This window comes from Adiantum capillus-veneris, chromosome 23, assembly GCF_014529385.1.
Source record: "Adiantum capillus-veneris isolate H3 chromosome 23, ASM1452938v2, whole genome shotgun sequence".
NCBI lineage: Eukaryota > Viridiplantae > Streptophyta > Polypodiopsida > Polypodiales > Pteridaceae > Adiantum > Adiantum capillus-veneris.
In genome coordinates this window covers 36034994-36107082 of record NC_140953.1, presented here as the reverse complement: position 1 = coordinate 36107082, position 72089 = coordinate 36034994, and the positions used below count along the sequence as shown (strand labels likewise).

At 41.3% G+C, this 72089-nt stretch overlaps 1 pseudogene; it reads left to right on the top strand.

The window, feature by feature from the left end:
- Positions 1–55232: 55232 nt before the first annotated feature.
- LOC147427635 (uncharacterized) lies at positions 55233–65517 on the top strand (annotated as a pseudogene).
- The last annotated feature ends 6572 nt before the right edge of the window (positions 65518–72089 follow it).

The following is a 72089-nucleotide window of genomic DNA, read 5'->3' as shown; positions in this document are numbered from 1 at the left end:
TGAATGCCCTACGTTTAGAGTAAAATTTAATTGGAATTGCAATGCATGTGGAAGGTATGGTCATCAAGCCACGGATTGCATAGTATTTAAACGCGCAATGGACAATAGACCAACCTTAGCATGGATGAACACATGTCGAGTGCCTGCATTGATGCCGGTCCCACCTCTTGAACAACCGTCACAACACATGGTCCTTAGGGCTCAAAATGTTGTTCAAACGACACCATTACCACCTCCTATGTTAAAATCACAACCTCCACAGCCGAGAATCACTTTTGTGAATCAAGTGAGTTGTGATTTATCTATTGCTTGTTTGGAAGGTTGTGAGGAATATATAGACCCTAATATTGCCTATGGGATTGATGCACTTGAAGAAATTCCACAATACTACATGGAGGACTATTGGGGACAAGTAAACCTGTCTATCAAGTAGCTGCTCTTGCAACAAGAGGCCAAAATATCAATTTCATTGCCAAGAGACCACCTCTTTAATGATACGAGTGTGGGGGTCCACATCGTGTAGCCGAGTGTCCTATTAGATTACAGAAAAATGCCACACTAATGCAAACCAATCAAGTGAGCACATCTACAATGCAGATACTCATGTGTAATCGATGTGACATAGATCATTTGATTTCCCAATGTCCTAATAATCCAAATGCGCCAAAGATCACGCCATTGAATTTAATTGAAGTTATTGAGGAGCCATCGCAAAGTACACCTGTGGTACCAATAAATGTAATCACACGATTGAGGCTCCAAAAGCTAATTATATTCTTGAAGAAAGAGACACAACATCAATTGCCCAATCTCAAAAGAAGAAGAAAAGACAAAGTAAGAGATCACAAAAATCAACGAATTCAGACCCCAGTTCAAAGACCAACATAGCGACCGGTGATAACCTCATATATATGAACGATGCTGAAGAGGATTCTGATTCAGGTGAAACCATGGAGACTAAAACCACAATTAGGAAAGAAAAAAACAAGGAAGATCATCATGAGCCACAATGGCCAGGACCCAAGGAACCCAAGAAGAAGATAGGAACTTACCCAAACCCTACAGAGGAGATCGAACGAGTCAAACAATTAATGGGTTTGGTAGAAGAGACCCAAAGGGATCTAGATCCAACACCTAGGCAGATCCAAATTATCAACACAGTGTTCCCCAGGCAAAATCAACCTCACAAAGACCATAGACCACTCACCATACCTAGTGTCATCCAAGAAGAAAGTGACTTTAAGTCATGGGAAAGTGGGCGTACTCTTTTCCTATTGGAGAGAATGTTTACAGAGGGATTACCTGACCCTATCGAAGAAATGGAGATCCCATCTTCCCCAGGTCAAGGGATTGAAGCCCAAAAAGTGCTGTTCAATATTGCCAAATTGATAGATTTCATGGCTTCAGACGTTAGAATCACCATTATGTCCAAACTATATAGAGACCCCGAGCTATTCTTAGATCTTTCAATGGAGAATTGAAAGTTGGGCTACCACAAATTGCACAGATAGATGGAGCTAGGGACGTGCCAATAGAGGAGGAACACTTAGATCCACAACCCAACTTAGATGAGAACTCTGTTGTTGAAATACTTGTTAACAAGTTGGGAAAATAATATGAAGGTGATGAATACAATGCGACCATACCAATCACCACCAAGGGATTAACTGTGAAGAGAATCCTTGATGGTGGCGCTAGTGTTAGCATTATAACTAGAAATTGATGGGAAACTATGGGAAGACCTCACCTTGGGACTACAAAAATAGTGGTAAACATGACCAATGGGACTATTGTTAAACCTATTAGAATGCTAGAGGATCTCAAGATCAAGGTCTTTGGACACAAAATAAGGCATACCTTCATTGTTATGGATTGTTCCAAGCACACTATGTCATCTGAGATGATCTTAGGTCGTCCTTTCATGAGGGAAGCAAAAATGGTGCATGACTCGTCTAAAAACCATGTCTACTTGCAGTTCCACGATTCTGTCATTCGAGTTGATCTTGTAACTAGTCAGGCACGTCCTCTGGGAAACAGATTTATAATTGATCATCTATCTGACACCACAATTCACTCGGTCCCATTGCAGTATTTTTACACGTGTAAAAAGGACACTGATGTTGGGAAAGATTCCCCTTATATGGATGTTCTACCTGGGATGAATCAGTCCGACAATGTGGATTGGGTCCACCTAGCAGCAACCATAGACACTTGGGGAAATAGGGGGATGATCTAGGTAATACCTGAGGGGGATGAAATGCCACAACTCATACCTTTAAATATGATAAAAGCAATGCATATAGCGTCTGATGACCTACCAGAGGAAGGCTTGACTGACATTGGAACCAATAGCGTCTCAAAAGACTATAACCCACATGATTTGAAGTAAGAATCATCAATTGAGATTGACTCTGAGGACAAAGAATTGTTGGAATTAGGGTTGCAGAGAAACACACACAGCTTGGAGAAGACGAAGGAAGCTCAAGGCACACTATAGAGAGTGTATTACTAGTGTGCAATGGAAAGATAGATAGCCCTAGAGTGATGGGCGTATATACAATGCTCGGGGGAAAAAACCTCCTAAAGAGGGAAAAAATGCCCCGGCGGTCCTAGTGTGTTCACACACATCACTACCACATGTATATGGTAACAAGAATCTCAGTTAAATCTTGGTGCAAATGTGGTGACAAACCATTCAAGGCCTAGTGATATCCTAGATGACAATCTATCAATTGAGAGGAGAAGATATGAGTAGCAATTCATCTAATGACTCTTCACTGGAGGAAGGTCGTAATCAAAAATTAGACAAGAGGAGTAAGAGATATAAGAGGCGACAATATCGAGAAAATGTGCATGCTAGGATCAATGAAAAATAAATCTACCGCATAATGGCTTAATTATATAGGGGCATGTGATACTCATCGAAAGTTGGTAGATAATTGGGGTGAATACCTTCAAAGCATTATGTGGTGCAGTCCACAACCCATTGACATTGTTATGGAATTGATATTTTACTATTTTTGCAGCTGACAGGTGAAAAAGGCTTGACCGACCTAGGCCTATGCGAATGGATATGTATATCATGTACAATTTATTATTCAAGTGCTCTTTTATGAGCTTTGGCCATTTATGACCGGCCGGCCAGTTTGTACTCAATTTGACCATTCAAGAATCTATAAATGAAATATGTGCAAGAGGTAAATGGTCACTCTTGCACGGGGGGAGATTGCACCCAGTGCTCGTGTCTATTCTTCTCTCCTCTCCTCTTTTTCACTGTGCCAGGCATAGTACTCCGCTCTAGGAGGTGCGCTTGCACATGTTCTCTTCCTCTCTCTCGCTTGCTGTCCCTCTCCGTTCGCGTACATCATTGATTATGTGCTATGCGAGGCGTCAGGTATGTTGATTCATTCATTTATGATTAGCAGTATGTTGTTTTTGGTATTTTGCAGGGCAGCCACACATCCGTCTGTAGCAGTGGTATCAGAGCACAAGGATACGCTCTTGGTAACAATCAGTCTCACAAAGATCCAAAAACTAGAAATTGAGCAACGATCTATATGACCATGTACCAAAGCTAATTGCACTTACATAATTTTTTAATTTTTTTCTCTTCTTTCTTGATTTATCAAAATCTTCTCATTTTATTTCTCTTTGATTATACTTATTATTGTAAATCTTTTGGATACTTAGCGTTACTCCTACGTTAATTTGTAATTCTCAAAAGAATCTGACTAAGATATATAAATCATGATATTTCATATATTGAGTGACGATCTAAATATTGCTAATATCTCATTTTAGCACTCGGTAAATAACGACATAGCTTGTATTTTGTTCATGATGCACGAGAGGATAGATACAATCAAGGATACAAACGGAAAGAAAATTCTCGATAGACTTCAAAGATCTATCCGACGAGGAGAGTTGAACTTAAGACTTGTTATTCAAGAGGGAAATAGCATAACCAATCTACCACACTTGGGTGCTAAGAAGCGAGACAGAGATTCCCTTTTATTTCTTGGCATCACAAGTCTGCTGCCCGTGAGAAACCATCCCTAATGATAGAACTTGTAGAGCTTAACTTCGTTTGAATATATGTATAAATCTATATGTTCCCCCCCCCCCCCCCCCCCCCCCCCCCCCCCCCCTTTTCTATTTTGTTTCCATTGGAGCAGCAAAAAAAAATAATAAAAAATCACCAGGGCAACCTTCATCACCAACAGATTTGAACCAGCGGGCTATAGCAAAGACAGATGCATTGGGGAACAACATCATCCCCATCTGTCCTACACTTGCCTGGCCTCTGCTCCCACCTGAGCTTCTACCCACCTCCTAGACTTAGCTACCCTCCAGTTGCAGTGCCGTTGTTGCCAAGACGACACGCAGCCAGACATGAGTTTGTTTAGCCGCCAAAAACATTCACTCTCTCTCTCTCTCTCTCTCTCTCTCTCTCTCTCTCTCTCTCTCTCTCTCTCTCTCTCTCTCTCTCTCTCTCTCTCTCTCTCTCTCTCTCTCTCTCTCTCTCTCTCTCTCTCTCTCTCTCTTTGTCAATTGGCGATTGCACACACCCTGTACAGGCTCGTAATTTTTCTTGAAAGTCGAAATTCCCCCCTTTAAATCATGCAAAGTGAAGGCACTTTTCTTTGAAGCCATGCAGAGTGGGAGATGCTCTCTCTCGCGGCCCACACTCTTTCTGTGAGTTGCATGCAACCAACCAAACTCCCACATCCCATGCGGTGGCTGGTTTGTTTGTTCACAATGCTCAACTTTCTCTCTCACTTTGCAGCCACCAAACCAACCACCCATGCAGTGGCCTTTTGCTGTCTTCCTCTCAGTGGTCTCTCAGTGGCTTTTGATCGCCATTTACTCTCTCCCTAGCTCTTCAGCTAGCGGCCACACACACCGTCCCTATTTTCTATCTCTTTTTGACCAAATGCCCTCGAACTCTCTCATGCTCTCTCAGTTTTCTACCTACACACTCTCTCTTTCTCTCCCTCTCTTTCCCTCTAATCGTTTGACGGTGCAACACCCACATGACCTGTCGCTTGTGCATGACAGACTATTTTCGGCCATGAAATCATAACTTGTGGAGACAGTGGAGGTGGCTCAACCTGCAGCCAAAGTGGTGACTTTAGGGAGCATGTCTACAGAATTAAAAGGGAGGCTGCAAGACACTGGGGGGAAGCATAGAAGGAGGGCCGTGAGCACGGCTAGAAAGTAGGAGAGGAGCAACATGCATGGAAAACAAGGGCCATCAATGCATGGGTTCAAGACTTTGGCTAGAGACGGCCAGCCGGTGCGTGTAGCGTTTTCCTTAAGGATGATATTAGTGATAATGAAGATGATGATGATGATAACGAGGATCATGCTGATAATCAACTCTCAAAGCTCTTCATCGACTCCATCCCCGGTTTCTTTCTTTCTCCCTCTCTCCTCCAAGTGGACTGCTTACAGAGGCAGACATTGACGAAGCTCCTCTGTGGCTGCTACAATACTCTCTGCGACGCTGCTCACTGGTCGCTGTAACAGATCCTCGGGCATCAGGCTGTAGATGGCGATTAAGTCTTTTTTTTGGGTTTTAGCTTTAATGTTCTTACAATTTAATCTTTTACTGTCCTTCATTTGTTCTGTATCCAAACATTGGATTAGATCCATCATGACTATTTGAGTTTGATCCCATGGTCTTCTGAAGACGAGTAATATAACATTTCCTTTTTGCTATCTCTCTTCCCCCTCCACTACGACTCCTTATGGCGGCGGACATTGAGGACGCTCTTCGGCACCCACTGCAATACTTTCTTTGATGTCGGACACCCACGCGCATTGTCGATGACAATATTGCTTTTCATTATGACTTTAGGCTTTTAGTTGAAATCTCTCAGTCTTTCCTTTACTTCATTTTGTTTTTGCACACCCACAAATTGGAGTCGACCCACAAGGATTGTATCGCTTAGGTCTCATTATTCATAAGAATATGACATTTCATTTCGACTCTCTCTCTCTCTCTCTCTCTCTCTTTCTCTCTCTCTCTCTCCCCCCCGTTCCTCACTCAAAATTTGTTACTATGGCTAATAAAATATCTCCATAACGTGACCAATATATCTGATATATGTTGTTTTTAAATAAGGGTTTCCTTCAAATTCTCTTTACTGTTAAGTATGGAGCTTGATTTACCCTTGTAATTTTCTGTGGTAAAAGCGCACATTTGTAAAGCCCCCATTATGAGGAGAAGCCATCGTGCGTGAAGGAAAATCACTCACCGGAAACCAAAATTTTCATGGGCAAGAATCAGGGGCAACTTTAGACGGAATATTCCTTTTCGTCGGAATATTATGGCCGGACGGCGGCCGGAAAGTGGTCGAAAAACAACCGATCGGTTGGCCAGTGGCCGGTAGTCAATGGCCGATGGCCGGTGGTCGGAAGTCAATGGCCGGTGGCCGAATTCAATATCGGACTTGTCTTCTCAAGGGCGGCCACACATGGGCGGATTGGAGGGTCCGATTTGGACTTATTCGCACAAGGGCGGCTACACATGGCTGCCTCTCATAATTGAGGGCAGCCCTTTTGGCCTATAAAAGGAGGCCATTTCTACACACATTTCATAGTGTGAAGTTGATGCAACAAGGTGAGTGTGAGGTGGTGAGAGTGAAGCAAGGCGGGAGCTCTATCAAGGGTTTAATCCCTTTGTAAACTACTTCTTCTTTTGAAGTGCTAAAGCCATTGAGTGGCTGCTTTCCTGTGGACGTAGCTCACATTGGGTGAACCACGTATATATCGTGTGTACTCTCTCTCTCTCTCTACTCTATAATCTCTTGTGTGTGAAATCTATCTCTCTCCATTAAGTAATCTACTCAAAAATCTATTTAGCTACGTCTTATTTCCTAACATTTACTTGGCATAATGGTTGCCTTGATAAATCAATTCTTCTCTTAGAGCTCGAAACACGAAAACCAAATTAAAAGTCATCAATAATTGAAATTTACCTTTAAATTTGAAAACAAATAGCTCGTGTAGCCTAGAGATCTTGAACAAAATTTGGTTTGCAAACATAGCTATATAATCTAATAATAATAAATATATAAATATATATTCTTGTAATGCATGTTCTCTTCTAGCACATGTGATGGCGCAATTCTTCATAAATCTCTTTCCAAAAAAGAAGGATAAGCTACCTACTAATTGCCTTACTGAGAGAAAAGTAATATCTGTCCACAGGCCGTGAAGCTAGTGGTACTTAACAACTTGAATAATTCTAGAGTTTGTCATGAATATAGATGTTCCATACTTCAGTAGATTGTTATTTTTTTAACTCTACCTGGCTCAATGTGCACATGTCTAAGGGTCTTCATTTCTTTGTAAGTATTAGGTGAGACTATAAACAAGTGATAGATTTATTTATTTATTTTAAAAGAAAAAAATTTATTGTTTTTGTTGCATCATATGGTATAATGATAGTGTAATTTTTTTTACATATTGCTTGATATAGTTTCATTTATTTGCTTCTGTATGACATCCATGCTATTGTTTCTAGTACTCTTGTGTACCTAATTAAGATAAACCATGATGAATATAAGGTCATATAGTTGGAATGCATTTTTATTTTATTTTTTTTTCAATTTTATTTGACAATAGTTTAAACAAAAGTCTCATTATTAGTTTCTTAATTGGAATTACTATTTTCCCTTCCTATTGTTATCACACAACATTAATCTCTACTAACTACCATCCCTACGTTGTAAACAAACTCCCATTACCAACTTTTAAAATGGTAATGAATTTAGTGTGTGCTTCAATTTGTTTTAGAATTGTTCAGAAATCATGTTTAGCGGCTTTGTCTTTGCAAATTACTATTGCAGACAAAGCTAACCACCGTACTCTCATATCAACGAACCCCCAGGTAGCATTTTTTTGCAATGGTCTCTGTAGCATTTTAATTGTCCTTGCTTTAAGATCTCGTCATTATAAAACATCTCTCAACTGCTCATACTGCAATATACTTGATTATTATGCTACTGTGATAATATTCACCTTCTCAAATCTCTTGTAAGCTATTTTTTTGTGGTATAGATACGAGACAAGCTCAACGAGTTTGCAACAAGAATCTTTTGCTTATCTGCATTCTTTTATGACATGTGAAAATTAACCATCCCTAACATTGTGTCTTCTACTACACTGAATGCAATTTCTATCGAGATGAATTGTCATTAAATTGTACAACTCCCACGAGAGCTAAGGTGCTTTGGGATACTGGAAAAACCGTTTGTAAGTATATTTTCACCTGAGAATGGTACAATTTTGTGTCAAACAGGTAGTAAATATTTTTTTGTTAATTTTATGTCTTGTCTAGTCCATTGGTCACATGCACACAAATTTGCCGATTTAGGTAGTGTGTCAATGCTCATCTGGTGCAGATTCACTGATTTAGGCAGCACAAAGATTCATGTTTTAAAAAAAAAACAATACCAAATGAAGATTCGCCGATTAGGCAGCATTAGTGTAGATTTGCTGGTTTAGGCAACACGTCTTATTGGTGTAGATTCACCGATTTAGGCAACACCAATCATGAAATCATGCTGCAGTGGCTGGCCTCCACTGTAACTGGTATGATTTTGTTACCCGCGTATACAAAATGACGGATATTTGGATTTGGATTTGAAATGGGTACATGTTGGAAGATGTTTGGATTTGGATTTGGAATGGATATATGATGATTTCCTTTCGCGACAGTATTTGTGGAATTGGACTTGAGATTGATGAAAATTGACTAACTGAATGATGAGTGTGACCAATGATATCCTGATGCATCAGGGTATGACATATACTGCTTATTCTAGTGGTATGGGGACACTAGAATAGATAGTATGTGGATAACAAAAGGCATAAGCAATATTGTTTAGCTTAAAAATTTTTTCTTTTACTATACGATATTTTGACACAGAAGACTAATCACTATTTTTTTTTGACAAGTGTCGTTTGCAAATTCATACTTTGCAATTGAGGACAGTTGCAACAGAGAGGTATATTATGGAATTGATATTTTAATATTTTTGCAGCTGACAGGTGAAAAAGGCTTGACCGACCTATGCCTATGCGAATGGATATGTATATCATGTACATTTTATTATTCAAGTGCTCTTTTATGATCTTTGGCCATTTATGACCGGCCGGCCAGTTTGCACTCAATTTGACCATTCAAGAAATCTATAAATGAAATACGTGCAAGAGGGAAATGGCCACTCTTCCAGGGGGGAAGATTGCACCCAGTGCTCGTGTCTATTCTTCTCTCCTCTCCTCTCTCTCGCCAGGAGGTGCGCTTGCACATGTTCTCTTTCTCTCTCTCGCTTGCTGTCTCTCTCTGTTCGCATAGATCATTGATTATGTGCTATGCGAGGTATCATGTATGTTGATTCGTTCATTTATGATTTCAGTATGTTGTTTTTGGTATTTTGGAGGGTAGCCACACATCCGTCTGTAGCAGACATTGCACAACTAGAAGCTACAGAGAAACCAAAGTTGAGCCGTACTGTAAGGAGATGACAAAATCAAGAGCTAGCTCAATAACAAAAGGAAGAAGAAAAAAAATCACAGTCCATAGAACAACAAGACCCCATAGACTTACATCCTGCACATGATCATTTCAAATCCTATACCACGAAGGAGCGTAAGGTTGTGTATACAAAGGCCCAAAGAACACCTATTGATGGAAGTAATGGAGTTTATGATGGTCCAATAATAGTTAAGGAAATAGAGTTAGTAACCCCGGTGAGGAGTCCAAACCTGTTTCATTGCCCAAGATCTGACAGAGATCGAGGAATATGTACTTAAGGAGATCCTCAAGGAATTCAAGGATGTATTTGCTTGGAAAAATCATGATATGAAGGGTGTTCCACCTTTTGTGGTACAACACACAATTCCCATGAATAGCATGGCTAAACTAGTCCAGCAACAACCCTACCCAACGAATCCTAAGTATGCAAAGATTGTTCAAGAAGAGATTGAAAAACTTGTCAAATGCGGATTCATATACTCTATTGAGCACTTAGAATGGGTGTCTCCAATACTTATCATGCTAAAAAATAATGGGAAACTCAGTGTGTGGATCTCAAGAAGGTCAATGCCACCACTTGGAGGGACCATTACCCCTTGCCATATTCAGAACATGTGCTTGAAAGAGTTGCAGGGAAGGAAGCTTATAGCTTTTTAGATGGGTACTGTGGATACAATCAAATCATAATTGCACTAGAGGACCAAGCTAAAACTGCTTTTATAACTGAGTTTGGAGTGTTCTCATTTTGTGTTATTGCTTTTGGCCTAACCAATGCCCCTGCTACCTTCCAAAGATTAATAAACACTGCTTTTAGGGAATATTTGAGAGAGTTTTGCGAAGCTTTCTTAGATGACCTTTGTGTTTATTCTTGTTGGAAAGAACATCTATCATGTTTACAAAAAGTGTTTGAAAAGTGTAGATTGTATCGCATCTCATTAAATCCTTTCAAATGCCAATTTTGGGTTAAACATGGCGTCATTTTAGGGCATATAGTGTCCAAAAATGGGATTTCCACAGATGAGAGCAAAAGTAAAGCCATTTTCAATTTTCCACCACCTACAAACTATAAAGGAGTTCAAAGGTTCATGGGCCATGTTGGTTATTCCTGGCGGTTTATTCTAAACTTTGTCGAGATAGCTCGCCCATTGTACAAGCTTCTTATTGAGTTTCATGGACCGCGGAGTGTGACCATGCCTATGAATTATTGAAAAAGGCCTTGACAAGTGCTCCCATCCTACAAGTGCCCGATTGGAATGTAATTTTCCATGTGCATATTGATGCATCAAACTTTGCTATTGGGTGTGTTCTAGCTCAACAAGGAGAACATAAATTGCACTACCCCATTAGCTTTGCAAGTCGTCAATTAAATGATGCTGAGAGGAACTACACCATTACAGAGTGGGAAGGTTTAGCTATGATTTATGCAGTAAAGAAATTTTGCTACTACCTTCTTGACAACAAGTTTTTTTTCTAGGTTGATCATCAAGCATTGTTGTATCTAGTAAATAAACCTTGTTCCACGGGAAGAATTACACGATGGTTGTTAATTCTTCTTGTGTTTGAAATATCGTTGTAGTGAGACCCCATAAAAGACATATCATGGCAGAGCATTTGTCTCACATACCCAATGGTGAATCCGCTATTGGAATGGATGACAAATTGTCCGATACTTCCCTATTCCTAGTCGAGACCATGCCTGAATGATTGTGGACTTTTTAGTTAATGGTTCTCCACCCAAAGAGCTTCGTAAAGATATAGCTCGAAACTATTAAAGGTATGTGAACCTTATTCTCTAATTGCTAGAACTCTCTATAAGCTAGGGAAGGATGATATTCTTAGATGTTGTACTCGTGAGGATGTATATTTATACATACTGCAAGAAGCCCACATGGGTATAGTCGAAGGACATTTCTCAGGGGAACTAACTGCTAGAAAGGTGTTGCAATCAGGCTATTGGTGGCCTACCTTATTTAAAGATGCATCACTTTTTGCAAAAGGGTGTGGTGAATTCCAACATTATAAGATCACACAACAAAAGGATAAGATGTCCTTACATCCTATTAAAGTGACAACCATTTGAAAAACAAGGTTTAGACTTTGTTGGCCCCATTAGTCCAACAATTCGTAACACTCAATCTCGATACATAATTGCTGCCATTGACCATGTGACAAAGTGGGCACAAGCCAAGCCGACACGCAAGGCTGATGCAAGGTCAAGCACCAAGCTTCTCTTTGAGAACATTATTACAAGATTTGGTTATCCCTTTGAGATTGTGAGTGATAAGGATACTCATTTTATAAACGGAGTGATAAAGGAACTCATGACAAACTTCATGATAGCCCACCATAAGTCTACACCTTATTATCCACAAGCAAATGGCCAAGCTGAGAGCACTTACAAGACCTTAATTTCTATCTTGACCAAAATAATGAAAGCTCATCGCACAAATTGGGATTTGAAGCTGACATCAGCTCTATGGGCTTATAGTACTACTTACAAAGTGGCCATTAATTGTACACCATTCAAAATGGAATATGGCCAAGAAGCAGTTATGCCATGGGAGTTTGTAATTCCTAGTCTGCGGGTAGCTTCACAAGAAGGTTGGGATGGTAACCCTTTAGTTGAGCGTTTATAGATCCTTGAGAGGTTAGACGAAGAAAGGCAAGTGGCTGTGCAAAATGCAATTGTGGAGAAAGAAATGGTTTGACCGTCGTTTAAAGAACAAAGATATCAAGGTTGGGGATAAAGTACTTATGTATGGAGTGCATAATGAAAAGAAAAAGTTGAAATATGCAAGAAAAAGACTATATAGAGTATGCAAAATTATTCCACAAGGTACCATTCGTGTGGAAACTCTTGATGGAGTTGAAACCGTTGGATTCCACAATGGGAGTAAATTAAAAAAAGATACTATGATCCTTTAAGCCAAGAGGAGCTACATGCCATCCATAAAAAAAGGTAGCCAAGGCACAAGAAGAATTGAAAAAGATACAAGCTCAAGCTAAGGTTAAAGAGCGACAACAACGTATTAGACTCCAAAGAGAGGCCAACATTGGAGTTACACATGCATTTCACGTTGAAACAGAGGATGATTGATTGGACTTTGGCACACCTCTACGATACCCTCTTGAGCTAAATAGCACATATGAGAAAGTGCTATATAACACCTTATTAGACACGGGTGCTAAATATATTCTACTATCATATGGAGTGTGGTGTCAGATTAGGAAAGCCAGCTCTATCTGAGAGTACTATCCAAGTCAAGGGTATCAACAAGAAAAAAACTACGGTTTTCAGAATCTGGCATACTTTTGTCAGTATGACAATGGGGTTGTATCTCAAGACTTTTTGGTCATGCATGCTGGAACTATGGAAGGCAATATAAACCTAGGACACACGTGGATGATAGCAACCGAATGCACTATTGATTGGGGGATTGGGAGTGTCACAACACAGAAACCAACTCTTAGTCCTGCCACTGAAACAACAGTCCCTGAGATATCACCTCCTAAGGAAATAAAACCCAAAACATTGCATGTCCACGAAGTTGAACCATCTGTACCTATAGCCCAACCCTCTAGAGCTTCAACTTCTGTCGCTGAAACAAAACCTGAGACACACAAGACTCAGTGCGATATAACAAAGAAAACATACAAATGGATCCCTAAATCTTCTTTAGAGACCATTTTTGATGCTATAAAATAGGAGCCTTGTAAGAGACACCCCACTCCAAGAAATGTAAGAAAATGTTGCGTTGGATTCCTAAAAGACTATTGGAAGCCCAAGGCTACTATGAAGGGAATTATCAAATCTAGGTGCTAAACGTAGATTTTGTTCTTACTTGTCACCTATAGACCCATGTGAGCCAAATCCTGTAATGATAAAGCCAATCAAAGATCGTGGGAAGGGAAAGAACACAGAACACTATACACCTGATCTAGAGCTAGTTTGGGTACCCAAGCAAAAACGACTTGTATCGCATGGATCAAACATAGAAAAAAATGAATATTCTTCCTCTTCATGTAGTTATTATGTAGAAATACAATCTTTGAAACCACCTCCACCTACCATTGTAAATATCCATACTAACAACAAATAATTTGCACCTCCCATTGTAAGTTTGACACCTACAATAACGTTGCAAGTAAAATCATGGGAGAGTACGATACCACCCTTGCAACTAAATGAAATGCCTTGGGTGGTAAAAAACTATTGGTCAAAGTCTTCACCCATAACAACTTGGAACAATTAGTTTCAAAAGATGACGACATCGTTCCAAAAGGTATGATCTACCCAAGGAAGGGGGGAGTGTTTGCTGACATTCATCATTCACTTGCTCCCCTCTTAACCTTCCACCCTCACCTCTCAATCTCCCAATCTTAGGGAATGTATATATATAGCCCTATACTCAAGATAACAAAAATAAAAAAGTAAAGATCAAGAGCCACCAAACAAAAATTTGGAAACCTACAAATTCATAATAACACATTATCCACAAGGAAACGACCTTTTGACATGACCCTTATAACATTTGCATACTAACCACAATCTATCTGTGTGTACAGATGTGGCTAGTATGCTAGAGTCACCCACTCCTACCTTGGGAGAGAGGTAACCCTCTTTACTTTTCCCAAGTATTTCACATAGTCTACCCAGTTCTTGCCTGTGAATTGGATTTGGTAGATACGCTAGTGTGTGAGAAGAATTTTGAGGAATTAGAATGGCTGATACGTCTCTTGACCACGACTGATCCCTACTTAGGAGAGACCCTTTTGACCAAGATGACTATAGACATTTAATGAAATTCTTAGTGAACATTTGTGTCTCTAATGATGAGGAAGATCTACATGATTACATGGATGACACGTATGGTCTCACGGATGATGGCTTTTTTTCCTCGACGATGACGAGGATAGGGGTTTAGACCTAGGGCTACCCGTCCATCTATTCAATATCCTATTCCCTTGACTCTCTAAGGGGGTGCAAATAATTAGGTTAGGGTTCCTTATGTTGTTTTAATTGTGTTCAATAAAGGTTGGTGTCTCTTGCCACTGATGTGCCTCCTAGAGGTACTCTTTCCAGTGTGCACAGGAATTCCCTGTAGTTGTTGGGATTTGGAATCTTTGTCTAGTTCACTCTTTGAATCAAGCATGATCATCAACACAAACATGTGTTTCCTGTCCTTTAGCATTACCTCTTCTTTTTTTAGCATCCATTTTAAAAAAAAAACTGTGATTGGTAGCATAATATTCAACACATTTGCTTAGTATTAAACATTAGACTCAATATAATTTTATGTCATAGTCCCTTGTCTATGTTTATAAATCAAGCAGTCTGACTAAGCTAGTATGACCAAGATAGGCATTAGATATCTTCTCTTAATACCATGGGAAATGCCCACTTCAGCTTCTTAATCCGATTTAGGAAGCATTGTGTGCAATGTACTAGTGCTTTCTAGTGGGCTTAATCCCTTTTGACCTTTAATTTAACTATTATAAAGGGAACTACTATTGTGATGAGCCTGGGGTGGGGGGGAGGGGGGGAGGAGGGGTTAATAGTGCATTATGACCCCCCAAAATTACAAAGTTAAATGGCAATGAAAAACAAACAAACAAAAATCAAAAGTGCCAACAATGTAAAATCTTAATTTCGTACTTCACTGACATGTATTGCCGATGGTACTAGAGCCCTAGAGGTTCCCAGTGTGGGCGCTTTTCCTTGAAAAGCAAAAAGCCCAAGGCATATAAAATAAGCACACACCTCAAAAATTGAATCAATGTGAAAAAACTTTGCGGATGCAAACAAAGGGAATAATTTAGATGATGATTTCATAAGAAATTCCTTTCATCGTAACTTAATTAGAAGGTCTTCTAGGTATAGCCTCTAGTCAACCCTCGGACATGAAATACTTCGCTCTTTCAATTAAATAGCTTAATTGACCAGAGAGAATTGAGAAGCTTGCCCATGGTATTAACAATTGACCTCTAGTGCCTGTCGACATGTTAAATTAGTGACCCCAGACTTGTTTTTTTAAAACCTTTATAACTGCTTATGCGTTTGATTGTATTACAATTTAATGTTTACTGTTGACAAATTGTTTAATATTTTGTTACCAATCAATTTGTGTACTTACTCACTGCATATGATCTTTAATTGTATATGAAAATGAAATTACTATGTCAATTTTGGTTGATTTTGAAGTGTTTAAAGAAGGCTAAGGACATTCAAGATGCTCTTCCACCTCGACGAACGGGCTTCATCTCAATACCTTTCAAGAATGGAATCTACATCAGAAATGGGAGTATGTTAACCCTCACGGACACCCTATCACCTTTGATGGATGCCTTATCATTTATTTGAGTCATGGGCCGGGCTTGCTGGTCTAATAGGTGTGTACGTGATTGCCGACCACTATGGGCACCCATGTGTGAATGGGTTCGATTGTTATAAAAGGTCCATTTTGACTTAAAATCCTCATTCTTTGAGGTGCATGCTAGGAAGTGCTCTTGCTCTACCTATATCTTATTCTTCTTCATGTGCTCATACGTGTGTGTGTGTGTGTGTGTGTGTATGCTTGAGAGAGAGAGAGAGAGAGAGAGAGAGAGAGAGAGAGAGAGAGAGAGAGAGAGAGAGAGAGAGAGAGAGAGAGAGAGGGTGTGATCAAGCATTGCGGCAGCAAGGCGGTTGAGCGATGCGGCGGTGGTGGCTCCTTCTTCTTTCCGGCACAAAATCCTGCATGACAAAAAGCATTGAGCAGTGAGTGACACACCATTGCCTCTTTGAGCTTGCTAGGACTGTCTAGTTGTGTGCTTGTAGCCATTCATGGCTCACACACGATGTTTGGCAAGTTCCCTGCCTTTGACATGTGCGTGTGGCAAAGTGCACAACAATAGATTTGCTTGGGGATAGGTTAATGAGGCCCCTTTTATACTTGAGTCCAACACTCCATCAACCAGGGCATGGTTAGTCATTCTTCTGATCGAGGACTTGAGCTCATCCCAAAATTCTTTGAAGAACTCAGTAGTCAATCCATCCCACCCAGTGGACTTCTCCTTGCCTTACACTTACAACATGAGAGAGCATTCCTCCTCGTTAAATGCCTTCTCCAAAATGGTACCATCTCAATTTTAAAAAGATATAAATCAGGCAAGTCAACATCAACCCCGATGGGTGCTTCCCCATGAGCCAACCTTGCCCTCTGATGAGTACTTCCTTTCTTCACCACACTTGTGAAATCAAACTCAGGAAATATAAAGAACCATCTGACCTTACGCCATGTATTCCAAGGTTTGTTTGCCAAGTATAATTGTATTTGATGATTCACAAGAATACAAATTTATTTGCAAGATTGTAGTGTCTAAAATTCTTCACAACATAAATCATCCCTAATCCTTCTCTCTCCGTGGTCATATAATCCTTCTTCATACTATTCAAATGTCTACCAAAGCAGACTATATGAAAATCCATGTTGTTCTTTCTAGGTTACACTAGAATGCATCCTATAGCATAAGCTGATGCATCTATGTGGACATGAAAACTCTTTGTCCAATCAAGAGCCTTTAGAATTGGAGCAGAAATCAATCTCAATGTCTAGAATGCTTCCTCACATTCATCAATTCAGTCAATTTTTAGGACAAGGTAGTAGAGAGGTTTGGCAATAATTGCATACATATAGATGAACCATCTACAATATCCACAATGTCCCATATAGGCTTTTACCTCCCTACCTTTTGTAGGTCTTGGTAGAGCAGTAATCACTTGAATCTTCTCAAAATCTATAGAACTATCATTCTTGGACATGTGTCCTAGTAGAATCTTTTCTTGTCTTACCATGAAGACACATTCCTTTGGATTTAAACAAATATGATATGTTCTACACTTTTCAAAGATCTTTTTCAAGTGTTCTATATACTCATTCCTCAATAGAAAATGCACGCATAATTCATCTATGTAAATCTCTACGAATAGTCTTAGGTACTCTTTTAAAAGCATGGATCATCAACCTTTGGAATGTGGTAGGTGCATTTGTTAAAACAAATGGCATTACTCTGTAAGCAAATATGTCCCATTCTGTAGCAAAAGTGTTCTTATGTTGATCCTCTAGCTTTATGCCAAGATGGTTATGGACTAAAAAGCCATCAAGATGGTTATGGACTAAAAAGCCATCAAGAAATCTATAAGCTTCCTTTCTTACGACTCGTTCTGTGACATGATTTATAATAGACAGAGGATATGCTTAGATTCACACATACTCATAACTTCCTATTTTTCTTGGGTACTACTAGCATTGGTGAAACCCAATCTGTATGCTCAATCTCATAGATAAACTTTGCTTCTTTAAGCTTGTAAATCTTCTTAATTTTGTTTGCAAAGGTTTCATTATACATATAGGGACATTGCCTGCTAGGTCTTGCATCACTCTTAAGGGGATCATGTTTTGACAGATGTCTAGATTGATACCCTTAAGATCTTTAGATGACCATGCAAACACATCTCTATATTCCTTGAGTGTGGCTATTTGGTTCAACTAAATTTATGTGCTTGGCTTTCTCGGACCATCGGAAGATATCCATGGTTCTTTAAGTTCCCACATTGGTTGCTGGACTACTATCTTTTAATCTTGTATTGCATATCTCTTGTAGTGAGAGGGTATGTCAAATCGATCAGTGTCTGATCCCTCTTCACTCTCCATCGCCTCAAGTAGATGTGGTTGTAGCCCCAGTCTTGTACCATTTCAAGTTGACTCATAAATGGTTTCCCTAAAATGATATAAAAGTTTTTTCCTTGCTGAAATCTACTATTGCAAAGATATGTTCATACTCTTATCCCACAAGAGGTTACTATAATATTTTCCACCATACCTACAAGTCTCTCAACATAGCCATTTGCAAGTTATAATTTCATTCTCGTTTTTATGAGAGCTAGTCTTTCTCATTTCTCTCATATTTCTTTGGTGGCGATGGCCACTCCAACCCTGCTATCAAGTATAGCAATCATTTTTATCCCTTTGTTCCACTAGATTAGCGGGTTGCCACGACAAACTTCTGTAGCATAGCTATCTAGCACTAACATAATGTCAATACTCAAGGAAGTGACTCGAACGGGATATGACTACTCTTTGAGGGTGTCACCTCAAGAAGTGAACCTCCCAAGAAAATCAATTAGCACAATAGGCAAACAAAAACTATTTGATCTGAAAATATGCCTATGTCCTATCTCATCGGTCTAGATCATCATGCCATTTCATTGATTAAACAAACTCGGATCTTCACAAAACTTTAGGGAAAGCTATATTAGGTTTAAGGGCACTAATCTACAAAATTTGGTGGTCATTTGACAAGGTACGAGAATCCCAATCCATCATGGTCTACGTAAAAAAAATTACAACAATAGAATAGTCTAGAAGGGTCTCCCTAAGGTCTAACAACACTCTCCTACGGTCAAAATGTCAAAAAACAGTAATTTAAGCACTCAAATCTGTAGATAAGACTCACAGCTGTGTGGTTGCAAACCACAACAAAACTAGAAATGATTATACTTATTTAAAAGAGCAAGAGACAAGGAACATAATGCACTTTGTGGAATCACATTTGGATTACCAGATCATGAGAAAAAAGTGCTATAAGTTGTAGTCGAGTAGCCGCTCACAGTCACATGTACAAAAGCTCTTCCAAAAACTCAAGATAATTTACAACGATGTGTTCAAACTAAAGCTATTGAGATTTATACCTAGGGCCTTTCAAATGGCCTATGGCCAGCTCACATGGATCTGGGCTCATGACAAAAGAATACAACTTAGAGTATACATCATTTGTCTCAAAATTATATGGGCTCAATTACAAGGCTTTTTGAAAAAATAGGATAGATAACATCAAATTTTGGAGCTTGGATAAGGTGTGGTCGTCTAATAGGGTAGCTGTTGTATGTCCTCGTGCATTTATTTACTACTCTCCAATAGTCAAATTGTCTTTTCTCCAGTGTCTTTGTTATCTTGCTGAACTTTGTGGCTCTGATAACGATGTTGGCTTTGATTGAAAAATCTTTGGACAGGTTGTTTAGTAGTGTACTCTGATATGTGACATGCATAGCTTGCAGACCTTTGGTTATTGGGTTGAAGATGGTGGAATCCATCTCAAAAAACCCTGTCATGAAGGCTTCCTCAAAGGTTTGCATATAGGGTCATGGAATGAACATTATCCATGCATACATACCCATAATGATGTTCTTAGAGGGGGCTTTGGTTTCCATGTTCCATCTGTTGCAATCTGTGCCTTTGAGAAATTCCTTCCATGGGTGCTCAGCTTGGTGCTCAGCCTTGTCAATATCTTCAAAAGCCTCTATGCATGTAAGTATCATCTTGCTATTTTGCAGGTCATCTGGCAAGTTAGATCTGGGACATATTGCATCATAGTGATCACTACCTTGAGGGTATGCACCATGTATGCCTCTGTAGCTTTGTGGTTGTGTGCAGGCTTAACAATGATTGGATAGCTAAAAAAAAATGACATCCTACTTCTTCATGTATAGTAAGTCTCCCACGATCACCATCGTGGAATGGGACAATATGTGGGGTTGTTCCTTAGGTGTTGGGGGAGAATTTATGTACGTCGTTTCATCCTGGGGTCTTTTCTCAAACCATCTCTTTTACCAAAGTGGCTGGCTCTCTAGGTGAGTAGTAACTGCTCAGCTATGACTGACACTCCTTCATAATCACCCTTGGCATTTAGCTCTCGAGATAGTAGTCGCTTTTTATTCCATAACAATGATTCTTGTTTCATCAAAGTAGGGCCACCATTTCATGACCGAAATTTTTGATGTGCTCCTCAGGATTGAGCATTAGAAGGGCTGCCAATTCTAGCACTTTGAGTTTGTACTTCATGTATTCCTTGTGGGACCCTTTTGGCATGTCTTCTATCCAACTTCAAAGCTCATCTTTGGCATCTATAGAGTCTTTTTATTCTTCAATATCTTGCATTTCCCCCCTGGATGATGTACTTGGTAGGTCCACTTGGGGCATGTCGGTGCTTTCAAATTCAACCAGCTCTTGTGTTGAGTGACTGGTACTATTGATTTTGATTGCAATGCACTTAATTCCAAAGCTTTGGCTTGTAATTCCTCTAAATGGGTAGAACAATTAGCTTTAGACTTGGCCAATTGCTCTTGAATCCCTTTGATCTTTTGTTCTCTTTGGGAGTTAGTTGCGAGGAATCTAGCCATGAGTAGTTGCCGCTGCAACTTTTCCTACTCAAGCTCAGTCTTCAAAGCTTTGATTTCTTCAGCAGTTGTAGTAGGTGCTTGAGAGGTATATGCAGGTGTAGGTACTTGTTGGATTGCTAAGAGGGTGGAGAGGGTGTGCTTTACCAAGTTGTAAGACTTGCACAACTTGGAGTATTTCTATTTCTCCCCCTCCAGAGCCTCTTCTAGGGTCTATTGTTGCACTTGTATCTCTGTGCTAGCTTCTTTTTGTCTTTTCAAGTCTGAGTAGTTGTTGGAAACATCTCCTTCTCTCTTGCTAGATCGGCTTGGACTTGTATCTTATCCGCTTGTAGACTGGCTACATGTTTCTTTAGCCATTTTATTTCTTGGTTGGTCTCTAGTGTATTTTCCTTGGCATCTTTAGCATCTTGAGTGTGCAGCTGGGAGATCATTTTTTGGTACTTGAACTGGAGCTCGATCATTTCTAGGTGCTCTTAGAGATAAAATTTTACAGGGATCCTTTCCGATGTAGCTGCATCTTCTTGAGTGAGAGGTGGTACCTCTCCTCTTGCTTGTGTTTCTCGTTGCTGTGAGGTCTCAACAATGTGATCTATTTTTGAAGGATCCTCTTTGCCTTGCTCCACAGGTTACCTTTGTTCTTCCTCAATGTGGTCTTGATCTTTTTTTCTGATGACACTCAGCTCTCTCTTGATGTTGATCCACAGAAGGAGGGGATGTCCGCTTTGGAGAGATTTGCTCCTTTTCCTCCATCTTCTCCTCATCTTTTGTGGTTGTAGATGTGTCCTTAATAGTTTCTTCATGTTGGGATTGTTGGCTTCTAGAAGATTCCGTGGAAGTTTTCTAAATCTATGGTCTTTTGTCTTTTTAAGTCTTCCTCCTCTTGTTGGTCAGCTTTCCTCTTTAGAACATTGTGGATTCTTTGACGGAAGCATCGTGTTAGGTAAAGGTGGTGTGCCTCACCGTGCTTTGCCCGTGTCTGCCGGTCAGTGTCCGACCGCCCACATTTATCTCCTTATTCTTTATACATACAAAGAATAAAGAGCTCTCACTCATTCTCACATTGTGCTCATACAGTGAGATTTGGGAGCTCCAGCCACATCTTGTGTACACTCTCTCTCTCTCTCTCTCTCTCTCTCTCTCTCTCTCTCTCTCTCTCTCTCTCTCTCTCTCTCTCTCTCTCTCTCTCTCTCTCTCTCTCTCTCCCCTTCTCACTCTCCACATACGCACCGCATTTACGCACTCACAATTGATATCAGAGCTTTGGCGACACGCGTGCGACGGCCTTCTGACAAGACGGAAGCGATGGAGCTCGGTTATGGCAGCTTGAGCTCGACGGCTGTGGATACGGCTTGATGGTGTCAGATCTCAGCTTAGACATGTATATTCAGCTTGTGTAGCAAGACATTGCTGAATTTTGCAAAAAAAGACCAGGAACAAGAAGTGTCGCAACTCGTTTTTTCTGTTTTTGGCTCCCGAAACAGCGTTTTTTACATATCTCTGTCACATGGAGTCGGATGGATATGATACAAGAGTGTAGGTTGGGGTTTTGGCACATTCCAAATGCGATGGTGATATCCATTTTCTGAAATTATTCTCTAAATTACAGTAGGTGCAACAGTAGCAAGTTTATGCTGCATTTGTGGGTTGAAAACGAAGATTTTTGGCATATCTCTTTTACCCGGACTTGGATACATGTGATCCAGGCGTCTACCCTAATATTTTGACACGTTCTTGATGCGCTAATCATATCAAAATTTTGAAATTTTGAGCGCTAAATTTTTTGCAACAGCTTGTCAACAATCTCGACATATCGAGGTTTGCAGTTTGATTCCTATAGTGTAGAGAGTGACGCGGTTTGCATCTTTGGCTATGTATGGCACACTGTGGTGCTATTTGAGAGAGGTCACCTTGTTTTTGTGTATGTAAGTGATGCTTTGGGATGTGACTTTTGGATCGTTACAATCCGGATGCTGTTTCATGCACATTGTTTGATTGCGTAGGGCATTTCAGAGCACGATTTTGTGCACTTTCATGCTATGTATGCATTATGCAGATACATTTTGAGCCAGCCATAGCTTGCAGGTAGCATGTTTATAGGTTTGCAGTGTTTTGTGGACATGTACATGTCCATAGAGCTACTCAATCAGGAGTGAGCCAGTTTGCCAGGCTTTTGGCATTGCATGTAGACCATTTGTGGATTTTGCTATTGAGACAGTGTCTATTGTCATGCGTATTTGGTGAGATTTTTGAGTTTTGGCTTAGTTTCTAGGGGAAACTCTATCGGGTTTTTCCCAAAATTTCTTGCCATGGTTTATGCGTATTTGCAGTTTTCTCTCTGATGGTTTAATGGTCGAGTTGACTCCCACTCTGGTAGTTATCTGTAGTTTTTTTGGCTTGTAGTTTGCATTGAGTTTTGACTCATATTGCAAACAAAATTCTATTTGTTTTTCCTCGTCTTCTCGCCATAAAAGTTTGCAGTGTTATGCCATCTTGTACAGTGGTCGATATATTCCCACTTTGACAGTGATCGAGTGTTTATTGTCACATTTGACAGGTTTTATCAATTTGGACACGATTTGGTGTTCTTGTACCCACTCTCGCAGGAGTGAAGATTTGCGTATGCTTGTGTGGCTACATATAAGCTAGTCACAGGTTTTTTTGCAGATATTTGTAGGCACTTTCTCTTGTGAGACGCGTTTTGAGCTAGTTTTCTCTCTACTTGCGTATATGGTTATGTGCTTTATGCTCGGTTGAGCAGTTTGTCCCAGTTTATGCTTGCAGAGTTTGCAGATTGTGGAGTTGTTTTATGCATATGTGAGCATTCAGATTGATCATGCTTTTGAGCATTGTGTAGTGGTCGAGTTACCTCCCACTTTGTTTGCCATAGTTTTGGCATGGATATGGAGATGCTTCAGGTTAGAGGTGATTATCGCTCACAATCGCGACTGACATGTTGGCACTGTGGCCACGATGGGAATATTAGGCACTATTACTTGAGGTGTATGAGGTAGCACAAGAAGCAGATGCATGGTACTACTACAAGGACATATGCTAGAGAGTATGCATGTAACGGGCACGTCACTTTTGAGTTTAGCTTGCCTTCAAGCTACTTTGTGTCTTGGGATAGCACATTGTCTATGCGTTTTCTACTAGACAAGCATGCAGTTTTTCATGTGATGCCACGTCATGATTTGTTTTTCTCTTTCTCTAGTGGGAGACTTGGTTGTGTGCAGTTTGTTGATGGTTCAACATATGACATAGAGGGTGCTGGAGATGTATGCATGTCCTTGCCTAGTGGTGCATTGCTTACGCTATGAGATGTATGTTATGTACCAAGACTAAATTTGAGTCTCATTTCAGTGCGTTTATTGCAGAGTAGTATACATTGTGTACTGCTTGGAGAGTGGTCATTTCAGATGCATAGGGGATCACTGGTGATAGCTGGAGGTGCTAGGAGTGGTCTGGCACGAGGCGGTGTAGTCTTTGTGTATTTGCAACCATGTTTAGAGAGAGAGAATAGGCGTGTCTCTTTTGCATATGTGCTGCATGGAGAGCGGGTTGTGCATTTATCTTGTGGTGACTTTCATGTAGACACTGGTATCTCTGGGATGCACAACTTTGTCAGTCATCAGTTGAGGTGACATCAGTTGCTGATGCATTGTTCTATGATGCGCCTGATATGTTTGAGGGTGACAATGTCCTTCAGACAGCTGTGTATGATTGCAGTGGTGCTGATTTTTTTTATTTTGCAGTCATTCTCAGCAGATATGCCTTTGCCAAACGATGCTGACATGGTGATGCATAGTCAGGTGGTTCATGATGAGAATGCATAGGGCATTGAGGTTGATGACAAGGATAGGTTGGCACACATAGTGCATGTTGCGTTGGCCTTTAGGTCTCTCATGTCTGACCTTTTGGTCTCGAGACCTGATCTTGCTTATGCGGTTGGTGCATTTGCAGTGGGAGTTGTCAGTCATGCAATGATTGACACTGCTATTATGCATTGTGGAGCCATGTAGGTCGTCACTCAATACCTGCATCAGGAGTGTCATCGTAGATCTAGCCCTAGTGGTATGCATGTTGCATCTACACTAGAGCGGTTACAGAGTGAGCCAATGGGCATAGGTTGAGAGCCGTCACCTCTTGTATATACTAGTTGTAGGCTAGTCTTCTCGCCACTTATCGCCACCTCTTGTATATACTAGTTGTAGGCTAGTCTTCTCGCCACTTATCGGCACACAGCCTTTAGTGGGAGAATATTAGGTAAAGGTGGTGTGCCTCACCGTGATTTGCCTGTGTTTGCCAGCCGGTGTCCAACCGCCCATATTTATCTCCTTATTCTTTATACATACAAAGAATAAGGAGCTCTCAGTCATTCTCACATTGTGCTCATACAATGAGATTTGGGAGCTCCACCCACATCCTATGTACTCTCTCTCTCTCTCTCTCCCCTTCTCACTCTCTGCCCACGCACCGCATTTGCACACTCACACATCGTGCCAGCCTAACATCTGCCTTAGCCCTTTGGTGTCTTTCCTCTTTAAGCTTTTTGAGATTTTTGTCGAGATTGACATCATCCTCACAATCAGAGGGGGTTTGATGTTGCTCGGTTTCCTCCATCTTCTTTTTATCTACATCTAGCTTTGTCACTCTGTCCTCTCAACACTGATGCGCTTGCTCCATTGACCTGTGTGCTTGAGACTTTGGAATGTGATTAGTCTGTGTTTTTTTCTTGAGTAGAGGTACCTCAATTTCTTATTCTTCTTGTGAGGATTAATATTCAGAGGGGATGTCTTCGTTTGTCTTGATCTCCTTGCCTAGCTCAAAATCTGAACCAGTGGCCTCACTGTCAGGTGTCCACGCCCTTGAGCTATGACCCCTTGTTCTTATCTTTTGTAAAAGTGGTTGATGAACTTCCCACTGTTTTTATCACATGCTTGGCTTTATGTAGCAGATTGAGTTGTGACTCAGCTTCAGGAAGATCATCGATTATCCCTAATGCTTAGTATGGTATCCTGATCAGCATTGGCCCTACGTTCATATACATTTTGTTGTGATTGCTACCCTTTGAGTTAGCTTCTGCCATATTTTCCAGGATGTAACTTCCCAAATCACACTGTGATCACTCTTCTTTTGCCTAATCTGATGGCCATCACAACTACCACATGGAGTATTGGTTCTGTATATTGGGGTGGCTTTTGAACTTTCAAGTGTTGTGAAACCAGTCACAAGCACAATTCTATCTCTGAGCAAATGAGATTTTTGCCTAATCTGATGGCCATCACAACTGCCACATGGAGTATTGGTTCTGTATATTGGGGTGGCTTTTGAACTTTCAAGTGCTGTGAAACCAGTCACAAGCGCAATTCTATCTCTGAGTAAATGAGATTTTTGTAGGTGATTTATGCCCTTGTTGCTTGATAAAAGCCTTGTCATTATGATGTTGTCTTGTGTAGCAGGTTGTGGCTTCATGCAGACAAATGGAGAGCTTGGTAGATGAGTTCACTCGTGATTTTCACTCTAACAATAGTAGCTCTGTCTTTATCCGTCAGGGTGGCTTCTTTGTTGTACTGAATTGAGCTCATGAGATCGTGTGCTCTTTGAAAGTCCATCCCTCAAGGAGGTAGCTTGAAGAAGCTATCAAGCTAGAGGGATCTAGCACTGTCCAAGACTTTTGACTTTTGTGTCATCTGGCACTTGGAACTTGCCAATGAAGATGGTTGTTGGTATTTGGGCAAGCTCTTCATCCATTACATGATACTTCTTGATGGATAAGATGTTAATGACTTCATACGCTGCTGCTTCCCACTCCTTTTGAGCTCATTGCACGACATCCTTCTACCAAAATTTCAGCTTTTTAGGGTGCAAAAATTGATTTAAAAGCTGTCAAAAAGTTGAAATAACGCAAACTTGACCATAAAATGAAAAATGAGTATAACTTGAGCAAAGAAATTCCAAATTTGACCAAACTTCACCCCAGTGTGACTAGGACAACTACAAGTTTATATCATTTCTAGGTCAGAGGTACATGGATCACAATCCATGTTGGAACACATTTGAAATGATGTCTTCACCATTTGGTTTAGCATGCTTAAGAGATGTTATGGGTGAAAACTTTTGTGATTTGGATCACTGGTTTGGGTTCTAAGCCAAATTTTGAATTTTTTTTGTCAAATTTGGAGGTTTCTGGCATTTTCACAAGGGTTTTGATATTCAAATGTCTTGATATTCTAGGGTTATGCTTTAAATGGCATGTGGGACTTGATGGCTTGGTTTTGGTCTTGAGATGTGAAAAAGGTACATGGATCACGATCCATGTTTGGTCATATTTTGGGGGGGTGAAACTTGGTGGGCATTTTCTTATAGCCTCTCCTAGCACACTGGTGGAATCTTTTCAAATTTGGATTGAATTTCCCTCATTTTATCAAATTTCTCAGTTTATGGCCTAGTTTTTTCAACTTTGACCACATTGGTTTTCTGTATCCCACTTTGATTGATCCCTGTGGCTAGTGTGTGTTGATTTTTGCAGATATGATGCTTCAAGGTTGACTTTTCCCTTAAGTCTACTTGTCTATCAATTTTCACTTCAATCTGAGTTTGACTAACGTTCCTAGCAGAGTTCACAAAATTTGTACTTGTTGCAAGCAATTTTGGACTTGTAAGCATATCATAAATTCAATTTTTCCATTACAACTTTGCTCTCTAAAAAACCCTAACTTTGCACTTTAACTCTCTTAAACTACTGAGCTCTTGAAAGTGAAAAAACTTCTTGACCACCTGATGACTACTACACTTGCACATATTGTGGACTCTGAATTTGCCAATCTTGCTCCTAGGATACATGGATCGCGACCCATGTTTTGGGCCCAAGTTCTACCACCCTAAGCTATTGGTCATGAACTTTTGGTGTTTGGATCAAATTTTCCTACCATGGTTCAAAATGACCATTTGTAAACCATTTTAGGGTTTTTGGGTCTAGAGAAGTCGTAGTGTTGCATGCACTTTATGGGTGGTGTGATTCGCTCCCGCAATATTGGCACCATTGTCAAGGACACAAGAACTTGAGTAGGTAATCCTACTAACACTCGTGTGATGGTTGCTTGCTTTAGTTTTGGCTAAAGAAAGCATTTTTCTTAAATGGATCCAGAAGAGGATATTTTGAGATCAAGTGGATAGCTAGGAAGCGTGTGTTTTGCCGAGGGTCTACGACTAGGTAGATTTAGGCAGGATTTGTAGTATTAGTTGTAGATTTGAGAGTTGTTGGTGGTCGAGTGATTTGTGAAGTGATAAAAGCGTTTGCTAGTCCATGTGGCGCATTGAAGCGTTTTTCTACTCATAAATGCAAAACCCCATATGATGTGTAGGAGTAGCTTTAGGTAAGTGATATGATTTTGATCTAGAGCTATTCATCACTGAATTACTTGCTAAAGTGCCTGTTTGAGACCTATTGTCTGCTCTTGTGCAAATTTATCTAGAGATTTTTGCTGAAAACTTCTCAAAGACTTTTTATGCTTCATTTTTTTTACCAAAAGTCTTGTTGAAGTGGTCCATGTTGACACAAGCATTTTTGCAACACCACCCCACGTCATGCTCCATTAATTTTTTTATGCAATTTATCTAAAGGTGTGCTCTCTATGGTGTCAAAGAACAAATTTTTTATTGTTGAGCTTTGCCCATGATGTCATGTTATGGAGCATAGCTATTTCTGCCGATGAGCTGTAGCTTTTTTTTATTTCTTCTTATAGACATTGATTCTCTCTTTGTGCCAGTGTTGGCCAAAAATCAATTTCACAAACATACAAAATTCCCTTTAGGGTAGATTCTTAATGCATTTCTGGCTAGTCGTGGGATAAAACACCAATGTATAGTGCCTTATACACCTCAGCAAAATGGTGTTGCTGAGAGGAAAAACAGGTCACTAACGGAAATGGCACGATGTATGGTCAAAAGTCAAGCTTTGCCGCATTCTTTTTGGCTTGAGGCCATCATGTGTGCCACTTATGTACTTAACAGGTGTCCTACGAAAGCTTTGCAGTCTATTACTCCATATGAAGCATGGCATGATAGAAAACCTTCTATTGAGCACATGCGTGTTTTTGGCTGTTTGGCATATGCTTTGGTGCCACAAGTGCAGCGCAGAAAATTGGATGATAAGGCTGTCAAATGTATTTTTGTTGGTTATAGTGCTGAAAGCAAAGGTTACAGGTTGTATCATCCGCAAACAAAACGTATTTTGGTTTCACGGGATGTAGTGTTTGTGGAAGATTCTGTTCAACCCTTGCTGTCATGTACTAGAGACAGTAATGTAAGCTCACTGGACATTTATGACACTTTGTTGCCTCTTTTCAGTGGTGGAAATACGAATGTAAGTTCCAATGAGGCAAATGTACAGCCTATGGGGGTTTCTGAAAATGTTTTAGAACAGCCTATTACTGATGCAGATGTACATGATGTACTTGATGAGGAAAGGGCTGAAAATGAGCAGGCTAGAGGTATGCCAAAATGGCTGGTGCACACTTTGCGTGACAGTAAATTGGATGCACCTTTATCTAGTCGTACTCGTTCAGGCTCTCGCCATGCATCTTATGCATCAGATTGTTATGCTTTGGCTGTGTCTAGTTTACATGATGTTGAGGAGCCTCTGTCTTTTGATGAAGCACAGAATTCAGAAAATTGGATTGCTGCCATGAAATCAGAATATGATGCACTTATAGAGAATGACACATGGACTTTATGTGATTTGCCTCCTGGCAAAAAGGCCATTGGTACGAAGTGGGTTTACAAGTTGAAACGCAAGCCGGATGGTGAGATCGATCGCCATAAGGCTCGACTTGTTGCAAAGGGTTATGCACAACAAAAAGGCATAGATTATGAAGAGACTTTTGCTCCCACTTGTCGTATGACTACTGTGCGTTTTCTATGTGCATTGGCAGCTCATTTTGGTTGGGATGTACATCAATCAGACATTGTTACTGCTTTCTTGAATGGTGACATATTTGAGGAAGTTTATGTAACGCAGCCTCGCAGTTTTGTCATAAAAGGACAAGAGGACAAAGTGTGCAAATGTAAGAAGGCTTTGTATGGGTTGAAGCAATCTCCTCGTGCTTGGTATGAGAAAGCTGACACTCATTTGGTTAAACGAGGCTTTCGTAACAGTCCAACAGAAAGCACATTGTATGTAAAGCGTGAGGATGATGTATTTCTCATTGTGGTTCTTTATGTTGATGATTTGCTGATCACTGGACCAAATGAGAGACATATTGCTGAATTTAAGGCTGATTTGAATGCTACTTTCAAGATGAAAGATTTGGGGCTGTTGCATCATTACTTGGGTATACAGTTTAAGCAGTGTGATGGTGGTATTGCCTTGTGTCAGAAAAGTTACATAGAGACATTGCTATGTAAGTTTGGACTTGAGGATTGCAAACCTATTGCCACTCCCATGGAAACAGGTTTGAAGTTGAGTCTACATGATGCTGGCGATCCTGCTGATGTCACTCTTTACCAAACTGCTGTTGGCTGCCTCATTTATGTATGCAACACGAGGCCAGATATTCAGTTTGCAGTCTCGCAGGTCAGCAGATTTATGCATAGCCCAGGGTCTAAGCATTGGCAGGCTGTCAAGAGGATTTTCCGCTACCTTAGTGGCACTTTACATCTTGGATTGTTTTATCCCAAGGGGGGATCATTGCCGCCAGACTTACATGCTTTTTCGGACTCAGATTGGGCTGGTTGTTTTGACACGCGAGTGTCCACAAGTGGTTTTTGTTTCATGCTTGGCAGTTCATGTATATCATGGTTGAGCAAGAAGCAACCTACTGTGGCCACTTCGAGTTGTGAGGCTGAGTACAGGGCAGTCTTCACAGCTACGGTTGAGTGTGTATGGCTCAGACGCCTTATGGCTGACTTGGGTGTTGGACAGGACACTGCCAACACTATCTACACTGACAGTCAGAGCGCATTGGCAATTGCGAGGAACCCAGTTTTTCATGCTCGCACAAAGCACATTGAGGTGCATTACCACTATGTCAGGGAGAGGCTCTCAGCAGGAGAGATCAGCTTGGCTTATGTGCCAACACAGGACAACCTTGCAGATCTTTTCACAAAGGCATTGTCTCGTGAGAAGCTTGAAGCTTTCCGCAAAGCTTTGGGCTTACTCCCCTTTATGGACTGATCCTGTCCTCAGGGCATGGCACTTCCCTTTACTCATGTGCCAGCTCTCGTTCACCGCATCACTCCAGGGGGGATTTGTTACCATATACATGTGGTAGTGATGTGTGTGAACACACTAGGACCGCCGGGGCATTTTTTCCCTCTTTAGGAGGTTTTTTCCCCCGTGCATTGTATATACGCCCATCACTCTAGGGCTATCTATCTTTCCATTGCACACTAAGTAACACACTCTCTATTGTGTGCCTTGAGCTTCCTTCGTCTTCTCCAAGCTGTGTGTGTTTCTCTGCAACCCTAATTCCAACAGATAGATTCCGGAATGAAAAGGGGAACCACTATTTAATAGTTAGTAACCCTGGAGATTACAAAAGATATGGAGATAACGTGGCGAAAGGGAAAATGATTTCAGAAACTCAAGAACCGCCACCAAAAATTGATCGGCCTAGAGCTATTTTTATGTATGATAAGAAAACAACCAGGGTTCCAACTTATAACGAAAACGTGGGAATCTACAAGCATGAGAGTGAGGGTATAGTCTCTTACTTTCGTAGCAAAGAACCATACGTAAACGAATTAAGCAAAGACAAGGTTCTTTACTTGTTCTCTTATGAAACTGCTACGGGGAAGGGCATAGTTTTTGTTGATAGATACAGGCGAGAATACCAACGTATTCTCCCAGAGGAATTAGAGAGAGCAACATGTCCAGGAGCATCAGCATATGCCCCTGAGGAAGTGTCAAGAGCTGCCTACACCCTAAGCAAGTCAACGAATCCTTTTTCAGATGAGTATGACGCTACCTCACATTCCACCCAGACCGAAACCGAGATGGTTATCAAGCCTCACGAGGGTTCAGAGATTTGCAAGAACCACCACTCTATTCAAGGTATCAGGCAGAGAGTAAGCCAAAGACACAGGGGTCAACAGAGCCTGGAGGACCACCCATGGAACGAGTTCGAAGAGAAGAACCATCTCCAGCAAGAACCGTTAGAAATTATGGCTTAGGAGCACCAATGGGAAAGGAACCAGCCTATTACAGAAGGCCTGAGGAGTTATATCGACTAGGACGGGGGGATCCAATGATGAGGCTTGTAGACCATCGAAGAATTAGACCTTCTCAAGTGCAAAAATGGGTAAACAAGAAATACACAGAAAGCAGAGACCCAAGAGATCATGTAGCAGTCTTTGTGCGCATAATTAGAGCCGAAGAGGTGTTAGATTTTCCTACCCAATTTGCAGGGTTTGGACTAACCCTAGAGGATGATGTTGCCACTTGGTTTGACTCTGTAGAGCGTAGAGACTTTGAGTCGATGGAAGAAGTGTTTGACGAGTTTATCGAGGAATTCTCTCAAAGGGGAATAGCTCATAATATCGTCTCACAGATTCATAAATTCAAACAGAAAGATGGAGAATCTGTACGAAAGGCAGCCCTAAGACTAAAAAGATATGTTAAGTTCTGTTCGGTTGAAGAACTGCCAACTCAGTCCAGACTTATGCTAATATTCATCCAAGGACTAAGGAATGCAGATCTCCAAAAAGACTTACATATGAAAAGGAGCACGACGTTGAATGAGTTGACCAAAGAGGCTCTTTACCTTGTGGACAATTGTGCGGTCTACAAAGAAGGGGAGTTCAAGGACCTTGATGATGATTCGTCTTCACAGCAAAGTGGAAGCAAGTCTTCTAAAACAGCACCGAAAGGAGAAGTAGCGGTAAATCAGGAGCAGCTTGTAGATGAAGTGCTAAAAAAGATCAACTTGTATGCCAAACCCCAGGCTAAACAGCCCAAGTGGTGTGCTATTGAACAAAAATGGACAAACCATGGGACCGAGGAATGTTATTATAACAAGGGATATATGAGAGAGAGACCTTACGCTCCCCAAGCTCCAGTAGCTTCCCCTCAAATTCCACCGATGCCTAGATATCAAGCAGGCAACTTACCAGGACCTGTAGGTGTAGAAAGACCACAACCGGTGTTGGGGCAACAACCACCCCTACCAGGATTACGACCAGTTGGTATCAGATACACACCAACATTAACCGACTCAGAGGATAAGGCTTTGGTGCCTATGCATGCATATTATGAAGATCCCAATGGATATGCGGAAAATCCTGTCTATTATCCACCGGAAGAACCCTCGACACCAGAACCATGGAGCATGATAGGAAATACAGGACCACCAACTGCTGCACAGACAACAGGAGAAGGAAGGTATAGCCTAGATGAATGAATATTGTTGTTCATAGCCAATGGAAGCATGGGCGGACTGAGACATGCTTACCAACAAAGAAGAGCTCAAGGAGCACCTCAACAACCCAAGGGACCCTGTTACAAGTGTGGTGGAGACCATTGGCTGAGAGACTGTCCTCATGAGGAAATCATTAGAGTCAATGCATATTGCCCAGAATGTGGAATTACTCATTTGATTCACGATTGCCCTAAAAACCCAAGCAAAGGAGCAAAAACCACCTTGAACATGTTAGAAACAGTGCCTTCCAGCGGAGGATCGAAAAATGAAACAATCATACCTATTCAGGTGGTAACACGAGCCCAAGCCCAAAGAAGGACGAATGAACCCATAGTTGAAGAACCAAAAACCGATGCCCAAAGTTCAGAAATGAAAAATCAGAGAAGCACTTGTAAAGCTAGAAAGGTGCGTAGGAAATCCAGGAAAGAACGAGAGCAAACAGCCCTATCCGAGGAGTTGAAACATACAAAGGATAGATTGGAACGGTTAGAGGACCTAGCTAGCTTAAGCTCACACACCACAGCAACCATAACACCCAAGGAAATAGCAGAGCCCAAAAGTGCAGGATTAGGAGGATCTGTACTGGCAGACAAGGTAAATGAGCAGTTGGATGCACTTCTAAAAGCTTATGAAGCTCGACTTAAAAATAACCAAACCCAGGAGCAAAGGTGGATGACTTATCCATATGTAGAAATAGAAAAAAAGAGGATGGATATGTGTAAAAAGATGATTGAGACGGCTCAATCATTGATGGAAGACCCACTGGGTAAACCTGCAAATTGGCATGAGGCACCAACTCCAACCCCTACCCAACCAACTTTAGAGAAACATGTGGAAACACAGGAAAGACTCACTAATTCCTATGAGTCTAGAGGAGAGCCTATCATAGTGCCAAATACCATCGGTGGGGAAAGTGACGGGTTCCAGCCTAAAATATTGGCAGAAATGGGTAAGGACTGTGACGGTCTAGATGATATGTGGAAGCAAATCCGTGAGGCCAACGAGGCTAATAGGATGAGTAACCACCTGAATAGCGCGAGAAAAGAAAAGAATGTGATCTTACCTCCTATTGAAGAATTTGAGGCAACGTCGCAAATGAACTTTGAGATATATTCACAAGGGGGAGACCAAGGATCAATTAGTTCGGGGCACAGCCAACCAGACTCGTTGAGAACTTTACCCTCTTACCTAGGAGAGTATGAAGCTAAGTCGGAAGTGAGAGAAATCCCATCTCAAAGTCTTTCTTCTAACAAGGTGATGGATTCACAAGGATTGATCGAGTTGTTATCCACTCCGGTGGCATGCACAATCACGTTAGCAGAACTCCTAAGGTTAAGGCCAAACATGTGGACCACAATAGGAAAATGCCTATAAAAATTTGGAGTGAAAGACCCCACCTTGAATCTACAAGAAGGGATTAGAGAGTTGGACCGGCCTCAACTAAACACTAGGCCAGTACCATTGAATAAGGTTGGAGAATATTGCGAGGGAGAAGACGGAAACACCACGCTACTGGTAGAATTCCAAGGAGTAGTTTCCAAAGCTATTCTTGACAGTGGAGCGGGAGTTGCTATCGCCACCAAGGAAATCTGGAAAAAATGGGGAAAACCAGCTTTAAGGGCTACCAGAATGAAACTGCAGTTGGCAGATGGGTTCATGGAGAAGCCTCTAGGACTCTTAGAAAAAGTGATTGTCACTTCGTGCGGAATCGAGTATGAGCATACATTTGCAATAGTCGATTTTGACAAAAAGAACAATTATGAGATCATCTTGGGACGACCATTCATGCGATAATTGAAGATGGTCCAAGATTGGGGTTATGACCACATATACCTCAGACATGGAGAGACAACAACTAAAAGACACCTGAAAGACCATAGTTACAAAGATGTGAACCAAACACATGTGGAAGAGTTTGATTCGGCTACAATAGTAAGATCAGAACTACCAACATGGTTAGGGAAACCAAAAGAGCTATGGATGTGCGGAGCTTCACATTGTGGAAGCTTAAGAAGAGAGGAATGCGTCTTAGAAAGAGCAATTGAGGACAAGGAGTATATTCCGGAACCTTTCCCTGAAGATGCCTTGGAACCTCTAGAATGGGAACACATACTAGCAACATTGGATGTCTGTACCATTACCGACAATCCAACAACAAAATTTTGTGATAAGGATGGCTATGATGTGTTACCCTATTACATGGTAAGCGTTATACCAGAAAAAGAGACGGTAGAACCACTAGAACAAGAAGAGTTTTACAACTCCTCTGAACACTTAGAAGTAAATGATGATGTAGATAATGAGTGTTCAGACACCTCAAGTGAGTGTGGAAATGAAACCGAGAATATCAAGTTTTATGATTTTGCTAATCAACACCCTAGACGCCAAGAACGCTATAGGAGGAAACGAGCAGGAAACAAAGCGAGAGAGAACCTGATGCCAAGGATAAAAGGTAAAACTCACTATTTGATGCTTGTAAAAGCAAAGGATTGTGTAAAAGATCAAATATCAGGAAGATTCTCAAAAAATCGAATAGAAAGAACGCAAGAGGAAATAAAACAGGTACGAAAAACTAAAACCGAAACAAAATCACAAAAATCTCAAAAATAAAAAAAAGAAACAACAAAAGACCGACAGTGGACCAAATTGGAGCGTAAACAGAAATACCAAGAACTGAAACGGTCTTTGAGAGAGATATGGACTACTGAAGAAGATAGTGATGGTAAAGGGGAGTCAGAAAAGGGGAACATGAATGTACCATCACACTATCGGAAATTTACTATCCAGGATAGAAAAATCATAATGACACCGCCAGTCAGAGAAAGAACCAACCAAGAATCTTACGATGGGCCTGCAAATGCAAAAAAGATAGACCTCGCAGAACCAGGTGAAAAGCCTCAGCCGGTCTATATAGCTAACAATTTAGAGCCTAAGGAGGAAGAACAACTAACACAACTTCTCAAGAAGTATAAAGATGTGTTCGCTTGGTCCTATAAAGACCTCAAAGGAGTTGATCCATTGATATGTCAACATACAATTCCTTTGAAATCGGATGCAAAACCTAGCAAACAACGTCCTTATACATATAATGACACATTTGCTAAACGAATCAAAGAAGAGATTGATAAACTAATGGAAGCTGAATTCATCTATGAGATTGAACATACAGATTGGGTGTCACCCATTGTGGTAGTTTCCAAAAAGAATGGAAAACTGCAAGTGTGTGTAAACCTCAAGAAGGTGAATGCAGCAACCATAAGGGATAATTATCCCTTGCCAATCACAGAACATGTACTTGAGCGAGTGGCCGGGAAACGGGCTTATTCCTTTCTGGATGGGTTTTCAGGATACAACCAACTGGCAATAGCAAGGGAGGATCAACACAAAACAACGTTTGCCACAGAATGGGGGATTTATGCGTATCGAGTTATGCCATTTGGCTTAACTAATGCACCAGCCACTTTCCAGAGGTTAATGACCCACGCATTCAAAGAATACCTCAGAATATTCTTAGAAATTTACATGGATGACCTGTGTGTACACTCTCTTCTACGAGAAGAACATATTCACCATTTGCAAAAGGTCTTTGAAAAGTGCAGGACATATCGAATCTGTCTTAACCCGGAAAAGTGTGTATTCATGGTTAAGCAAGGACGAATCTTAGGACACATTGTCTTAAGAAATGGCATAACCACAGACCTAGACAAAGTCAAAGTCATTGTAGACCTATCCAGGCCTACTAATGCGAAACAAGTGCAATCCTTTATGGGACATTGCGGATATTATCGAAGATTCATATACATGTATGCGGTTATCGCACAACCTTTGTATCGTTTGCTAGTCAATTTCGAGTGGACCAAGGAGTGTGAAACTTCATTCCAAAAGCTGAAGGAAAACCTTATATCAGCACCTGTACTAAAGGCACCAGATTGGGAAAAGATATTCCATGTGCACATTGATGCATCAGCATATGCCATTGGAAGTATTCTAGCTCAACCTGGAGACGGAATAATGGATTTTCCGGTTTGCTATGCGAGCTGACAGTTAAACAATGCAGAAAAGAACTACACAACAACCGAGCAGGAAGAATTAGGAATGATTTATGCTGTAAAGAAATTTCGGCATTATTTGCTGGAAAACAAATTTGTGTTCTTCACAGATCATCAAGATCTTTTGTACCTAGTAAATAAACCTTGCAATACCAGGGGAATCGTACGTTGGTTTATTATATTGCTAGAATTTGACTTCACAGTGGTGGTCAAAAAGGGTAAAACCCATCTACGAGCGGATCATCTTTCAAGGATACACAACGGGGAAGCTCCTGAAGGAGTAGATGATGACATACCAGATGCTTATCTTTTCAACATTGAAATGGTACCCAAATGGTCGCAGGAAATTGTTAGCGTTCTTTCATTTGGAAATGGGTTTGATAATACGGAATGCAGATCCAAATAACAAACAATTCGACAAACAAAAAACTTCCAGTTGATAGCAGGACGGCTGTATCATCTTGGATCGGACCTAATCCTACGATTATGTATAAATCCGGAAGAATTTGAGTGCTACCTTGAAGAGGCACATGTCCAGGGTTGTGTATTTCATTGTTCAACAGTGAAGACACACCAGAGACTGAAACAGTTAGGGGTTTATTGGCCAACTATGTATGCGGACACACATTCTTATGTTACCAGTTGTACCATATGTAGTGCCAAATGACCAGTGGATCACGCAACTTTGTTTCAGGTAAACATAGCACCTCAATATATCATTGACTTCTTAACCACCAGGACGTCCCCTGAGAACATCACAAGAGCACGGAAAAAAGCTATAGAGCTGGAAGCTCGTGACTTTCAGTTAACGGGGAACCAACTCTATAAGCAGGGAAAGGACAATCAACTTAGAATCTGTGCAAGTGAAAGCGAATACCTGCTGATTCTAGAACATGTACATAGAGGAATAAGTGGAGGCCATTTTTCAGGCGACGATAAGACGACAAAAATTGTCTTAACCACAGGAATTTGGTGGCCTACATTGCACATGGATGCTGAAGAGTTTGTAAAGCGTTGTGATGCATGTCAACGCACCAAGATGCCAATAAAAAGAGATGAGATGCCATTACGGCCAATGATGGGAGCAAGAGCATTTGCAAAATGGGGCATTGATTTTGTGGGACCTATATCACCCCCTGCATATCGCACCCATACCCAATATATCATTGTGGCTACGGACTATCTCACAAAATGGGTTGAAGCCAAAGCAACACAAAAAGCTGATGCACGCACCACGACACAATTTTTGTATGAGAATTTTTTTGTACGTTACGGGTTACCAATCGAAATTGTCAGTGACCGTGGAGCACATTTTCTCAATGAAGTCATTGAATATCTGCTAGAGGAATTCATGGTCATACATAGGAAATCTGCACCATACCATCCACAGGCCAATGGGCAAGCTGAGGCCACTAATAAAACACTATGTACGGTTCTCACTAAAATAGTGTCAGAATCAAGAACAGATTGGGATCAGCAGCTACACTCAACACTATGGGCATACATGGTAGCTTACAAAACATCAATCAGAACAACACCATACAACATGGTGTTTGGCCTAAATTCTATACTACCCATAGAGTTTTTAATTCCAACTCTACGAGTAGCAAAAAGCTTAGAATGGACAGGGCATGAGCTCTCTTCAAGAATTGATGATCTTGAAAAGCTAGATGAACTCCTCTTACGAGCTGTCGCTTCAATCTATGCTAAAAAGAGAAGAAAAAAATAATTTTTTGACAAACATGTGCGTACCAAAGAGTTTAAAACAGGTGATTACGTACTTGTTTATACCTTGAAGCAACATGCCAAGAAACTTAAAAAGTGGGGGATGGGACCATTTGTGATTAGTGATCTATCACAAAGTGGCGCTGTCAAGCTTGCTACATTAGCAGGTGAAGAAATGCCAAACTGGATTAGTGGATGTCGACTGAGGAGGTATCATCTACCACTCACACACGAGATGCTCCAACAAATTCATCAAGGAAAAGAAAGAAAAAATGAAAAACAGAGAGTACGAGAAGAAGCTTAAACCGAAGCACAAGAACGCATTGCAAAAAGACGGCTTCTGCGACAACAACAACAAAGTGGAACACCATTGCGAATCAATGCCATTCGACTCACGAAGTTGGAGGAGGAAATAGTGGAGCCAATAATTGCAGTCAAAGTGGGCAGCAATCAAGTTGAATCAACAGCATTGCTTGATTCAGGTGCTCAAGCAAATTTGATCTCTAACGGATTATACCAACAGCTCAAAGTCGCAGGTCAACTTCATCCTACTCCTCATATGCTGGAAAGTAGCACATCACACCCATTGAAAACATTGGGATGGACTATATTGCATGTACAGATACATCAATATATTTATCCACACAAATTCTATGTGGTGACAGACGAAAGCACACAACACTCAATGATGCTGGGGCAACCTTGGCAAAAAGCATACAATGTACAGATAGATTGGAAAGCAAAGGTAGTCAAAATTTAGGGCGAACATGAACAACAGGTGATAGCTTTTGCTCAACAATACCAGCATGATCAACTGCAAGCCATGCAATCACTGAAAACAAAGCCAAAAGCACAAATGCCATTAAAGAACAACATGATACCCGCAACCAACAAGCAGGTAAAAGACAACCATGCTAATTACAGACATATGAAGTCACCGGCCGCAATGCAAAGATGTAGGCTACCAAAACAAGGTAAACAAGTATGGATGCGGAAGGATAGAAATGCCATGAACGACAACTTCAAAATTCCAACAAAGCAGATGGTTCAACCACAAACCAAGGTCATCAAACAGATATGGATCCCAAAGAAAATGCTTAGCCATAACCCAAATGTCACTCACATTTGGATACCAAAGCAAAAGCCAAAAGAACTCCCTTCAGTACAAGCAACAACGGAAAGCAAACAACTGCATTTCAAAAAGGAAAACCGACATATGTGGATGCCAATGAAAGACAAACCAGTGTCAAACAAAAAAATGCCAAACCATCTACAAAGATCGGCAACAACAAAATACCAATGGAAAGCAAAGGCAATACGGCCCATAACCATTCCACCCCAGCCAATTCTATCCTTAGGAACAGTGTCGGCAAAGCAATTGCCGTTCGCACAAAAGACAGTTAAATAGAGAGCAGTAGAGTTACAGCTGTTACTTGCAAAGAAAGCAGGAAACTTTGACGGCGAATGCCAATAAGCATCTTGCTTATTCCCTTCTCTTGCACAACATTAATTTTTCCATGCATTGACAGAGTATGCATAAAATAGGGCCACATTAATCGGCCAGGCATTAGCACAACTGTTTCAACCTATGCACGTCACCTACTCCGAGGTGATACCATGTCGTCCAGGAGGACTCCGGCTAGGAGGGGGGGAGGCATTCTAGAGGCACTCTCAAATGTGGAACCAATAACAGAAACAGCAAAAAAGGGCATGAGTTTCGACTATTTTAAGGGTTGTTGTTTGATTGCGAAATTTTCTGGAGTAACCCAAGTACATATGCCCTTATACAGCATGAAGCTACAGGTATATGGGTCCAAACGCCAAATCAAGCCCCTAGGTGTGTGTATATAAGTAGAAATAGCCATTTTTCAGGCAAAATATTGGTAAAACGCAGAAATCCGGCCATAAAAATTGCATGTGAGTGTAAATAATGTGTTGCGGTGATGTTTGTGATTTGTTATGATTTTTGGAGATTTTCTGGGTTTGATTTGCTATTTTCCTTTTAATTTTGCTAATTTTCGTCAGAAAAACTTCAAAAATGCATATAGCAGGTGAAAAACAGTCGTAATGCAAAAAAAAAAATATGGTGATGATCAGTGAATATAGAAAAACCTATGGTACAGTGGGAGTGCAATTATGAGACTGGAGCGGAAAGCGTGTTTTGGCCAGATTTTGACCGAAATGCCAAATTTCTGGTAAACGGAACAAATGGAGTCCAAATCAAGAAATGTTTGACCCTAAACTGCATCTCGCAAAAAGATAGGAGCACATGTCAAATTTCATGAAAAGTGGTTCGGGGACCTCCATTATAAGAAACTTTCACCCCATTTTTAGCTCATTCTCACTATTGACTTTGTGGAGAGAGCTTCTGCCACCTAGAGCGGATCGACCTTCCAGTAGCTTCTACGACGCGCACGACTACCCAACGAGCTCCAGACATGAGAGGTAGGCTCACCACCTTGAGCTTTTCGCGCATGTTTGTCATTATGTCGCGAAAACTAGCGTAGGGGTCACACACAAAGCGGGCGGTAGAGACCTACAAGTAGAGACGGTGGCCTAACGGCTAACCCGAAAGCAACAAGACTTTATCGGCAGCTTACCCTAGTCTAGGAGACCAGTCCTGGATAGCCAAAGGCAGTAGGAAACCATAAAAAAAAACCCTAATTCCCAGAAACCCGCAAGAGGCCACCAAATGGGAAATCGGAGAAACGGCGACCAAATGCTACCAAAATTCATGGGTAGGAGCATCTCGACATGCTCGACAAGTCTATTTGACCCGCATGACCAAAAAGTGACCCGAAGCGGCACTAAACTTCAAAAACGGCATCAGACACACAAAGCGTCAAATTGCACTTGTGGCCAAACCGCAAGTCCGTTTGCCACCAAACTTCACGAGCGGCTATCCTAAGCCATCAACAACCAAGTCCTATGGTGGTAGACCACCACAAATCATCAAATGTATGTAAACGCAACCATGGGTGCCTCTAGAGCGACAAATTGCCAATTGGAGCTCCAGTGAAGCCAAAGTCGACAAAAACCATACGGCAAGGATCCCCAAGGGATCGGGAAGCTATGGAGACCAACATTGAGAAATTTCATCGCCAAAAAGAACTCCAAAAGTCAAAAAACGGCTCGGAGGCTCTGAAGTCCACACAAGGAGTTATACTCTATCCATTTGACTTTTTTGTTGAAATTAGGCTCAAAAGGGACTTAGGGGGGCAAAGGGCAAGCACTGGGAGCACCAGCAATGAAAAAATCATCAGAGACATCCTACGTGTAGGATGTCTCAAGGGCACTTTTTGGCACAAACTCCATCATTTTTTATCATGCACATGTTCTGAATGACATTAACAAGCCATACACCAAGTTTCATCACATTTGGACCAAGTTTGACCTCATATGCATGAAAAAAACGCAAAGTTAGGGCATAGAGGCAATAATGGGCCATTCACCTACCAAATCTTGTCCAAATCCCATGAAACTTGCACAACACATTCACCAACACATTAGCAAACAATCTGTGTGGTCAAGTAGAAAAAATGATGAAATAGACATCCTACGCGTAGGATGTCTAATTGACCTTTTTGACATGCAATGGATGTTTTATCATTCCAGATCAAATCACCTCATCATCAGGAGCCCATATATCAAGTTTGAAGCCATTCAAATCACTTTTGACCCCCAACACCCTCAGGATACACTTTTTGAGCCCAAAAACACCTCACAGAGCCTTACAAGCATCGAATCCTGTCTAAATTTAAATCCAAGAACATGGCCATGTTCCATAGGCCAAGGACAACCCACATAACAAGTTTCATGTCATTTTGATGAAAAAGACATCCTACGCGTAGGATGTCTCCAGCATAAATTTAGCCTTCTGTGCAAAGAATGACATCATGGGAGCCAATACCATGGTGCAATGAGCCCATATACCAATTTTCAACCCATTTGGACATCAATTGCTACCTATGATGGACATTCTACCCAAATTGTGACCTAAAGCCTGAATTAGCCCAAAAATCCACTTTTTGATATCCAAATCCAAATCCAAGCATATAGCCATGTTCCACGAGCCTTACACTACTTGCATGTCAAGTATGAACCACTTCTGATGAAAAAGACATCCTACGCGTAGGATGTCTAGATGGAAAATTTTGGCCAGATTTGCACTATGAGCACATGCACAACTTCACAAGTTCCTTTTAAACTTTATTTTCAATTTTCAAGTCATTTGGATAAGTAAAACTCAGTTTTGCAGCTAATATGGAAAAAACGCTAACTTCGGACTACTGAGTGCAACAGGATCTATGGCAGCCTCGAAGTCACCGGCAAAGAAGAAAAGAATGACCATCAAGGATTATTTGGATGAAGTGGAACCCTTTGTCATTCCAGAAGGAACACTAAAGCCCACCATCACCTGGATACAAGAGGATCTGTTGGAGTCCAACGACCTAAAGATCTACCAGGGAGTGTTCAAAGACAATGAAGGCAATGTCATAGAGCTACCAATGCTACCGAGAGAACTCAATGAGTTTGTACGAAGCAAAATGGCCGGCTACTTGGAGAAAATTGACCTCCACAACTACTTCGAAGCAATACCGGCAGGGGTGGACATCAAAAGATTCTGGGAGTTTGTAACAAGCATCGAAGAGGATGGAGTGGCCAAGGTAACAGATTTACAAGGCAGACGAGATACAGAGATAATAATCATTGAGCGGGTTGTAGCCCATGCACTAAACCTCTCCAATGAGGGAGACAGTGTAACAAAAAGAAGGGATGAAGTCAAGGTGTATAAAGAGAAAATGGCAAATTACACCTTTGAAGACATTGCCAACCCAAAGGTGGCAATCATGAGCCAGTTATACAACCAGTACTTCCACATGTGCACGAAGAGGCCACAGAAGTACAGGATGCCACCAAGTGCAATTGCCACAACGTTTACTTGGGCAATGACAAAAGGCACCCCAAAGATAATCAACTATGCGGCATATATACATGACAGCTTAGTAAAGATGGGCAACCTATATAGTGCCAGGAGAGCTGATCACCAAGGTGGTTTATGGGGCACTACATGCAAAAGGAAGGTGGCCTGACCCCCCATCTCAGAATGATTGGCTGCGAGTAAAAGAAGACAAGGAAGATGAGCTGCAAAGGGCACCAAGGGTGGCTACGAGATTGAAGAGACGGCTGGAGCCAGTTGAAGAGGAGCAACCCGAGCAGAAGAAAGGAAAGAAGGAGTTTGCTCAAGTGCCGGCCAAAGAAACAAGGTCTCAAAAAGCGGCAAGACTCGAGAGGCTGATGGAGAGTTTCCGAGCAGAGAGAGCCCTCAAGGGTGATTTAAACGAACTCTGGAAGCCATCTGTCGAGTCTATGTCTGGATCCTCCAGAAGAGTGCAAAGGGACCGCATTGAAGATTATATCAAAAATTTTGAGATTCTTGATGCTGCAGCAGAAAACATCCGCCATGTCCCTTTCACAGAGGAGGAAGTAGAGCAGATAAGGCAAAAACTGCTAGATGAACAAGAAAGCCAAGAAAGAGAAAGAAAAACAAAAGCAGATAGGGACTTAAAGGGAAAACCTGCAACTTTACTAGCCAGTCCTAAACCCAACCCACCGCCCTCACCACCTCCTAGCAGCCCTCCACAGGAAGACAAGGAGGCTGAGGACAAACAAGAAGAAAGGCAAGCAGAGGAGCAAGAGCAAAGGCCGGAACCTGAGCCAAAAGAAGAGGCCAAGCCTGAATCTCAGCAAAAAGGATTAGATGAGGCCTATTATGCATTTTTGGACCTGCTAGCTGCAGGCTATACGAAGGAAGAAGCCGCCATAGTCGCATTCGACTTGGCGAGGACAGGGCCTAAAGAACAGATGCAAGGCATCAGGCTAGTTGAGCTAAAAGAAATTGCTATCGATACGGTAGACCTGCACCCGCCCTCCAATGACTGGGACATGGTGATGACAGAGCTAGCCAGATTGAGGGCACAATCCATGGCTTCAAAGAAAGAATTGACAACTCTCAAAACCACTGAAGAACAGATAAAAAAGGAAGTAGATTCTCTGCAGGCACAAAGCCAAAGGCAAAAGGAGAGAGAAGATGACCTGCAGACCAGCTTGGCAACGACTCTACAAAACTGCCAAGCAATGGAAGAAGTAAATCAGGAAGCAGTAAAATGAATACAAGCAGCTAAAGAAGAGTGTCAGCAGCTCAGCAAGTCATTGCGAGATGCCGAAAGAGAAAGAGATAATCTGACACTACAGCTGGCCGAAGAATCGAAAGAAGTAGAGGCCATAAGGAATGCCAAGGAAAAAGCAGAGATAGAACAAGAAGCAAGCCTGGATGAAATCCTTGAGCTCAAGGACCAATTAAAAGTCAAAGATCAAACCATCCAGAGGCTGCGAGCATCACCTGCTAGAGTTAGAGCTACGAGCTCGACTCAAATCAATTCTGAGAGTCAACTATATGAAGAGCAAATGCAGGAACTTCAGAAGGAGCTGACTCTCGAGAAAAAGAAGAGATTGATGATAGCTGAAGGTTCTATAGTCATGCAAACGAGAATGGAAGAGGGCCAAAAAGCCCTGCAAGAAGAAGTGGAAAGCATGAAGATAAAGCTCGAGGAGGCAGAAAGAATAAACGCCGAACTTAATGACCTCCTCGTGAATATGGGCGGACAAGCTGAAGCGGAAAAGCAAACACTCCTCAGGCAAATTGAGGAGTTGAAAGGCCAGCAAGGAGGAGAGGCAGAAAGCTCAGGGCCAGCCGCCAATGAGGGCATCGACCTCGAAAATGTGGTAGATCCTGTGGACACTCCTATGCAAGAGGAAATCATAGCAGGATCCTCTCAAGAGTCACAGGATCTAACACAAGAAGAGGAGGAAAAATTGCGTAAGGCAATAGAGGAAGAGCTAAGAGAAACCACGAAGGAAGCCTTGGAATGGGAGCAGAGGGTCTTCAAATCTATGACAATTCAGAAGATCGACGCCAAAAATCTCAGGCACGAGTGGCTTCAACCCTCTCTCCCATATCCATTGCTTAAATATGAGGCAGCTACAATAAACAAGCGGATCAGAGAAGAGCCAACGGTACCTCTCTACAATGCAGACACCTCGAAGCCAGAAGGAGTTAAGCTTATAGTGGATTCTCAGCCAAAGTGGAGGAAGGCTTGGCTTACAAAGTACCCACAATACCTAATCCACCTGGTAGAGGCACCTAAAAATATCAGAGACAACCTCAGCTTCTGTTCTCTACCAAGGGTTAGGACGTGGAAGGCACAAGAAATTTTGCAAAGAAGCAAACCCACTTGGCTGAACTACTGCCGGGCATGAAGATAGGTGAGAGAATAAGTGTCGAATACATGGTGAAAACCCTAACGGGCGCCATAAAGTTGTTCACTGGCTCACCTGACCTACATGCATTATGATGAGGAAAATCTGCAGAACCATTTTAGCAGTGTTTGAGACCTTCAAGCCAGGCTAGGTGACCGACATCATATTCTTCTTCCAGGATACATACAGATGCGCCTATGATCTGTCAGGTCAGCCTTCCAAGGAGGTGATACATGCGCTGTATCAAAGAATCATGTTTCTACCATCCTATCACCTCCAAGCTTTTGAAGAAGCATTCTATACAGGGTTCTTCACCATGAATACAGACATCTTTGGCCCAACAATGCTGAACCTACATGCCAGGTACGAATCACTGCTAAAGATGCGGGAAACGATAAGATGAAGCAGCCGATTAAGGCCATGTCGGGGACGACATGGCCTTGATCGGGAGTGTTAGAAGCTGGACACACCCCACGGCAGTAACTACTCGGAGGACTATTATTTTTTGTAATTATTCATTCATTGAGGGAAACCTGATTTTTCACCTTGTAATTATTGGGACTTACAGAAGTTTCCAGATTGTATCCCAGTTTTGATAGTTAGATTGAGTAGATGGTTGATTTTGGAACTTTAGGGTTTGAGAAATTGTAAGGTATATATACCACTTTTTGACCTTAATGAAAAAACCTTTTGTCATTAAAAAAAACAAGTTTGAAGTCTGTGAGTGAGCGTATTGTGTACGAGAGAGAGAGTGTGAGCTTCATCTTGATGCTACGTGTGCTCCGGTGGTCGGAATTGAGTGCGGAGAAGTGCAGCGTGTTGCCCCCAACGAGAGCTACGCGCCGATACCTACATTGCGCGCGTACGGTCCGGTCTTGCGAGCTCCTTCTACGAGCTTCATCGGGTGTTTGGGTGAGTATACGTTGTCCGATTTTGCATTGCAGCATATCCACGCGTTCACATTGAGTAGAACTACACATTAAGCACTTTAGATTTTGAAAATGAAGACCTGCAGATTTCGGCCAGACATCCTACGTGTTTCTGCACTGGGTGTTTTGGGTCTGGATTTTGGTTTATAGACCCTAGGGAGAGCGACCTATTGGTATTAGTAGGGTCTCCTTCAAGTTCTATGGTGTTTCGAGATTGTTTGATGGGTGTTCGGCTCTAGAAAGCATTGTAGGAAGTTTCCTCTTATGCACTCTTGAAGGCTGTGACTTGGACAATTGGTAGAGACCTCTGTAGGAATTAGTTAGGAGTCGGTCGAGTGTAGGTTGACACCTTATGCTTGCTTCCATGCGCCTACGGGTCAAGCTTCGTCCTTAGCTGACATTACATGTTAGGTGAGTTCTCGCTGTGCTGACGTCCGTCGTAGCGTATCCGTCCAACAACAATCGGCGGTTAAACCATCCTAAGTCCAAAAATGGGTAAACAAGATATACTCTAGAGATAAATACCCAAGAGATCATGTAGCGGCTTTCAAAAGAGTAATCAATGCATAAGAAGTTTGGATTTTGCCACACAGTTTGTAGGATTTGGACTAACTCTAGAAGATGATGCTGCTACAAGGTTTGACTCAGTGGAAAGGCGTGATTTTGAAACTCTAGATGAGCTGTTGGAAGAATTCATTAAAGAATTATTGCAAAAAGACATAGCTCACAATATGATCTCACAAATCCATAGATTCAAGCAGAAAGAGGGTGAATCAATGCAAAAAGTGTCATTACGGCTCAAGAGATATGTCAAGTTCTGTCCGAGAGGGGAACTACCTATGTAAGCACGGTTGATGTTGATCTTTATCCAGGGAATGAGACATGCGGGTCTTTAGAAGGATCTGTATATGATAAGGAGCCTGACACTAAATGAATTGATCAAAGAAGCTCTTTATCTGGTGGATAACTGTAAGAACTATAAAGAAAAGGATTGTAAGAGTCAAGAGGACGGCACATCCTCTCATCACAATGATTCACAAATGATAGAGTCCATTGCAAAACTAGCTGCACCTATCAATCAAGAAAAGTTTATAGATGAAATCGTCAAGAGGGTAACTCCTCTTGTAAAGTTTGAGCCGAAGGAGGTTAAGTGGTGCAAAATTGAGGAAAAATGGACAAACCATACGAGGGAAGAGTGTTACTATAGCATGGAATATGCTAGGAGAAGGTATGTATAGCCTATTCCAATAACACCTACTCCACCCACATACGGTATGGGGAATGCTCCAGGTCTAGTAGGAGTTTCAACGCCGCATCATGTCTTAGTTTACAATTTCCATTGCCAAGTACTAGAATGCCTATAGACGTGAGATACACACCAATAATGGAAGCATTTAATAAACAAGCGCTAGTGCCGACTACAATGTATTATAACCACCAAAGTGGATACTACCCTTCGAAGTGACAAAAGATGAGAGAAACACATGGAGTGGTGAGGCCGGTACAACCTCCACCTCTAGCGTTTTGACCTGAAGAAATAAGGTATGAGATGGACAAAAGGACATTGCAGCTCATTGTGAGTTGTTTACAACCAAGAGGAAATGCAAGAAGAAGCTCCTAAACTAGAGATAGATTGTTACGAAAGCCGTGACAACTACTTGGTCAAACAATGTCCTTAGACAAAGATCACTCAATTAAATGCCTATTGTCTTGATTGTGGTGTCATTTAGTTGATCCTCGACTGTACAAAAAACCCAAACCAAATAAAAAAGATCACAACGAATGTCTCAAAAATTGTTCAGCTACCTAGTAGCTTGAAAAACAAAAATGTCATACCAATTCAAGTAGTTATGAGAGTGCAAGCTCAAAAGGAAGCTGACGAGAACCCAAAGACAGAGAAAATGGAAATGGACACGAGTCCAGAGATGGCGGGTGAGCCAAAGACCGATGCACCTAGTAAAAAAACCACGAGCGAATGGAATAGTTGGAAAGCTAGAAAGGCTAGCTAGGATGAAAGCACATAGGGAACGAGAGTATAAATCCCTAACTGAGGAGCTTAGCCAAGATAAAGAGAAGATAAGACAACATGAGGAAAGGGTTGCACCTTCTCTTACGCAGATCACTCAACCTCTGGAAGAACCATCCACATAAGAGAAACCAATAAGTGCTAGTTCAGGAGGATCAATGTTGGTCGAGAAGGTTAATGAGCCATTAGATGCCCTCATGAAAGCTTATGAAGTATGGCTCAAGAACAACCAAACCCAAGAACGGAGGTGGATGACATATCCCTATGCAAAACTAGAAAAGCAAAGGCTTGAAATGTGCCAAAAAATGATTCAAATAGCCGAAGCTTTACTAGAACCACCAGTTGGAAAACCTGATGAGGTGAACCTTGTTCCACCTACACCAATAATCCCACAAACTTGGAATGAAAAGAGCTAGATTACTATCATGAGCACGTATCAAAGCTTAAGGACCCAGCAATGAAAACCAAGGATAGTGCTCAATACCACAGATAACTCTTTCGAGGAATTTCACCTAGCTATACCTGAGGGTTGTAAAGAAATATATGGTCTTGATGAATTGTGGAAACAAGTCAGAGAGGCCAATGAAGCAAGTGAGCTAAGTAGATGAGTAAACCAAACGGGTGATGGAAGGGGACACGATTAAACCAGACGAGTGATGGAAGGGGAGTGTCTCTTCCACCAATAGAGGAATTATATACAAACGAGGGCACCACCTAGTAAGAAAATGAAGCTAAGACATAAACATAATAGAACCAGTGTGTTGTATGTAAGAAAATGCAACCAAATATGCCAAAGAGCATAGATAAATTCACTACACAAGATGGAAGTGGAAACCTAGGATGATAACCATTAGAGTCAAGACAAAGAGGGAGAGGAGAGTGAGAGTGTGTGTGCTTGTGCCTTATTTTAACCCCTTGGGAAGAAAAAAATAAAATGAGGAAGGGATGCATGTTTTCATGCTCATGCAATGACAACAAGAGATGGTAATACCGCACACCTCAACATACAAAAAATCACACACAAATCATGGCAAATCTGCACATCTCACAAAAACAATAGTGAGGAATAGTGCAACGCATACTCAGAATGCTGTGCTAAATAGTGAGATGGCATAGAGTGGCATAAACATGGAGTGTAGAATTATTTTGCAAATAAAACAATAGATACAAGTGTAATATATGCAAGAAAACAAAATGAGAGACTTGTAGGCTACATGGTACATGGCCGATAGAAGAGATGTCATTGGGATAAGTAACATGTAGGGCTTTAATTCCTCTTGCCAAATTTGCATGGTGCATTCTTCCAACTGAGTGTGTGTGAGGATGTTGTGATTTTTGTGTGACTGATAGTGTGCAATGATACTTTGGTGCTTGTCCTTGTGCTTTTGTTTATGTGCTTCATGCTATCCAAGTGGGATTCTTGGATTTCACAAGGTGACTAGAATTCATGCTACTAGTATGTAGCACAAGGGAGTGTGGTGATTTCATGAGAGTAACAAGAATTCATGAGTCCTGTTGTGTGTATTTTTTTTAGTGTTTCTTCCCTCTCACTTCCACTAAGGCCTCCTCTTATAGAGAAGGAGGGGAGAAATCTTGCTAATTTTAAATTGGTGGTTGCTCAACCATGGCAACTAGGAGGGGTGTGGTGCATGCGATCTTGGTTCCATCTTACGTACATGGATAATTAAAACAAAAGAGAGAGAATACACATAGTGTGTATGATAGAGGGGATATGAGAGACTTAAAATGAATTGATGGTGCTAAGCTTATTAGGTAGGGAAGAGAGAGAAAAATGTGTATTTACATTGGGATTTGTCAAAGGTGGGTACTTGATGGAGAGGATCGGTTGATCTTCCACTGATTTGCATGCTTTTGTTGATCACGAGATGGAGAACAGCTCAAGACCTACTTCCCTTGATCTTGCACCAAGAGAGAGAGTTGGAGATCCAAGTTAGTAGAGAGATTATATGTGGGTTAATTGTTGGGGTAAAGGCATTGTGCCTTTGGCTAGGGTCGGATGTTGAATGTCTGGCTGCCTGCTGACCTTTTCCTTATTCTTCTTATACCTAAAATAATAAGGAGCTCCTCTCACTTCTTGGAGGTTTCTCCACTCACAAACAACACTGCACTCTTGCTTCTTCCCTTCCCCGCACACACTACATTGCACCACGCACACATGCATCCATACACGAGCGCACTTTCAATTGGTATCAATGCCAGGATGGCGATCAGTGCATGCGTGATGAATTCTTGACAATCGACATGAAAGCAATAGAGTTTGGTGGTTGTAGATCCGGAATGGAAAAACCAAATCGCAGTAGAGTGGATGCATCGGTGGATCTCAGAGTTCAACTTTCCCTGGCAGAATCTTGGAGAATCAAGGGCATCTATAGAGGAATAGGGAGATCTCTACAGAAGGTCGCGCAATTTTGAACTTGATGGAAAGATTGGTGAAGCTCAAGCTTTGAGTGAAAGTTAGGATCTGCAAGTTGAGAGCTTGAGAGCAAGCATCAAAAGCTCAATTGTGAGCTCACAAGCTTGTGGGTAGCTCACAGGAAACAGAGACTCAAACAAAACTTGAATTTTCGATTTGAGACAGAGTAAGTGCAATCAACCAGACCAATGCAATCAAACATAAGGAGAATCTTGGAGAAATCGATGAGCATCTTGGGTAGAATTAGGGCAGCATGTGGTGTTGCTTAGAGGATTAAATTCAAAAGCTCAAAATTTGGCCAAGCATATGAGTAGCAGGCAGCACTAAGATTGCACGATAGGCAACATTGGGGGATTGAGCTTGAGTCCTAGCAGCAACGATCATTGGTTGTGTAATTCACACACACACACAAACACACACACACACACACACACACACACACACACACACACACACACACACACACACACACACACACACACACACACACACACACACAAACACACACACACACACACACACACATACACACACACACACAGTTGCTACATAGAGAGGGAGTTAGAGAAGAGCAAGAGTACACACATGGACTTCAATTATTGCAAAGAAAAAGAATTGATATTTCTTTGTTTTCTCTCTAGGAGTGTGTGCACATAGACATACACTTTCGACAATGGACAAATTGAGAGAGGTGTGTTCACACACACAATTATTGGAAGAGAAGTAGGGAAAGAGAGAGAGAGAGAGAGAGAGAGAGAGAGAGAGAGAGAGAGAGAGAGAGAGAGAGAGAGAGAGAGAGAGAGAGAGAGAGAGAGAGAGAGAGAGAGAGAGAGAGAGAGAGAGAGAGAGAGAGAGAGAGATTGAAAATTCTTTTAGTCAAGGAGAGAAGGGATAGGGTGTTGGCGCTCTCAGTGCATGTGCGCACACACAGGCATGTGCAAGTAGGAAAGTAAGCCCAAGTTTCCCCTGACATCGACATGACATCCTCCAACGATGGTTTTTCTTCTCATCATCAGCTTTTGACTACTTTCTTCTCAACATCAGCTTTCGGCGTTCTTCTTGGCATTTTGTTCTTCTTCTCAGCATTGGCGGCTCGCCATTGGCCTTGACCATCGATGACTATGGCATCGGCGTGCTTTTGTCTGGTAGCAAAGGACGACATTGTTTTTCTTTCTTGGCCTTGAGTGAGAGCAATTTGGCTCTCCTCTAGTGGTAGCTTTGCCATTGGATTCCCTCCCACACTCGTCCAGAGCGGTTTTATTCTGATAGACCTATCCGTCGGAATCCCCAACATCATGGCTCACTTAGCAGGAGACGATCGAGCAAGAGTGGCATTGGCTCTTCTCCAGCCCTTATCCAGAGCAGCTCGACACTACAATGTCTCCCCAATGACCCCTCCTGGCCTTGATTCGACATTTTGGCATCAACGATTTTCCATTTTTTTGCTTTGGCGGCACGCATATGACACATACAGCTCTGACAGATCATTCCAAAGTGGATCTTTGAGCACGCTTAGCTTTTGAGCGATCTTTGTGTCTGGTTATTTGTCGATGTCTTTACCTATTGACGAGGTCCTGTGTGCTAGATTCCAAGTGTTTTGCTCACAAGTTGCACATTCTTTGCAGTGTAGACTATGCAGCACATGTAGTGCTCATGTATAACCATGTGGGTCATTCCAAAGAGTGATTTAAGCACGATTTTGTGTGGCTATGCTATGTATGGATATGTGGATACAACGTGAGCTATATATATAGTCTGCAAGAAAATCTATGAAACCTGTGACTACCTATAATCTATAGCCACACGCACATATAAAAATCTCACTCCTATGAGACTGGATGCAAGAACACAAAACTGTGTCCAAGCTGAAAAAACCTATCAAAGTGAGAGTCTAAACTCATCACTAAACCATAAAAGAGTAAAATGTAGATATGCTCAAAGTATGGTGAGGATCTGGGAAAAATTCAACAGAGTTTTCCCTAAAAATTGAGTAGAAACTAAAAATCCTCACCAATACCATTAGGGCCAAAAACGACTCAAAAAGGGCTGTGTAAGGAATTGGTTAAATTACTAATTAGCAGAGCCGTTTGTGGTCAAAATGACTCCAAATTTGTCCGTTTTGGTCATTTAAAGCATATCTACGCAATCTAAAGCGTATCTAGGTACATATCTCTAAATATTCAAAAAGATATCGTTTTCTTCACATTCCTTTGTGGGTCACCTCAATTTTTTTTTTCATTTACTTCACTTGGCGGCAAATAGTTGTTTCCACTTTTGAATCTCTCTTTTTTCTCTCACCTTTCGTGATCTTTTTCTCTTCTTCTCTGATGAACGTTGTTCTGCTGCTACGTTATTTTCATTATACTTTCTGCTCCTTCATTACTTACAATGACTAATACATCTTCCATTAGTGATAACCGTAAGTTTCACTTTAACATTAAGCTAAGCCAGGAATATGGTACTACGCGGAGTGTCTATCAAAGACCAGTTACAACTGCAAATGAAGCACAACAACTTTGCAACGAGGGAAAGAAACACATTGATATATGGACAGATGGGAGCTTGTATCCAGCGGATCCCAGCACTGGAAGGTATCCATCTTTTCACACACCTCATGATTTGATGAGATTTGTTGGTGATGGGGTTGATGGCTTACTAGGATATAGTTCTACGTTATCTCATTTACACATTGATCATACACATTACATTGAATATCTCAAAACTGTTTCGTCTTCAAATGCAACAAGAATTTTAGAACTTGAAAACCAAATAGCATCTCTAAAACAAGAAAATCACCAACTTCGGACTTTAAAAGAAACTCCAATAGGATTAAGAGCACAAGTAAAATGAATGAGAGATGTAGTAAACTTAACAGAAGGTTCTGGACAAAGAAAAAAAAGATTAAAGATTACATGTGACTAGTCTTTTAGGATTTGATATGTCCATTGGTCAAGAAAGGGTGAGATTTTTGAATGAGGTAATGAACAAAAGTGATATTATTAAACTTTTGAAACTTCCTGAAAATCAAACTCAGAAAAAATTGGTATTTCAAAGTTTACTGAAAGATATGGGTTTACTGGTCCAACCTTCTCAAATGCAAGAAGTTTGTGACACAGTGGGGGTGAGTAGAAGGGGTTACAGGGCCATCTCTAAAACCTGGTTTCAGGTTTTAAAGTATAACAAGATTAAAGCTTTTGGGTTTCCTAGGCCTCATAATGTTGGGAAAGTTAGGACTCTATTAAACGAAGAAATACCCGAACATTTTGGAGAGTACTATCGTATAGAAGGAACGATGCCATATGAAAAACAGAAAAAAAATTCTTCTTTTGAGTATAATGTTTTTAATAACATTTGGATGAGTATAAAAAATGTTCAATCTGCTATGGTGAGATACTATAATATGCAAGAAGTAGATTGTGAAGGAAAACTTATATTTGTTCTGAAGTTGGATGAAGCTCAAATTCAAAAATGTCAAAAAATGGAAAGAGTATCCATATCCCTTATGAATAGAGCATTGGATTATAGCCAGGGTAAGCTTGATTCCCCATACCACAAAACTCAATCAGAAATGGAACTTTGGTGGATCGGAGTAGCTCAAATACCAGTAGAAAATCACGATACATTGAAATGGCTATTTTTGTAGACCGATATCCCTTCTGTTATACAAGACCAAAATGCAGGTGAAAAAGTCTGTGTAGATGGCATGGGTGACTTTTTTGTAGAATGGCACTTGAGTGTCGACCTAAAAGCATTAAAGTGCATGTTTGGTGTATGTGGAGGTGCCAATACCAAGTATCCATGTCTATATTGCATGGCAAGCACTGGAACAAAAGGATGGCTTGCAGAACACGAGGTTGGAAAAGAACCATCAAGGAATAGTGTTAATGTCATTGACTACCTATCGTCTTCTATGAGTTGGGATCCAATTCTAACAATAGATTTAAAAAATGTACATAAATGCACAATGCATGCAAAGATTAGAATCTTGGACAAATTGCTTCGACTCCATCTTGACTATGCATATTCTATTAAGCCAACTAAACTTGCAGACGAGTGCATAGAAAAATGCAAGGCTTTGCTCTCTCAAATGGGTTTTCATGGTGGTCAAGTGCATCTAAAAAAAGATCCCACTCTTTCAAAAGGAACCGGTGATGTTTTGCAAGATGTTTCAATGGGTGGAGCAAAAGCCGGAAGATTTTTGAGTAACCATGACAACAAACAAGTTGATGCTATGTGGAACTGCTGGAAGGATCTTTGTGTTATAACAACCAATGTCAAAAGTAGACCAGATGTAGCCAACAAACGCATGGAAGTGTGGAAGAAGCTCGACAATTTTTTGAAAGTTTTGAGACAACAAGTTAGCTCTGCTACTTATGCAGATGACTTTAAAAAGACAATAAAGCTTTTAATAACTGCTATTACAGATGCTTGGGGAGAAAAAGACATCACATATTACTTGGTGAGTATTCAATTACTTTCTAAAGTCTGGATAGTATTTTACTTTGCATCCTATTGAGTTCAACTAACTTTTTTTTATTTTTAGCATATTCTGTACCTGCATGGACCATATTTTGCAAAACAAGGACCCCTTGAAACATGGAATACTCAGGGAATGGAAAAATCTCACTACCAAGCGAGGAATTCTTTTTTCAAATGTACGAGAAAGGGAGGTGGACAAAGAAGGAGCAATGCACTAAAGGAATTATTCAATTGGTTCTATAGGAGGCAATTACAACGGATGAGATCAAACAACCATGCTGCTCAACCACAGATCTGAGATTAATGCTTCACTTTGAAACTTTGTACTGAATCTTTCTAAAGAGATCCAAATTCAAAAAAGATATTTTGGTGCCAAAAATTATCAAATTTACATCAGTTTTTGATTTTTTTTATATCTCCAGGCATGTCACCCCTATATCTCAAAAACTTTCTTCTTTTATAGCCCCCAAGAAGGTTGACATTTGTCTCCTCAGCTGCTACTGCATAGCTAGAGTAGCAAAGAAAGTATCCTGCTCTTGAGGCATTGAATCCTGTAGCATATCCAAACATTCGAAGTGCTACTACTCTCTCAAGTATCATAATCTTGTTTGCATTGATTTGAAGGGGAGTGTACCCTAAAAACCGTGACAATATCTTCAGTGCAAACATTGGCAACTCAGGATCTTCAGAATACTACATGTGGAAAGCACAGAAGGTGGCACTATCCAATGTAGGCATGTAGTGCATGAGAGAGGAGGCATCCCTTCTTGAAGAGCCCTCTATTGCTTTCCCTCTCAAGCCTTTAGCTCTCCCAAGAAAATTGTCTTTGTCAAGGAGTTCAATCTGCAAAACAAGACAATGAGTAATTAAAACTAACTTGAAAAAAAAGAAAGATTTCAGTAGGGAGATCACCTTTTGCAATTCATCTTCGGCAATGAATTTTTCTTGAAGGAGATTGCATGATCCGGTCATCTCTCTTATGTCAACTTCCTTTCCACTTTTTTTCAGCTTAAAGTCTCTGCCAAAAGATTGGATGCCAAGCTCAACAAGCCTCTTCTCAAAATCCTCATCTTTGAGGGAAGGGTTTTCCTCTTCCACTCTTCTCATGCATAGAGCAAGTGCATTAGGAGTAGGCAAAAAATCTTTATTGGATGTAGGAAGATCAAGTGCCAAAAACTCCTCTTTTGACTCTTCTTCTGTGTCAATAAAATCTTTGGCCACCTCAGAAGCTTCAGAAATGGTTGCAATACAGTAGTCCTCCCTCATATTAAGCAAACACTGGATATGATGGAGAGGAATATACTCTTTCCCATTGATAAAGAAGTAGGGAAGGTTTGGAATAGTAAGGGAAGCTTCAGATACCTCTATCTCATCTGTTGGCTCATCAATGACAGTACTAGCTCTAAATTGAGCAACATCAAAATTTGCACTCTCCTGCTCCTCAGCTGCAACATCAACTTCCTCCTCTTCTAGAATTTCACTTTTCTCAAGCTACAAAACTGTGGAAACATTTTTATTTGTTGCCTCATCTGTATCTTTCACTTCATCAGCTTTGCCTTGTATGTCAACTTTCAGGAACAAAAAGAAAAGAAAAGCAACTTCTTTTGGAACAAGGTTACAAGGTTTTAAATGTAATTGACAAGAAATGGTAGGTGGACAAACAAAGGAAGTCTTCTTAGAAAATCTTCCAAACCTCCTTGTTACTTTGCTCTTCTCAATTGAGTTTGTAGTATATTCGGTTAGATGACAATAAGCCTTCCCATCTAAAACCAAACACTTGCCTTCAACTGCTTCTTCAAACTATTTGAATTCTTCTGCCAAGAAGTCTTTCAAATGGTCTAACAAAGCTGCAAGATCAAACACAGGGTTGAATATTTCATATGCTTTGGTGTACACCTCCATGTCACCACCATCCATCACAGCCACCAATAGTTTCTCACTTGGACTCTCCTCCAAAATCTCCTCCCGGCCTTCAATCATGGTAGAGGAAAAGTTGACAGGTGAAGCTAGGTACAAGGTACGGAAATACGCCCAACGTTAATGTACTAGTGCCAATGACAAACCCGAACCACGTGATACGCGCTGGACCCAAGCTTTGGAACTTGCTCCCTACGCATCGTGCGGGACAAAACCACAGCAAAACGAACAACCCCGGACCACGCGATACGCGCTCGACCCAGGCTTTGGAAGTGCCTCCCTGCGCGTTGTGCGGGACAAAGTCACACCAAACCATAAAACAACACCGAACGACGCGATAGGCGCTGGACCCAGCCTTTGGAACTGCTTCCCTGCGCGTCGTACGAGACAAATCCACAACAAAGCAAACAAGAAGCGATAGGGGCCACCGATGTGCAATTTGCAAAGGATGAGATCGTGCGAGGCGAAAGGATTACACAAAAATGGATAATATCTCACGTCGTATGCGACAAGTGAATGTGCAACATTCTTAAAATTCGAGACCAAGCTTTATATAACATCTGAAATATGACTGTTAGTGACACGTGTCAGCCATGCACACGTGCCATGTGGCCTGCGCATAACGGTCGTCGTACGGACGGTCTTATGTATATAAACCCTTGTCACGTGCTCATTTTGTGCTTTCTCCCATACTCGACATTCGCATCATGTCGTCCTCAACTACCCGCACTTCGAGTCATCCGTCCACTAAGCCAAGCCAAGTTTCTTCTCAAACGACACGACCGGAAGTGTTGGGCATGTGGGTGCACCTCCTACCGCTTCCCACTCTTAGCATCCCTTACGACGCGATAGGCGCAAGTTGCAGAGTCTCGGTGAACCTCTCATCGCATCATACGGGGTTGCTGCTCGGCTAATTAAAAGTTTTCACAACTCGCATACCCTCTCTCTATACCATGTCCTAAGGTGTTTGTGTGCCCTCTATCGCATTGTGAAAGTCTTTTTTTTTGGAATACTCATGGCTTCCCAGACGACGCGATATGCGTATGTTGCAACGGTCAGGTGAGGCTCTTATCGCGTCGTACAGGGGATCTGCTCGGCTTTAAGATTTCACACCTCGCATACGACGTGATACGGTGATGTTCTAAGGTGTGGTTGCGCCCTCTATCGCGCCGTACAGGGCGTTTTGTGAATTTTTTTTTGGATGTTCCGGTGATCACATACGACGCGATACGGACCTATTCCACAGCTTGGGTCACCCTTCTATCGCGTCGTGTTTTCACCCTTCTCCTCACACACAGCGTGATAGAAACACCTTGAAGGTTGTGGCTTACACGTCTGTCGCGTGGTGTGTTCTTTTACCCAAATGGCGAGGACTAAGCAAACTACAAGGGAGGTCTACCAAGCCCCAACTGATCCAGAAATAGGTGATGCTGAGAAAGATGCAGAGAAAGCACCCCCTCCACTACCTCGTCAGAGGCCCAATGCCAGAAAAAGATTGAATTATCAGGTGAAGTCCCTAAGAGAAATAAGAAAAGCACAAAAGTCTACTTGTCTACTAATTCCAAAGCTCTCTTTCATGAGAGTTGTCAAGGAGATATCTGATAGACTTGTAAGCATGATGAATATCAAAACTTTTGTCTCAGTAAGGTGGAAATCTCAAGTTGTGATGTGCCTTCAGGAAGCTGCTGAGGATTTTCTCATAGACTTTATGAATGATAGCTACATTGCATTTGCATTTTCTCACAGGGTCACACTTATGAGCAAAGATTTTTTGCTTGTGTCAAGGCTAAGGTACAAATTTGATAAGGCTCTTGAGCTCATTCCTAGTGAGGATCTTAGAGCCTTCCAAATTTTAAACATCCCTCCTTCTAGGTAGCAGAAAGATTCTGGGGTTGTCATTGAGGATGTTACACATGAGTACGAGACAAGAAAGTCCCAGGATATTAAAGCAAGAAAGGAAGTTGAGAGGGAGAAAGACATGATATCCGAGGATGCTATCCTTAAAGAGCAAGCTGAAATTTTAAGAGCATCCAACTCTCTTCTTTATGAAAAAGTCACATGCCAAATGGTGGTGGATGTCTCCTTGTTTGGAGATACTGAGGCATATTTGGACATATTCCCTCAAGACACAAGTATGCTTGTAAATCCCAACATTGAACTTGGTGACACTGTGCTCTATATCTATCTCAGGTGTGTTGCTTTGCTAATTATTAGTGCATGTGCATGGCAGATAGGCACAAGGGGCTCATTGGGGCTTGTGTTTCCTTTTCCAAGTGTCTTATGAGGGATCTTCCAGAGGCTCTAGCTATGCAAATTGCCATACTTGACCCTCTAGTGACACAGCGCCTTTTCAACAAGCAAGGAACCCTTTCAAGTTTTTTTGATGATTTTAACATGCTGACTTGCAATTACTTATTATACCCCTATGTTGAAGGGTAATTCTTAACTCCTTACATGTTATTTTTAACATTTTGTGGTATTCTTAGCTAATTGTTTTTTATTTTGTAGAGGACATTGGAGTCTTATTATCTTCAATCTTTTGGAGAAAGATATTATATTTATGAATTCATTGTTGTCAAGTATCCATGGGAAAAGTAAACTGTAAGTATGAAGCATAATCTATGCTTGATGATGGCCCATTGTTTTCTATTAGTATCTTTTTGATTCAATGTCTTCTTGCAGTGCTGCCAAACTTATTGTTGGTCACGTGAGTACCACAAATAAGGATTACAATATAGAAGCTTTCAAGTACTACAATCAAAAAGTGCCTTTACAGACAGACTCAACATCTTATGGATGGAGGGTGCTTGCAAATGCATGGAGATATCTTGAGTCAAGGTGCCGGATGACTACACTCATTGTAAGTGTGGTTCATGTATTTATTTTGATGTTTTATGTATGTATGTCATGTCCTTTAGTTCCTTTTTCTATTTTTTTCAGTTGCATGACTATCCAGAGTCTTGGGTCACGTGGGTGAGAGAGAAGGCTGTTTCTATGGTTTTGGAAAGATCAATAAATCCAAATGATCCAGATTCTCCTTTGCCACCAAAGAAAGGTAGAGCCACCAAAGGTTTGGATGCAAAGAAAATGGATCAAACGAAGAAAAGTCCTGCAAAGATCCATACAAAGAAAAAGGATCACAAGAAGAGTCTTGCCAAGGGGAAGAGTCCCAAGAAGAAGATCCCTGCCAAGGGGAAGAGTCCTACCAAAAAGAAGATCCCTGCCAAGGGGAAGAGTCCCACTAAGAAGACTGCCAAGGGAAAGAGTCCCACTAAGAGCCTTGCAAAAAAAAGAGCAGATACAAAGAGCCATCCATTCCACTCACCATTGAAATTGAAGGTTCAAAAGCATCGTACACTTAAGAACAATAAGGGGGAGGCACCTAGCTCACCTTTCAAGCTACCATTCATGTTGTCAAAGAAAGCTGTCAAATCACCCAAGCCAGCCAGTCCTAAGGAGCCAAAAGCACCAACCCCTGCCAAGTCACCCGTGCCAAGCCCTAAGGGGTCCAAAGCACCAACCCCTGCCAAGTCACCACCACCACCCACTCTTGAACTTTCACCCCCTTCTGAACACAAAAGGAAAAGGGTCTCTGAGGATGCAGAATCCTCTCAGGCAAAAAGAAAAGTGGAATTTCATGATTGAATAGTCCACAAAAGCTATGTACACTTTTGTTCATTTTGTCCATATGAACATATATATATACCCTTTGGTGATTCATAATTTTGTCCTTCAAATACTTAATACCAACTGTCGATTCTTAAATGTGTATCATGATGTCATGTAAGTTTGAAACAACATAAGTAGAGAAAAGATAAATATATTTGCAAAATGATTACAATATTGAACTTTTTTTTTCAAGTCCTTGCAAGTGGCTCAAATACAACTCTTTTTGGGGGAAGGCATGTGATGCAAGAGGTTGAATTCTCCATCCTTGTGCTCACCACAATTTCATCCACTTTGAATCTATACTCGGGAGATGTTTCATCAAGAAACTCAAGAGATTCTCTAACATTATTTAGTCTCCAATTTGTTGTTACTATCAGGCTTCTATACTCGGTGTGTGGATGGACTGTGACCTTTAGTTCAAACTCTGGAAAAATTTCCTCAGAGTCGAGAGGAACCCAGCTACCTAATTTTCTTCTCCATCTCCTATAGTCGTAGCCTAGAACTAATGATTGACGACATAGTTGATACGAGATAGACATAGAATTTGGGCTTACTCTACAACTAATATTGTCACCAATATGGAAAGTTTCTTTGGTGCTCCATCCGTCTCCAAGAACATTATCTAGTTCAGTCATAGAAAGTCTTCTATTAAGCCACATCGTCTTTGTCCTCTGCAAATCCATTGTTTTGAAACATGCCACAAAGACATGTATAGGCAAGAACCATTGAACTTTAATCCTTCTTGATATCCTGCCCGGAGACATAGCTTTAAGGATGTCTTCTTTGATCTTGGATTTGAAGCTTGATATAGTACATGCATCAGGAGCTTCCCAATCAAGTGAACTTATGGTGGGAATGGGTAACTGATGTAGTTCTCCATATGCACCTTCTCGTGATGGAACTTTTTATTCTGCAAAATAGACAAACAAATCCATTGTTTTGTAAAAGGAAGGTGGCTTGTCAGCATACATAGCATCTGCAATCCCTTTATGCATTGCTTTGAACATCCCACTCAGACTCTCCATAGGCTTCCATTCCACGGCTATTGAAGGAAATATATCTGGAATGGAATCAAAAAATGAGAAAAACAATGGGATAATGAAAAAAATTCACTGTATCAAATAGTTTTTTTTTGTACTTACAGTAAGAATGCAGTGTGGGATATTCTTCCCAGTCTAACACCATATCCTTGGCCATGTACACATGTTGAACCTTAGCTAGCCAGCCATTGTCGGTCACTTTGAAAGCAAGAACACGACCTTTCCAATGGTTTTTTACTTTATCGCGTTTAGTTCTCTTCACTCTGTGTACACCTTTGCATGAAGGAAGCATTGCTACCCAGTCATTCACACGAAAAGATATGGACTTCCAAAGACCATCCTCTCTAACGTTATGAAAGTCACAAGAAGTTATGTTATGTGAAGGGCGACGTGCAAAAGACGCCATGGAAACTCAGAGATTAGAGAAGAAAGAAACTATAGACGGAAAGACTTAAAACCTCTCACAAACTAGAGAGCGAGAAAGGTATACGTTTGAAAAAAGTAGGTGATTTGTCATTAATGCTCTTGTTTTGAGAGCCTTCTGACATAGATTTCATTAGGAAAAGTTTGGACTAAAAAATGGGCCTTGTAAGAATTGTTGATGTGGCATAGCTTTTAAAAAGTGGGGATCGGTAAATTTTTTGCAAATAAGATCCAAACTTGTCGGAGGTTGGATATTTAGAATCTACTCTTCAAATGCTATCTATTGATATATAGCATGCATGTATCGGACATTGCCTTCATGTAGATCTAGAAAAAGGTGATTTTAGATTACCGTAACGGTAACAAAACCTGGCTGATTGAAAAAAAATGGCATAACTTTCATAGAAGTCATCCAAACTTTTCAGACCTTGGCTCTTTAGAATCCATTTTTCAAGAACTTTCCAATGATAGGTCATATCATGGGGTTCTAAGCAATATTTAGAGGGGTCTACCGGGTTGCTTTCTTTTGTACAACTTTGATGATGTGGCACTCTTAAAAGGCCCAAAAATGAGTTCAAATTCCTAACGTCGTATCTTTTGTGAAATATAAAATAGAATAAAAGACGAGACTTCATTGCTTTGAGCCGCAAATTTAATGAGCTCTCTCGCCGAAAGCACCTAAATATAGCAGTTTTAGCCTTGTCATCAAGACATTTAGCGGTTCTCCGTCAAAATAGGACCACCAAAACCCACAATAGAGGAGACAAGAGTGCCATACTTTTGTATACGTGTCAAATAACTATCGGACTATTCCTTAATCCTTAGATTAACAAACAGCCCTTTTTGAGTCGTTTTTGGCCCTAATGCCACATGTAAAGCATGAACAAACACTTAGTGCCTCAGTAGATAGATCCACAAATGGTATACATAACCTATCAAAAGCCTGGTAAAATAGCTCTTGAACGAGCAGCTTTATGGATCTGTACCTGTCCAAAAACACCTGTAAACTTGTGAATCTACTACTTGTAAGTGCAGACATTATCTTGTGGAATGCGTTTTGAATGTTTTCCCACTACTTGTGTATATGGTTATGCGGTATATGCTAGGTTGAGCTATTTGTCCCAGATTGTATGCTTGCAGATAACAGATTGTGGAGCTGCTTTTATGCATATTTGAGCATCCGTTTTGATGTGACTGATCATGTTTTTCATGATTGTGTGGTTGTCAAGTTGATCTCCCACTTTGACATTCACTTATGGTAGTTGACATGTGTGATAATTCAGAGATGACTTGTGAGAGACGAAGGTCTTGTTCATGCCGATATATGCGATGTTGGCATTGTGGTCATAGAAGGCATATTAGATATGGTTGTTTGAGACGTATGAGGCAGAAACAAAGATCTATGCATGATGCAGATAAGGTTTGGCACATGTTATAGAGGTGGCTTCATATGCCAATGATGATGGTGATGTCACATTTGCCTTTAGTGTTCCTCCTACTTACATGTCTTTGAGAGGTGACACTTCTCCATGTTGGTTACTAGATGAGGATGTTGTTTTCCACATCAGACTACATCATGAGTGGTTCAAAACATTCTCTAGTGGGAGATTTAATTATGTGCACTTGGTTTATGGTTCGACGTTTGATATTTGAGTGCAGGAGATGTTTGCTTCTCATTTCCCAGTGGTGCATCCTACACACTATGATATGTATGCTATGTTCCTCAACTGAGACAAAGCTTAATCTCAGTGAGATAGTTAGTAGATTGTGGGTGTTAGATACTACTTAGAGAGAAATCTTTCTAGATGAATTCTAGATTGTTAGTGATTTCCAAGGGAGACCACAGTGGCTTGGTTTATCCTTTGCATGTGTTTGAGGTACAAGACGGCATAGTCTCAATTTTGTTGTTGGCATGCATTGAGCAAGATATGAGACATGTATCCTTTATGGGTGAGCTCCACCATGCTCACAAGATAGGGAATTTATCTATGTAGGACATGCCAATAGGCTTTGTAGAGACAGAGGTAGAGCGATAGTGCTCTAGTGAGACACATTAGATGTTGTCAGCATCTATGCTGACAGAGGTGGAGAGGATCTGCTCCCTATAGACACATGCATAGATGACATGCATGGAGTTATTTGATACGCTCATGCTAGAGGCTCATGAGTTGATGATAGCACACACAATTCTGCCTATGGGTGAGAGCAATGTAGCCATCCCAGTGCTGATGCTGACACATCCATATGTGATGAGTAGTCATGAATCCTGATGATGCAGTGCATGCAGGTAGAACACAGGAGGCTAGGATAACCAAGTTTGTGTAGATTTTGTCAACATTTAGGCATCTCATGTACAACCTAGTAGTGTCAAGGCCCAACGTTGCAGCTACAGTGGGAGTATTTGCAGCAGGGATTGTCAATCGTATGATGACTGATAGTAGCATGATCCATTGCGGAGCTTTGAAGACCATACAGAGTTATCTATACGATTTACGTGCAGGCTTGCCTATCACTAGAGCCGATACAATTGCATGTAGATCAATCGAGGGAGTAGTGGGCATAAGTTGAGAGAGCCTCTCACCACTTTCTTTGTACATACTAGTAGTTTAGCTAATAGCAATCACTTATCGATGCATCGCCTTTAAGTGGGAGATTGTTGGGGTAAAGACATTGTGCCTTTGCTCGTGGTCGAACGTCCAATATCTGACCGCCCACTGACCTTTTCCATACCTAGAAGAATAAGGAGATCCTCTCACTTCTTGGAGGTTGCTTCGCCCACACACACCACCGCACTGTTGCTTCTCCCCTAACCTGCATGCACTACACCGCACCGCACATACATGCATCCGCACACGCTGCACTTTAATTAATTGCTAGTGTGCAAGTGCACAAGTGTGTGGGTGAAATGTGTAAGTGAAGAAGAGAGGGAGAGAGACCTTAACTTCCTCTTTGGTGAGAAAGAAAGAGTAAGTTGTAGAAAGAGGGAGAGATGAAGAAGGTAAACTTTTGTACATGTATGTGCATGAAAGAGTGATTGTTGTGTGTATTAGTGTATATGAGTATTGATGCATGTGTATAAATGAGAAGGTGTGTATGAGGAGAGGATATGAGGTATGGAGATGAAGAAAATGAGCAAGAGGTGAGAGAAGAGCAAGAAACTACAGGTTTTGATGAGGGAGAGATAGGAATGGGTGTGGTTGTGAGTGTGGAGGAGAAGGTTAGTGGATTGGAGGGTGGTCTTTATCAACATACATGGGCAAATAGTGTCTCACCATTTTGGCCATAGCTCAGATCCTAGGTCCAAAAAATATAAAAACATATGACCGAAAAGCTGAGCTCACAAGCTATGATTTATATGAAGAAAAAATTTTCAGAGGTAGAGCGGAGTCAAATGCAAAAAACTCATAAAGAAAGGGTACTCTTTTTCGATCCCCCAAAAGTCTCCTAGTGGTTCCCATTAGAATGAATTTCCTTATGCTTCCAAGAATGGCTTCTCCATGTGCATGTGAGCATGTCATAGAGACTTAACCATTGATTACATGTGTGTGTGTGTGTGTGTGTGTATAAAAGAGTAGAATAGGAGGAAGACCAAACAACGGGTTTCTCTTATTTATCATGATGAATAGTGTATTTATTTATACAAATTTTATCCATATAAAAGGAAATATATTTTGGAAAAAAGGGTGAGAAAACTCAACCTGTGAAATTCTTTGTAGACATGAAAATGTTTAAGTGTGAACATACCAAAAGAGGAGGGGTTTTTGTTGCGTAAGGAAAAACATGCTTCATTAGCCCTCCCCTTAAGGCTACGCTTTGAGCTTAAGGGTGGATGGTGTATTGCTCTTGGAAGAGGTAGCTTCATCACAAAACTCCAAAAAGGACACGATCAAATGGTTAGAAGTAGCACTTAAACCACCATCCATTCACTTTACTCTTATGTACTTTACCATTAGCATCTTGGAATCTATAGATATAGTTGCTATACTTCTTTAGGATTATGTAGGGACCTTCCCACCTAGGTGAAGTTCTTATCTTTTTGTGTGCCAAACCTATTGTTGTACTTGAGCATAAGTATACCTCTCTTTAATCCCTTGGACTTGAGATATTATTGAATAATAACCTTTTCTTCTCAACTTGTGCAACATACTACATGAAAGCCTCCTCTCTATCTAGTTGTAGATGCTCAAGATCCAAAATGTGATCCTGTAGGTGTGTTATAGTAGGTTCTGGTTCTTTAACTAGGACTCCAAGGTTGGCTAATTGTACTTCTATGGGAAAAATTGCTTCTTTTCCATAAAAAAGTCCTATAAGCCCAAATTGTAAAAAAGGGATGCTTTTCCCAATCATTTGGTTTGTTTTTTACCTTGTTGGTTCTACACATCATACTATTCACCTTCTCAACCAAGTTGTAACATTGTAGGTAGTATGTTAACCCTCACGGCTCACAGACACCCTATCACCTACGACAGACGTTGTATTATTTACTTGGTAGAGTCAGGTACCGAGTTTGTCGGTCCAATAGGAAAAGGGTAAGAGTGATCGCCGATGAGAGGCGCACTCTAACTGGAACATTCATGGAATTAGTTGGCTAAGCATGGGCGCCCAAGTGTGAATGGGGTGAGCTTATATAAAAGTCAACTAAACCTAAAATTCATTCATTCTCTCATTTGTGCAATTGAAGAGTGCTCTTGCTCCATCTCCATCTTCTTCTTCTTCTTCTCCTTGTGTGTGTGTGTATGCATGAGAGAGAGAGAGAGAGAGAGAGAGAGAGAGAGAGAGAGTGCGATCGAGCATTGCGGTAGCACGACGACGGCGAGGCGGTTGAGCGCGGCGTAGCGGCGTCTTCCTCTTCTTCGCGGCAAGGAATCCTCCACGAAGCAAGCGTAGAGCGGTGAGTGACACACCATCGTCATCTTTGAGCTTAGTAGTTTAGGCTTGTTGTGTGCTTGGAGCCATTTGTGGCTCACACACGGTGTATCGGCAAGTTCCTTGCATTGACACGTGCGACATATGCGCACATTTTTGGCAGCGTTGCTGGGGATTGCCATACACTAAGCTTGAATGGCACTCTGTGCTTCTTTTGTGGTGCAATTTCTATTGTAGGAAAGGTAAGGAAGGAGGGTGTGTGTGTTGAGAAGAGGGATTTGGTGTTATACTGTGTGTTTCTTTTGTTAATGGAGTTTTCAAAGGTACTGTGTTTATTCTCTGTGTATTAAGGTTGTTAGTTTTCTTTGTTAATGGAGTTTTCAAAGGTACCATGTGTTTATTCTATGTGTACTAAGGTTGTTAGTTTTCTGTGTACAGTAAGTAGGAAGTAGATCTGTGAGAGTTAATAGAGTGTGTTAGTGTGTAACAGTAGGTGTATTAGTTAGAAGTAGGTAGATAGAGTGTGTGTGTGCTCTCGCGCAGGCCGCGACGACCTTATCCTTAAAAATAAAAATAAAAACATTAAAAAAAAATAATAATTTAAAGATAGGACCGGGATCGGGAATATCTCCCAGACCCAAGCCCAAGCTCACGCTTAGGCCTAGACCTCAGTTGCCTTTTAAAATTACGAATTTTAGCTTCACACGTAGCTAAAAATCGATTTTTTGAGGACCAACGGAATTTCAGATGCCCGAAAATTGTGTTGTAAAGCACACAACGATCCTCTAAGTGATACGCTCGTTTCGAGCTATCACACACTTTAATAATAAAAAATTAAACATTAAAAAACATTAAAAACTTAAAAAACACGAGTGAAAACGGACGCTTAAAAAGGGTAAGCGGTTAACCTTCGAGGTTATTCGCCGACGCTTGTAGGGTGTCAAAGGCACATGCATCTGCACTCTGGTTGTGTGCTAGAGACGGAGCAACTAGAGAGAATTTTGACTTACGCGAGTTCTCAATATCCACCTACTTTAGGTTCCGGGCCCTCGGCAGGAACCCAAGGTAGTACAAACCAAGACCCGAACATAGCGGCGAGTGACTCTTCCTCTGACTACAACGTCATGGAGGGTTTCCCAATGCCTAATCCTGATAGCTCAAGCCAAGACATGCATGCCATGGGCCTACGGTCCGGGCCGAGCATGCTTAGCCGCCTGAAGGAAACCTTTAGTAGAGCCACTCGCTCCGAACATGGAGCTAATGATGTAAATGAGGGAGGTGGGGAAGTATATTCTCCATTCGTGACCAACATAGACCCTATACTGTTAGAGAATGTGCACGTGAATACTTCATTCACTGCACCTTCTGACTCCTCAGAGTTATTTCCCTCCAAGGTCATATTACCCGGTGGTAGAAGCCTTGCCGAAGTGCAAGAGGTTGAGCGATATATCCTTGCAGCGAGGGAAAAGGAAGTCGAGAGCTTACGCAAGGCGGAGCAACAAAGAGAGTTAAAAGCGAAAGCCCCTATGTCAATATCCTTGCTAAGAGAGCAATCAAGTGCTCCTAACTTAGCAACTACTAAAGGGCAACCTCTAGAAAGCAACATTGCATCTAGCTCAAAGGACACCCCTAGCACCTCAATCCTAGATGGAGTGTTCTTAAATGAGAAATGGGAGTACGAACTACAAACGGAAACTCTAACCGACCTATACACAGGTCACACCTATCAAGTGGGTTGGTTAGATGTCCTACAATCCACAATGGGTGCTACTAGTGTGGAGGATCAACAACAAAGAGTTTGTGAGGTCATCCATAGGGTCATTGAGTTAGAGAGATAGAACAAGGGGATCAAGATGCCTTCAACGGGTCTCATGAGATTTTTGGATACAGGAAAGGCTAAACAACCGAACTTATCGCAAATGGAGACTCCCTCGGTAAGTCCGATGGATCCCCCATATGTTGTTTCGCCAAGGGTCTCGGTGAAATCTAATTCCACAAGTGATAGCTTTACCTTTCCAAGTCTAGCTCATCTTTCCCTTGATGACACCATGGCTACCATGCCTACCCCAATGATGGGCATGCCAAGAAACACGCCATGGACCTCATTTGTTAGTAAATCACCGCTACATGGTAGCTCAATGCCTGCAATAGTACTTACAAGTGTGTACCAATCGTATACACCCATGGGTCCTCGTACTCATGTTGTCCCTACCCCTCCCATTGTTTCAACTTCCTATGCTCCACAACCACAACACCCAAGTTCTTATTTCCATGGGACTATACCGGCTAGCATTAGCATGTCACATCCGACGTCTGCTATGCCTAGGGTCACACATATGAACTTTGGACCACCACATGACACAACATCGTAACCAACATGGAACCCAAGGGCTTCCTATGCGCCAAGCCCGATGCCAATACCTACTCCACATGTAGTCTCTGGAGCGCCTTCACCCACGGTGCCTGCTCACTTAGGTGACTTGGCAACATTTGCTCAAGCTATTGGTCGATCTATTGCCGAGAATATGCGTAACGCGCCTGATAGAGAGCCTAGAAGTAAGTCAGTACAAATAGCCAAGCTCACACAAAAATTTAGTGGAGATGGGGATGTGAGAAAGCATATCGAAGTGTTTGAACAAATATGCGATTCTCTAGGAGAACACAATGACCTACATAAGAGTAATGCTTTAAGCCTAACCTTAAGTGGGAAGGCAGAGGATTGGTATAGAACCCTAAGGGTGGAAGAAAAACCAAATTACCCTGCTCTTAGGAGACTGTTCTTGAAAGAATACATACGAGAGGGAGTGCTTTGGGGTGTAGCCTCTCAACTCCAGAAAGCCCAACGAGAGGAAGGAGAGTCGGTGAGAGACTTTATTAGTCACTTGAAGCATTTGAATTCTCGTTGTAATCCAAATGAATGCTTCAACAATAACTAATTTCTCGATAGATTCATTCAAAGATTACGACATGAGGATATCTACAATGGCCTAGTCATTAGAGGTATCACCACTTGGGAAGCAGTCACCACCAATGCGATCCAATTGGAGGATAATTTAATGATTCAAGGAGAAAGAGTGTCTGTTGAGTCTAAATCTATTAGCTCACAAGCATCAAGGTATCAACCAATGACCCTAAAGCCTATTGCTAAGGAGCCAAAGATATCTTAGATGAATTTAGCAGATCTCACCAAGGCTATTCAAGAGAGTCTTAGAGACAATCGTGCTCCGCAAAACAATCATATGTATCCAAGAAGGGAGCAACAATGGTGCTTAGTATGCTATGGACCGCATAGTACCAGTGAATGCCCTACATTTAGAGTAAAATTCAATGGGAATTGCAATGCATGTGGAAGGTATGGTCATCAAGCTAAGGATTGCATAGTATTTAAGTGTGCGATGGCCAATAGACCAACCTTAGCATGGATAGACACACCTCGAGTGTCTGCATTGATGCTAGCCCCACCTCTTGAACACACATCACAACACATGGGCCCTAGGGCCCAAAATGTTGTTCAAACAACACCTTTACCACCTCCAGTGCTAGGACCGCAACCACCACATCCGAGAATCACTTCTATGAATCAAGTGGGTTGTGAGTCATCTATTTCTTGTTTGGAAGGCTGTGAGGAAGATATAGATCCTAATATTGCCTATGGGATGGATGTGCTTGAATAAAGTCCACAATACTACATGGAGGACTATTGGGGACAAGTCAAACCTGTATATCAAGTAGCTGCTCTTGCGGCAAGAGGCCAAAATATCAATTACACTGCTAAGAGACCACCTCTTCAATGCTATGAGTGTAGAGGTCCACATCATGTAGCTGAGTGTCCTATTAGGCTACAAAATAACGCCACACTAATGAAAACCAATCAAGCGAGCATGTCTACAATGCCAATACTCATGTGTAATCGATGTGGCATAGATCATTTGATTGCCCAATGTCCAAATAATCCAAATGCACCAAAGATCACGCCATTAAACTTGATTGAAGTTACAGAGGAGCCATCACAAAGTACACCTGTGGTACCA